The sequence below is a fragment of the Mustela putorius genome, unplaced genomic scaffold (assembly GCF_011764305.1).
Source record: "Mustela putorius furo isolate JIRA1106 unplaced genomic scaffold, ASM1176430v1.1 tig00003898_pilon_pilon_pilon, whole genome shotgun sequence".
NCBI lineage: Eukaryota > Metazoa > Chordata > Mammalia > Carnivora > Mustelidae > Mustela > Mustela putorius.
This window is the reverse complement of record NW_025422047.1, coordinates 23534099-23606187: the sequence shown is the minus strand read 5'-3', so window position 1 is coordinate 23606187 and position 72089 is coordinate 23534099. Positions and strand designations below refer to the sequence as shown.

Genomic DNA, 72089 nt, shown 5'->3' with positions numbered 1-72089 from the left:
AAGGCACCTCATTAACATAACAAAAAGTAACTTTATCACTCACGTCTCTTAACGAAATTTCAGGGGTTTTAGGAGCTCTGTCAAACGTATATTTCTTATTAAAAATTACAATATCACTTTCATTGGTCCAAGTCACTTTGGCAGTTATACACTAAGAATGCTGTAACTGTACTACATCACAGTCATGGTAAACATTTCTGAATGATCTCTGCACTTTCTCCTGTCAACTCCTGTCTTTGCCTTTTATCTTTTTCATTATTACAATATAGAGGACGAGTGTCAAAAATTCCTTCTATTTGAATGAAAGCAATATTTTTGTTTTCATGAAACCCTAAAAATACTTGTCATGGAAGGAGTACATAAGGAAATCCTTAAGGTAAAATTAGAGGGAATGGAATTTCTAGAACATCTAGAATATCTAGTTTCTAGAAGACTTTACCAGAAAAGGAGAGATTGATGAATTAATTGGAACAATGGTGGTGGCAACACAATTGGCTATTAGAAAGATTTGAGATCAACCTCAGTCTCACCAGGGTGATTGTGTACATTGAGTAAACTCATATAACATTTGCTTTTACATATGTTAAATAGAAAGAAAACAGAAATTCTGGGAGATAAAAAAAAAAATCTTGGGTACCTGGGTGGCTCAGTGGTTAAAGCCTCTCTGCCTTTGGCTCAGGTCATGATCCCAGGGTCCTGGGATCGAGTCTCACATCGGGCTCTCTGCTCAGCAGGGAGCCTGCCTCCTCCTCCTCTCTCTCTCTGCCTACTTGTGATCTGTCTGTCAAATAAATAAAAATCTAAAAAAAAAAAAAAATCTTAAGAGAAGTGAGTAAGCCAAAAAATATTTATTTTCAAAACCTTTAACCACCCAGTGAAAGAGAATTTAGGGGAGCAAATGGGTCATAGAATTTTAGAGTTAGAAAGCATGTTAGACATCATCCGGGTCATTTTCCTGATTTCATAGATGAGGAAATTGAAGTCCCAAAAGGTTAACTGACTGGCTCAGAGTCCAGACAGTTATTTGATGAGAGAACTTGATTTAAATCTATTGCTACTTCCCCTCTATCATACAATTTCAAGGTTTTCATAAAGATGAGATTGCTGTCTTCTGATATTGCACCTAGACCAAAAGCCACCCAAATAGAAGTTCAATTATAAGTGACACAGAAAGCATCAAGAAAGAGTATGTCCTTGTACATGATGTATAGTACAGATATTACTCATTTTAGATGAACTTGAAAGATAGGAAATAACTATAATTTATTTTTTATTTCCTGATTTCCCAATATTAAAGACTTCATAGACTTCAGAGTAGAACCCCCCAGTGGGGGGTGACATTGTAGCCAAGCTTTAACTAGATACTCTAGGCATACAGACAAACATTAAATTGATATATTTTTTTCTGAGCTTTGAGTGGAATCAGAGAATCCCTTGGAATGAAAAAATGTTTCCTATCTTCAAAGCAATAGTGAATTGATGATGTCTCAGTCCTTCAGCAGCTATGTCTAATCAGTTTGAGAGTCCTGTTGGCTTTTCCTTTGAAGGCCTGGCTGTCTCTGCTTTAGTCTCCCTGGTTTGTTTGTTAAGCTCCAAATCCTCTATTTGTTGTTTGTGTTTCTCTATACTCCTGCTTCACCATAACTACCTCACACAGTCACAAAACAAATCACTTATCACAACATGATTCCCAATTATGCTCAAACTTTCCTCATCTTTGAATAAACTTTCCCTCTTTTACATTCATAGAATCCTTTAAAGTTCTTTTCTAAAACCTTTTCTCACAGTCTTTTCAGACTCTTCTGGTTCATAGGAATCTCCTCTACTTCACTGAGTGCTGGTTGCATATAAGAATGCTGGGGAACTTTGATAAATGTTCCCACTTAATAAAAATATCAATGTATGAAACTACCTCACTCAATTAAATCATATATTCTTGCCATTATCATGGTTTAAAAGCTTTTCAGGTGGGTCTAAGCTAGAGTCAGCACCGAAAACCACTGTCCTGGAGAATTCACAAACCGTGTCATTGATACAGATGCTTACTCATAATATAATTACAAATTCAATGTCATAATAGTATCTTCATGTGTGTAAATTTTTGGCTTTCCAAGTGGGACAAATCTCATGTGTTTTGCATATTTTGAAGCCATGTGTAACTAGGTTCTGAGATGAGCACAAGTGAAACCTGGAAAGGTAAATTCTTATTAGTAATATGGCCACAGTCTCCCCCTGTTTATTTGTTTGTTTTGGCCTTTTCTATACTTCAAAGTTTTAACTTGAGAGGTAGATTTCTTTCTTTTGAAAAGAACCTGCTTCATAATAATATTTATTTGTAGTTAGGAGTAATTCAGCTATTTTTGGTTTAGTAACTTAGCTTATCTTGTTTTATACATTTTTGTAAAATCCTGTAAAACTCATCTGCATCAAAATTATCCTGCTGCTGCTCTTAGGATTTTTTTTTTTTTCATTGTTAATTTTAATGCTAAGACACCTACTTCAGTTAGCTGTGGCCTTGGAGAAATCAACAAAATAGTGGGGAATTAGAGATAATTTATATATAGGCCCCTTACATTTACCTTTTAGCCTATCATGATCAACAAAGCAAGATACGGTACCGAATCTGAGTCCAGTCTCTCAAAAGACCTTGTGGGTCCATGACATTATGAATGTCTGCCACACCCATAGCCTCCACCTTCTGAACTACACAACAGAGGAAACATTCCTTGCATATGCTTTGCTGTACTTTATACTGCCAGATTCTTTCACTGAGCATAACCAATTAGACCAGGGATCGGTACCTGAGTTTAAGACTATGAAGACGGTAGAGGGGGATCTGATGGGAGGCTTTGGATTAGAAACTCTGTCAAATGATGCATTATCTCCTACCAAAACAGAGCACACAAATGAAACGCAAAACCTAACTAGACTAATCATATTTTGTGGGATTTTCAAACAGCAGTGGAAACAAGTGGAAAGAGAAATGGGAGCTAGAGAACTCTGCTGTGTCTTGAGAAAAGGAGACTTCTAGATTGTGGCTCTCTTCCGAGTGAGGATTCAGGTCTTCATAAGCTCTGTTTTCTAAAGCTAGACATCTTCCTGAGCTACATTTCTTCCTTGTATTCCTGTAAGATTAACTCCTGCTATCCTTGGTAACTGGAGTGTTATTGCATCCTGAAGAGAAGCAGGCAAGCTCAAGTGTCTCTGTTGGGAATGAACTGTAATTTCCCCAGTCTCGCTCCCATAAGCAAAACACCAACAATAGCTCATAATATATGCTCACAGGATTCCTTTTCAAACTCCTTTGCAAATAATCTATAATACAACTGGGGATGGAGAATATTTATCTAGAAGGATAAGATATTAGACAGGTATGCTCTAATTGTGACTTTTGCATATAATTCAGAACTATTTGAGTCCTGAAATTAAGATTTGGGACTATTCTTACAGCTACTGTTGGCTCTCCCAAAGCCTCTTTCTTGTGATAATTGCTCACACAGGGTACTTAACTATGTTCCAGGCACTGTTCCAAACATCTGTTCTCTAGTAGCTCATTTAATCACCATAATACATTTATGAGAAAGGTGCTATTGTTAATATTACCAACTCTACATTTGAGAACACTAATACCTAGGCATGTTGCGTGGGTCACATAGCTAGGAAGGAACCTATATCCGAACCAAAGTGAGTCCTTTCCTTCCTTGAGTTGTTGCACAGAGAAAACTTTATTTGAAGCAAATAAGGAGATCGTAGGGAATAACTTCTAAGGCCACGAGTCCCAGAGCAAGAGTGGATGGATTCCTTTTATTTAGTTAGGAAAACTATTTAGATAGGGAAGCCTTATCTTCATATATAGAGGCAGGCATAAGATCACGTATGCCTTCAGACAATACACTTAGACACACATGGTATAGTATGTAAATAAGGCTTGTGCTTCTTCTGGGGCAGAGATTTTAGTCTTATAATGAGGTAAAGGTAGTTGTTGGTCATTCTAGAGGTCACTCCATGGTCCCTCTGTGCAGGTGAGAGTCAGGGGTTAACCTCAAACTGGTCTGGGGGGTCTGGGATGACTGGAGGTCTTGTGAGGGCAGCCACTACTACTCAAGAGGTGGCTTCACTTTCCATTTGCCTGAATTAAGAGATAATCTGGAAAGAAGAGTTGAATTAAAAATGGACAAAGGTGGGTGAGTACAGACACGGGGGCAGTAGAAGTCAGGTCTCGGGGTCTAGCTGGTGACAGACCCAGATTCAAACCCAGGGAGTTGATGTCAGGATTCATCACCTGGTCTATTGGCATCACGTTGCAGTGATATACATCTCCAGGATATCCTCTGTCTTTCTTCAACTAAGGAGAAATTTAATGCTATTAAACCATCTCCAACAGTTGGAATTATCACATAACTGGCAAATAGGCGCATTTTCAATCAGGAATTGAAATATTAAACCATTGAACATAGTCAACAGCCTTTTGTTTACAGAGTTTGGGTTTAAATTTCATGTTTGCTGATTAGCTACTTGGGAGTAAAGAAGGGTAGAAAATAAATCCTCAAAAGACAATGAAGAACAGAGTATTGATTATTTTTGTTTTTATTTCTACTAAAGCTTAATGTGGGCCAAAAAGACACCTCTTTGTTTTTTCTCCAGATCCCGTGGATCTATAAATGTTTTAGGATTTCTTTTCTTTTAGTGCCCGTGGTTCTTGGTCCAGCCTTTTGAAGAATGAAGAGGTCGACCAGACAAAGAGTGGTAGGCAACAAAGCAAAGTTTATTGGGCCATAGTACAAAGCTCTCGAGGAGGGAGGGGACCCCAGAGGGTTGCCACAGGAGTTTCTAAGTCTAGGGGTTTTAATGAGAATGTTGGCGGGCTGTTTAAATCTGATTAACCCTCCACACACCTGTTCCCCAATCAAGTTTTTGTCTACCTGCTCATCTACCTATCAGGTAGTTGTTCATGTGGGAAAGGGTGAAGAGCTCCTTCCAAGGTGGTGTAGAATAACAGGATGGGGTCTTTTTTCCTTTTAAGGGTAGTTTCCTCTTAGGAAGGGGCCCCTTGCCCCTGTCTGCCTTTCTTCTGACTATCTTGCACTGTAAATAAGCATTATAAATGCAACATTTCCTCCTTGGTCTGTGATTGACTGCTGTCTCTAAGTGTTGCATGAGGGCATTCCTTTCCCTCACCATGTGTTTGTAGTTAAATGAATTAAATCTCTAACTGGAGTCCTTGCTTGCTTGACCAGTGATCCATGATCCATCCCGGTTGCAATAATGCAGGCTTCCCCCTTTTCTATCCACTGATGAGCACCCACCCAGCTCACTTTCCTACCCTGGAGGATCGGGTGAATGAAAAGTGGCAGAAGGGCAGAAAGGAAAGAGCGTGATGGAGCCCAAAACTTCTGCTTAACATTATCCACATGGGCTGTTTAATCTATATGCAGACCACCTGTTTTGTAACACCAGCTAAGGGAAAACTATAGCCAGACTAACAGGGAAACGGAAATTCAGCCATTGCAGGCATTTGTTCTTATCTATTATTTTTACAAAGAATAATAAGAGATCCCAGCAGATAAAATCAATGCTTCCTATGGAACCCAAATTCAAAGTTTGTGTAAGTGCATTTTTTTTTTCCAGAGCCACTACTGTTGTTGAGTTGATGCCCTACATTTCCACTCCCTCCCATGCCCAGGAGGGGAATTTAGAATTTGAATAGAACTTTGAGATCACGTAGCCTCACCCTCCCTCCTGTGCCCTCCTTCTCCTAATAAGGAAAATAAAGCCTCAGGAGGTTAACTGACTTGCACAAGGTCAGATGAGCTCAATTGTCTCCCAAACTCCACACGGAACTTTTTTCATTTCCAGCTTTAAATTATTTATTCAGTTTTTTGCCATTTTCACTTCATTGAAATGAACTCTCTCTTCTTGCTATTATATCCTGGAAGCTATTTATCCAACCTGATTTAATTGCATTTTCATGCAATTGTATTACATTTTGAAATTGCTATTACATTTTATATTCTCTGTGTTTTTATGCCCTAGTGCCAACTGTTAGCATCCTCTGTGTCCTGCTTTATTATTAAATTACCCCAGGTGTTTCTTAGCCTAGGTTTACTTATATTGCAACACAGAGTTAAACATACTAACATAGGCAGAATGTTTCATATCCTAACTTAGGGTCTGTGAGGGGAGGAAATAGAAAGCGATGGGTTATTGTTGTGACTATTTCAGTGTTTACCACAAAACCAATACAATAAATTAGCATCCCTGGTCTCCATCTTTCCTAATTTCCCTCCAGTCCTCTCTCATTTTTATAGGACCATTCAGAGAAGAAGCTCTCTCCTGGAACCGCCCCTGTCTTCTGAAATTAGCTTTAGGAAGTCAATGCAGACATCGAACATTAAGTAAATGAACCCCAATTTAAAAAGGATTTAAGCAAATTAGATGGAAAAGCTCAAGGGACACCAAAGGGATCTTCGTAGGTCAAAAAGCCTGAGAAATTGAAAATATTCCTGTGTTTTTTCCAGTGGGCAAATCGGTAAACATAAACCGAGGCAAAGTTTGAGAGCTTGTTAGAGTGGAAGAAGATTTTGACTCAGAAAAAACAAAACACCTTCAAAAGTAAAGAGAAATTCATTATAGCAAAAGTCGATAAAATATGTAGCCAAGAAAATGTCTCTCTTAAAAAAAAAAAAAAAGTTCAGTAGAATAATAGTGCTTGCCAATTATGGGGGAGATATTTTGATGCCTGCTCAGGCTTGGGCTTTATTTAGATGGACTCCAATCCAATCCACTGTCAGTTGAATTATATGCACCGTGGACTTCAAAGGCTCTGTGCTCAATGGGAACGTCCAGGATAGAGTGCTGTGAGAAATAAATGATCGTGCTGCAGTATAGGCTGCTAAGCTGCGGCGATCACTTTTCAGTCACTGGAAAAATGCGGTTGTGCAAATGGACGTCACGCTGTGATAAGGAAAGTCCAAAAATACAGTTGCAACACAGTGAGCAAACTTAATGGAGGCAAATCTCTCACTTCCCTTGGTCAGCTATGCGCTGCAGGTGGTTTTACTGATGGGCACAGTGCTGTATGTGGATGTGTAAATAGGCATGCCTTGAACACCCCTTTCTTAAATAGGTATGTCCGAGTTACAGTCACAGCAAAACTTGCAAGAACTTGGGTGAAAGTCAAATTCTCTACAGGTATTTGCTTTGGCAGTTTACCATGAGTCCTGGGCAGGGCGAGATTATCCAAGGCACTACTTGTGGCTGCTTTTGGGGGAAAGGAATCCTCCTCTGTCTTCTCCTGTGAGTCCAGGTGCTGACACTGGAGGGATAAACGCTCAAGTGTGGCAGCTTTTCTCTACACAGCATACTTTGTCAATGGTAACCTGCCTTAGAATCTCCTGGAGGTCTCTTTAGAGTGGATTGTTGGGGGCTCCTGGGTGGCTCAGTCGGTGGAGCATGGGACTCTTGGTTTTGGCTCAGGTCACGATCTCAGGGACGTGGGATCGAGCCCCAAGTCGGGCTCTGCATTCAGTGGGGAGTCTGCTTGAGATTCCCTCCCTCTCCCTTCCCCATGTCCCTTTTCTCCCTTGTGTGTTCTATCTCTCAAATAAATAAATTAGTTCATTCATTAAAGTTAAAATTCAAAAATTAATTAATTAATTAAAAAGAGGATTGTTGGGACCTGCTCCCCAACCCCCTAAACTTCTGATTCTGAATGTCTAGGATGGGCCTCAAGAATTTGCGTTTCTATGACGTTGCCTGGTAATGTATACACTGCCAGCCTGGGAACCCCAGTTTGAGTGCACTGATGCATGACCCGCCTGCACCCCCCGCCCCCGATCTGGATACTTGCGTGTATGTTGCAAACAGAACTTCACCTTAAACAAGCGAAGTCACCTCTTGCCATTTGCCCAGCTTCACATATTTTGTTGATGTCAAAGCACAGGATGAGAAATGAGGTAGTGCTATTGAGCTGGTGTGGTCTTGTGTCTCCTCACTGCCCCACTTTAGAAGGTGGGAAGGGGACAAAATTGATAATTATTGGAGAGCTTTAATAAGGGAGAAACTTTTATGTGGCATTATTCTCATTGTAAGGCTAAATATTAGACTCAATGAAAGAAGTCTCTTTTTCTTTCTTTCCCCAGCTATTCTCCAGGAACCCAGCCTTTACAGAACAGCTGGTTCCTGACTTGAAATCAGTATGTTCCAGGTGACACTTGATGCAGGACAGCTAGGTTCTTGTCTCATGGAGTCAAAGTATTTACCTCTTGTACAACAGAGAGTGAGTAAAACAATTGAAGTTTATTAACAAGGATACAGGAAAAGATTTCAGGAGTGAAAGGGGTCACGATAGTGTTACCCATGAGGGCCTTTAGGGTTGGTCTTTTATAGAAAGCTAACCAGGGAACTTAAATCATTGTAACACCTCTCCTGATAACCATTGAGCAAGGACTAGTGATAACAACTTCAGTAGCTTACTTCCTTTTTAGGGTCTGGTTATTCTTTGCATGTCTAGGGCAGGGTGGTCCTAGGGCAGGATGGTCTGGTTTGTTCCCCTATCCCTGGTTTCCCCATTCCTACAGATTTGGGGGATTTCTGTGAGCCTGATCACATAGTCCCCTATCTAACACTTCCTACCTAGCCCCACATGTCCCTTACTCACACTGACTTAAAATAATAATTTGGAGGAAAGATCCTCACCAGTAAGAGGCTGTGGCTTTTTGTGGTTTCTGGAGAGCTTCCCTTCACTGTGATGTGGGCACCGGTCTAAGACTCTCCCATTCAGAACAAATGACCACAGATAGCTTGTGAGGCAAAGAAGCAGGGGTAAGGAATCTATTCTGATGAGGCTCCTGATAGAGGAGGCTCATTGTTCCTGCAGGGGTAACAGAGACAATGTTTCCAGAGGAGTCATAGGGCTCAGGCAGTCTCTGAGATGGCAGCTGAGGAAGTCCCAGTGGCCCCAAGCACCCAGCAGTGGTGTCCTGAGCAGAACAGCTTCACCCAGAAGTTTCAGAATGCCCCCTGTGGGGAGGCCTCTGTGCCTGGTGCTGAGGCCTCCTCAATTCTTCAAGTATCTGTTTTACCTTCAAGTGTCATCTGTTTCAATCAGACAGATTTCTCTTGCTTACAACTGGGAACCTTGACTGGTACAAGATGCAGAATATTGACTATCATATGAAGGATATGTTTTTATACATGATTACAAAGTTTAAGATAGAAGGATATGCAAAAAGATAATAATGTGTTTACTTTTCATTTTGAACATACCTTCTGGATTCTGTTTGTTTGTTTGTTTGTTTGTTTTTATTGCCATGTAGCAAGATGTTATGTAGTAAAATGAAATTTTAAACAACATACCATATAATCATATAATGGTACCCAGTGTCCCAATGTAGGAATTCTGAGTTATTTTATCCTATGTTTTTAACTCCCTGAGGCTCTTATTAACATCCTATGAACTCAGGTTTCCTTGGAACCCTGGTGGGTCGTAACTAGAGCTGGGCCATGGTGATGCCTTTGAGGTGTGCTGAACAGCCTTGTCTGTGGAACATTTGTTTTCTGATGTTGATGGAGAAAGTCTTCCTGCAAGGCAGGAAGTCAGGCTGCAGGCCTGACTCTGTCTCTCCTACAATGTGGAGGCCTCACCTCAAAGAGTGAGACTCAGTGGTACTGGTTCCAATCTGGCTGGAAAATATGACCCAAATGACATGAAGAGGGCATTCACCTGCTGGGCTTCCCTGGATCCACCACAAATCCAACAGGGCTGAACAAAAATACAATCATCAGGACAACTTCTGGATAGATGGGTGAATTCCATGCCTAGAGAATAGAGCACAAATATCAGTCATCTGTATTGTGGCAGATACCATGAGGGGTATATGCCCCTTGTCTGTGCTGTAAGGCAATTCATACAGGAGAAAGAGTGTGGGCTTTGTAGCCATGTTGCCCTGAGTTCGAATCTTGTTCTGCCCCATCTGGGTTACTTGATTTTAGAACTTCATCTGCAAAAAAATAATACTTAGCTCATAGAGTAGTTATGAAATTTGGACATAATACATGAAAAGTTTCTAACATAGGGCCTAGAACATAGTAGGGGCTCAATAAAGAGTAACCCTTATTCCCAATACCATCCTCATAAAAACCTCTAAAGTTCTTAACAGAGTTAATAGGGAAATAGGCTCCAGATGGTAATTTTTTTTTTTTTACGGAACACCACTACTTTATAATACACAGGATTCATCTTTGGAGACATGACAGATAATTTTTAGAGAATTGGAAAAAAGAGTAATTGTTTAGTCTAAATATCCTACACTATTACTCTTAAAACCATCTACAGTCTCTTTTCCCAAATATATTAAATGAATTCCTGAAATTTTGAAAGATTTAACCTTGACAATATAAGTTACTCATCATGTCTCCCCCAACCAAATAATTTTTCCCATCAGTTCTAATGTGAAATGCACAAAAGATCATAAACAACTTTTTTTCTCCAAAACTGTCTACCACCAAATATTTATCAAGCCTTAATGAAACTTTTATCAGGCCTATTAATAAAGTATTTTAATCCATTCTTACAAGTATCATAATCTCACAAATGGGTTTGAGGTAGATGAGAAAGCCCATCTTAGAGCTCCTGATGATGTGCCCAACAGGGGAGACAGCATTGGTTCTTGTTAAGCAACCACCTCCTCAAGTGGAAATTCATCCAGGTCATCATGAGTCCTGCTATCTTTAGGATTTGTGGATTAGAATGGGAAGTTATATGGCCACATATGTAAACTTAAGCAGGAATCGATTCAGAAGACGTTAGCTTCAGATTCTGAATAGAGGCTCTGTTGATGTGGCTGTGTGTACTGGGAGTGGTGGCAGAATCCTGTTAGAAGGGTGTTAAATAGTTTTCTCAGCTTCTCGAGGAGTGTTGCTGCTTTGGGGCTCTAGCATGCAACTGCGTTGAGTAATTGATGTCTCCTTATAGCTCACAAAAAGCTTTTCCAACTCTTAAATTGCCTTATTAAGAATATGTGTCACACATTCCAGAGCAATCAGAACCCAGAAAATCTGTATTAGTTTCTTAAGACATTGACTCTTTTATCTTTAAAAAAATGTATACATAATATCTTCACTTAGTTAAAAACCAAAAATGTATATAAAAATAGAGAATCCCTCTTTCTCCTCTCCATTTTCCATCTGTTTTCCAGGTCCTACTCTAACGCACCAGCATAAGTAACCACTGTGTTTGCATACAAAAACAAATACACATTCATATTATTCTTATCTCTCCTTCATTTTAACACAGGAGGTAGCACATTTTACATACTGTTCTGAACCTTGATTTTTTTCACTGAATATATCATGGAGATTTTCTTATAACATAACATACATTACATATTTTCTGTGTTAGTCTGGGTCCTGTGAGAAGTAGATGCCAAGATAGTATTCATCATGAAAAGCCTATAAGGAATGTGGGAAAAGGGTGTACGGTAGTTGTCAGATCACAGTACAAGTCTGATTCGAAGTGAAGAAGACAGAAGGAAAGTTGGATGGGTGTGTCCTTACCAGACTCGTGTAATCCAGTCTGGTAAGAATCTCAGAGAGCCCTTGGCTAGAGTCACCCATCAGAGTCTCCAGTCTCCCAGGAATGTCCCTGACGCACTGGGTTGTGATCTGGAAGCAGCCAGGGATAGCATGGACTCCTGGGAAACATCGAGATAAATTTCAGAGTGCAGCAGATGGGGCCTCAGTCAGTTATGACCCCTATAGTGAGAGGTCTGCAAGGCACTTTAATATTAGATAAGCTGTCTTTTTTTCCAGAAACCTTCCATTTACATCTTGCTCTCCAGAACTGGGTCATACAGTTTTCCCTATGTGGGAAGGAAGCTGGGGAATTGTGTAATTGAGCACGCTGTTGGGGGCAGAGAATACTAAGTCACAAAATAACAGGGTACCATGAGCGAGGAACACAAGGCCAGTTGGTGTCAGTGACTGTCACACATTTAATAAAACTTTGTCAGATGAATTAATGAAGGTTTTAGGAGCCTGGCATTAGAGAGCCACAACACCTTCAGGGCTTCTTCTTGAAATAACGTACCTTATCGGCAGCCACCTCAGTCTGTGTATTTCCTCCAATGAAAGGGAGAAGAGCAAAAGCAAAACAAAACAAAGTAAAACAAAAACCCCTTTCCCCCAAAATACAATAAACTGAGTTTAAAAATTTTTTATTTATTATTATTTTTTTTTAATTCTATTTATTTACTTGAGAGAGAGAGAGAGCACAGAGGAAGAGGGAGAAGCAGACCCCCGCTGAGCTGGGAGTCCAACACAGGACTTGATCCCAGAAGCCTGGGATCATGACACGAGCCATAGGCAGACACTTAACCAACTGAGCACCCAGGTGCCCCTAAACTGATTTAAAACTTTAGCTTTCCCAAAGCATTTCCACTCTCACCCTCAATTTCTACATATCTAGGATTCTACATCAGACACTTTTCATTACTGTTTCCGAGAATCTTGTCTGTATTGATAAATTTAGGCAATAGATCAACATCCTTTGAATTAATAGGATAGGATAGATTTGAATCCAAACTCCCCAGAATAACCTCCAGAACCCTCTAGCCTCAATGCCCCTCACTGTCCTACTTGAGATTCTGTTCCAGCTACTCTGACTTCTTCCCATTTTAAGGGTTTTTGCATATGGCGTCCCCACTGCCAGGAATAGGTTTTTTTTTTTTTTTTTTTTTTTTGTGCTTCTTGGACCCAGTTCCAACCTGTGAGCATGGTTGGGAGGCACTTCCTCACACCAATAAATGAGCGATGCTGTGTGGACGCCGGCTGGGTTTGCTATAATGCAACTCAGTTCTGACACAACTGACTCAGAAATAGCAGCGATTCCACTGGTTGAGGGCTCAGTCTTTCCAAACTGCCCTACCCCCACTTCAGATGCCAGTCACAAGCCCAGGCTGTCATCTGTGCCTCTCACCGTCCACCACAGATCAGAGATTCCAGTGGCCCCCACATTGGATTTCATTAATTTGCCAGAGCAGCTCTCAGAACACAGATAAATCATTTTACTTACTAGAACATTGGTTTATGGATTATTATAAAAGCCTATAACTTAGGAACAACCAGATGGGAGAGATGCACAGGGAAAAGTGTAGGGGAAGGGCTCAGAGTTTCCACGTCCTCTCTAGGCGGGCCACACTCCTAGTACCTCCACCTGCTCACCAGCCAGAAACTTTCTGAACCCTGCCCTGGGATTTAATAGCAGCTTCATGACATGGGCAAGAAGGATCAAGTCATTCACTATTGGCAATTGATTTAACCTCCAAACCCCCTCTCTTTCTTGCGGGTTGGGGGGTGTGACTGAAAGTTCCAACCTTCCAATCGCTCAGTTATTTCCTCAAGGTAACCCGCCTCCACCCTTAGGTGATCTTGGGACGTGTCCAGCCTAGTCATTAACATAACAAAGGCATCTTTTTCACCCTCAAACTCTCTTCTTTCTTCCTTCCTTCCTCCTTCCCTCCCTCCCTTTCTTTCTACCTTTCCCCCTCCTACTTTGTACACTTGTTAATTCCAGTTGATGGGGAAAACCCGCACTCTAAGATGGCCGACCAAACTAGCGAGGGAGTTCAGCCCCTGTCTCAAAGCCCTTCCGGGTTCTGTCCTACCCCGTTTCCGGCGTGCACGAAAAGTACCGAGTATGCGGAAGTAGAAAGATATCAATTTCCCTCCCTGCTAATGCTCAGGACTCAGACCTTCGGAGAGCAAATCCTCCGAGCCCACCGGTGTTAAATAAACAGCCGATCCGCCAAAGTCTCCCAGGCCGCTTGGTTCTTCCGCCAGGATCCAGTCCGGGTGCCGTAACACAGTAAGTACCGCGGGTGTCTTACGTAGACTTCTTAAAATTCTTTTGGAGAAAGGAAGAGACATTTTACGCATAAAAAGGTCGCGATTCAGAGAGATTTTGGCCCAACTTTCCCTATCTAGTCCGTGGCAAAGTCTTATTAAACATAGACAGTAGAACATGGTATTAAGAATATGGACTTGAAGGTAATACTCCCCAAGGTTGGATTCCCGGCTCTTCTTATTCACTGCATATCCTTAAATAAATTGGCTTCTCTAAGCCCGAGTTTCCTTCTTGAAATGAAAATAATGCTAGGGGAGCCTGGGTGACTCAGTCAGTTAAGCAACCGACAGTTGATTGCAGCTCAGGTCATGATACCAGGGTTGTGGGATGGAGCCCTGAATCCGGCTCCACATTCAGCTCAAAGTCAGCTTGTTCTCTCTCCCTTTGCTACTCCTCGTGCTTGCTTGCTCTCTCTCAAATAAATAAATTAAATCTTTTTTTTTTTTTAAGTATAATGTTAATACTTCCTTATTAGGATCTTCTTCAAATACTGGCATGCAGCCTAATGCCCAGTATTAGGGATGTATTGGCTGCTCAGGAAACAGAAACTGCTATTACTGAGTATTCTGTCTCCTCAGGCCAGTTGGCTCCAGGATGCCCTAACTCCCCTCAGACTGTTGTGCTGATGGTAGTGTAGATAGGACTAAGATGTTAGGAAGCAGACACAGGGGTAGTAGTGGAAACCGACTTGAAGCAGGAAAGGACCACATGTGTAAATTCATTAATTGCTGGGTCCCACTGGGTGGAGAGAACTAAGTTCCTTTTATTATAAACCCTGCTTGGGTCTTTTAACCCGCCAAAAGTGCAGAATGTGTGACACCGGGCCAGGTTTGGGGGGGTTCCACCTTGAACAGATCTATAATAACGAATCTCCACTGTTCAAACTTGGACCACTTCCCAGGTGACAGCATTTCTGTGTAGCTGGATATTTTCAAATACTCTTGGAAAGGAGATTTCACATTTCCTTAAATAATACCAGAAACTCCTAGCAAAATACCAGTTATTTTTGAAGTGGGAGAGGTAGGTTCTTGTCCCAAGGAGTCGAAGAATGACAAAGGACAGTTAGTAAAGAGACAAAAGTTTAAATAAGGATACAGAAAACGCTGGACCCTACAGGGTCGCCACTGAGGGCATTTAAAGTCGGTCTTCAATAGAAAGCTAACCTGGGAACTTAAATTCTTTTAGCATTTCTATTGGTAACACCATTGAACAGGGACTAGTGATCACACCTTCTATGGCTTACTTCCATTTTAGGGTCTGGTTATTCTTTGTTGGTCACAAGTGATTATCATAAAAAAAGACACCAACCCTGCAGGTGCAGAGCAGGATGCTCAGGTTTTCTCCCTTATCTCTTGTTTCCCAGCACCTCCACATTTTTGAGATTTCTGTGATCCCGATCACAGGGCTCACTATCTACCTCTCTCTTTCTAGCCCAGTCTGTCCCTTACTCAATTTCTACCAAGGTACCTCTGATTTCTTCATCACCTGCCTGGATTTTGTAGATCAGAATAACCTGCTGAAGATCTCTGGGTGACTTCTTACTATGGAGTTCAGGGGCATCCCCCCCTTTCCCTTTATGGAGGTCAGGCTTAAAGGTTGTATCTGACTATTGGACGCTAGTGTTACTGAGAAAAGAATGCAGGGTTTGCAACTCATCTCCAGCGCGGCAGCAGTTGTGAGATGCACCTGTGGGCCGGTGACATTGATTTCTATGAATTGTTTTATTCTTGTCGGAATCGATCCATCAGCCAGTGGCCACCTCATCCTTGGATGTGACTTCATCATGTTTCCATCTTCTCACTTCTCTCTAGCCCTCCAGCCTGTCAGGAAGGAACAGGTTACCTTGGAGACAAGATGTTTGGAAAATGTATGAAACCACTACCTCTGATTCAGTTATTAGGTATCTTATGGGATTCTCTATGCTTAATTTATAAATCCTTTAGAAAGGATTGATAATGAATTTCAGAATGGAGGATTTTTTTTCTTTTTCTTTTTTTTTAGAGATGGAGATACTTATATCCAAGGAAGTTTTAAAAATCTTTCTTTCTTTCTTTCTTTTTAAACAATAAGGTGAACAATTGCTTGGGTTGCCCTGAATATCCCTGTTAGTGCAAAGAAGAAAGAAATAGATGAAAGGACCTCTCAAGGTTCCTTTCAGTTCTAAGAGCTCAAAAAAAAAAAAAAAATAATAAGTTTACACAGTGACAGAAGCCTATGTAAGTTTAGACTGTTTTATTCTACTATTTTGCTAAATACTATAAGCCACAATTTTTTTATATAGACAAAAGGTAAATTAAACAAAATTATGTGTTTAAGCACGTTTTACTATTTTAGTTTCTCTTTGTGGAAATACACGTATAGGACTTTGGTATGTATGTTATTAAACATGCAGATACACTTCCTCTATAGGTAGACATCATTCTTGCCACACTTCTGACCTCACAAGCTGTTCCTTTTGTCCTCACTCTCCTTCTAAGAGGTGACTTTTACACTGCTTGTGTATTCACAACTGACAAGCAGCCATTTTCCAGAATTAGAGACTTTTCAGAGTCAAATGCTTCTGGAACCATAAATATCAGACAGTGGCTACATTCCAAGAATTTCCTGGCATGATAAAAGGAGGGTCAAGCTTTCTACTACAGACAGTGTTGTTTATACAGCCCAGGGAATGCCTAAGTTAACTCTGCTTCTGCAAGGGGTTTGACCCTGTAGGCTGTAAACTATTAACCACTGTGTTCCTTGAACCACAAGGAATAAGCACAGATCTCATTAGGGAGCTTTGTGCTTTAATTCTTGTCATTGAGTCTGCAATTGACCCTACTGGGTGTTCCATTCAGTACTTCAAAGTAAGGTCGTTAACAGCCAAGGGTGAAGGGCCTGTGCCATGATCTCCTTAAATAAGTGACTTGAGCTGAAATGCAGAGCCATAGGAACTTCTCACCTACCTTTATAATGGATACTTTGGAGGAAGCTGAAGCCCTACAATTTTCTCTATAGTCTGCATCTTTGTTCATGCCAAAGGCATTTAATCTCTTTTCAAAATTACTTTTACTGAGATGAAAAAAAAAAAAAAAAGACTGCATCAGAAGGAGGAATTCAGTTCCATCCAATGAATTAAGGTGGTATACTTTCTGCAGACTTTACTGTTTCCCACTGCTAAAAAGAAGAGAGAGGAGGCTGCATTATTCAGGGAGCACTCTGTGTGCTTGGTGGACACTGTATAGGGCATCTTACATAATTCCCCAACAGTCTTCACAGAACATGGTTAGTTACATTCTATCTGTCCATCTTAGAGGTGGGTAAATGGAGTCCTAGGATAATTGAAAGTTGAAAGACCTAGAATTAAGTCTATTTGAGCCCACAGCCAAGGTCCTTCTACTAAACCACACTGCCACAATTAGCTTGCAGAGCTGTCTGTGTCCAAAGACCATATCCACTTTCCTCCCTCCTTTTCCTCTTGCCTCCTCTCTTTCTCCTTTTCCTTTCTTTCTTTGTCTCTATTTTGTTTACCAAATATTTCAACCACACTAAAAGATTAGAAAATGATATATCAGATATCCATGTACTGCCTAATGCCAGAGTTTATAAATGTTAATATTTTTTATATTTACTTTAGATTTTAAAAATATAATCAAAATATTACATATCTAATTAAAGGCACCTCATCTCATTCCTTGTTCATCTTTCTTATAGATGAATATTATCCTAAAGTTAGTATGAATCCTTCCAGTCCACTTTTATATTGTTAAAACATAATGTATTTATCCAGAAACTATATAAGTTTCCCTCTGGTAACCATCAGCTTTTTCTTTAGACTTAAGAGTTTGTTTTTTTGGTTGGTCTTTCTCTCTCTCTCTCTTTAACCTTTACTGTTTTGTTATGTTTCTTAAATTCCACATATAAGTGAAATCATAAGGTGTTCGTCTTTCTCTGACTTATTTTGTGTAGCAGTACACTTTCTGGCTCCATCTATGTTTTTGCAAATGGCAAGATTTCATTCTTTTTTATTGTTGAGTAATATTTTATTATATATTCTATTATATATAATATATTAATTATTATATATTATATAATAAATGTGATATATCACATTTGATATTTTATATTAATTATATTATATTATTATATTATTATTATATTATATAATATATAATAATGTGTATATTATATCACATCTTCTTCACCCATTCATCTATCGATGGACACTTGGGCTGTTCTTTAATTGGCTATTGTAGATATTGTTGCAATAAACATAAGGGTGCATGTATCCCTTTGAATTAATGTTTTTGTATTTTTTGGATAAGTAGCCAGTAGTGGGATTACTGGATTGTAGAGTAGTTTTATTGAACATAAAAACTACTTAACATTTTTTCATAAACATGGTGTCTTTTCTCCACTTACCTGCTCATACATTTTGCTAATTTTTTTTCTTTTGGCTTATTTACCTTTTCTTACTTATTTATGGTTCTTTAACTATTTTGGATATACTCTTTGATAAGGAATACATAATGCAAATGTATTCTGTTTTGTTGCTTGTATTTTCACTTTGTTCATGATGTTATTTGTCATACAGAAAATTTTAATTTCAATATACTCAAACTTATCAAAACAGTGTTTTAGGTTTTCTTGTGTTTTGTTTAAGAAATAATTTTCAGGGGCACCTGGGTTGCTCAGTTGTTTAAGCCTTTGCCTTCGGCTCAGGTCATGATCTCAGGGTCCTGGGATTGAGCCCCACATCGGGCTCTGCTCAACAGAGAGCCTGCTCTCCCCACTCCCTGGCTGCCTCTCTGCCTACTTGTGATCTCTGTCTCTGTCTGTCAAATGGATAAATAAAATCTTTAAAAAAAATTTTTTTTCAATCCCAATGGTATGAGGTTATTTTAATATTTTCTTTTAAAATTTACATTTTTTCAAACCTTACCAAGGATAAAGTTTAGAGAGACCATCACTCTGTCTAGAATTGTTTTTGGCTTTTTTGTTTGTTTTATATAAAGTGAGACCAGGTTCTGACTTTATTTTTTTCCACATGCCTAGCCCTCATTCTGGCACATATCATTCAAATGTTGGTCTTTTCCACAATAATTTGTACTGCCTCCTCTGTCCTACATAAAGAGAGCTGTTGCTCTGCACAACTCCAGGGGGCACCATTCATAACATATGCTATGTGAATGGCACAGCCTTAGAGCACATAGAATATAATGTAAATGTTGTCCCTTGGAGCTATGGAATGTGACAGCCCTGTATAAATATCTGATATATATGATTGCTTGTGTATTAGTTTCCCAGGGTTGCCAAAACAAATTATCACAAACTACATGGCTTAAAACAAAGAAATATATTATCTCAGTTGTGGGGGTGACCTAAACACCTAAATCAAGGTGTTGGTAGGGCCATTTTATCTCTAAGGTTCTGGAGGAGGATACTTCCTCGTTTCTCCCTAACTTTTGGTGTATGTCAGCAGTCTTGGCATTTTGTGTAGATGCATCATTGCAATTTCTGCCTCCATCATCACGTGGTATTCTCTCCTGACTGTCTCCTGTCCTCACATGACCTTCTGGTAGAAACACTTAGGTCCCAGCCCAGTCCAGTGTGCCCTCATTTTGACTATTTACATCTGCTGGCTATTTCCAATAAGTTTATATTCTGAAGTTCATAGGGGAGCACAGTTCAACTCTGTGTAGTTTGTTTTGCTGTAATTTCTATGTTGTTGGTTTATTTAATCTACATCTGTGCCCAAACTACCTTACCAAAGTATTGTGGCTTAATGGTAAGTCTTTACATAAGGTAGAATGAGTCCTCAGCTATCTCTAATATTATTCTTCAAACATTTCTTGGCTTTTCTGTGTTCTTAAAAATCTATGATACCCCTTTTTGAAATTTTTGGTTGAATTTTCAGATTAATTTGGAAAGAGTTGGCCTGTTTATGATAGCATAGATAAATAGCTCCATTTATTTAGACCTATCTTCTTGAACTAATTTCCTCCATACATGTTTTCCACATTTTTTTGCTTATTTTTTCCTTTATATACCTAATGGTAATTCTTTCTTTAATGAGTGGAATATTTCTTATTAGTTGTTGCAAGTATTCAGGAATGCAGCTGTTCTTTGTGTGTTTATCTTATATCTAGTAGCATTGTTGAATTCTCTTAATAATTCTCACTATTTATCTCCAGAGTCTCTCTGATTTGCTATATAGAAAATCCTACTGCCTGTAGAGAATAATTTTGTTTTTCCTTTGAATCCTGATAATTATTTCCATTTTACCTTATCTTTCTTCAGTGCCTGGGACTTCAAGGAAGTTTCATGTAGAAATAGTGACAACAAACATTATTTTCTTGACTCTCATACATTTTTACAAAAATATTTTGCTCCCCAGAGATTTTGTGTTGTCATAGTAATGATCATGATCAAGACTTTATGTTGTTTATCTTTAAGTTCTCCCTCCCCCAACCCTTCTCAACTATCCCAATTTACAGAATCAGTTATATTTAATTCTCTACAAACAATTTCAGAAATATAGAGCACGTTTCCAGCATTTGGTGAATTGGGAATTACATGTTGTCCTGAGTCTGTATGAAAGCCTCTGACCCTCTGTCTTTCTTTTAAAACCTTTGTTTCCTGAGACACAAACTGTTGGGAATTGATACTTGCCCAAGTCCTCTCATTCTGTCTGGTGTCCTGTTACTTTTGTCAATTCCTCCTTCAGAGGGGATGCACTAAGGTTATAGTCCTACCTTAAATCAGCATCATTTTCTGCAACCTGGATACTATTACCCATGGCACTCATTTGGCTACACATTTACTTAGTGACTAGACTAGTAATTACCAGCTATAACTTTTTCATCTGTAATATACCAGAATATTAAGAATAGTGAATCACTATGACAATAAATAGCTACGGATGAATAGCTACTGGCAGGGAAGTAGGAGTGTCAAAATCTCTGGAGAACAAAGAATAGCTTAGTAAAATGCCCCCAGACTCCCCAGTTAATTCTAATATGCTACTGACTTCTCTCATTTTGGGATCATTGACCTTGAGGTACTTATTTCCTAATTTTACCCACTGAGTCAGAGTCCTTCAGTAGAAAACCTGAATTATTCAGATAGAGCCAAGTTCTCTGTGCCTCTCTAGATGCTGTGATGGGGAACTGCAGATCATTTCCCTTTTCCCTTCACCAAGAGTATACCTGATAGAGTCCATCTCTTCTTGGATTTGGTGTGTGTTTGTTTCAAGTTTTTATTTAAATTCTAGTTAGTTGACATATAGCATAATATTGGTTTCCTATTGGTTTCAGGAGTACAATTTAGTGATTTGTCACTTACATATAACATCTAGTGCTCATCACAAGTGCCCTCCTTAATACCCATCACCCATTTAGCCCATTCCCCAACTCACCTTTCTTCCAGCAACCCTCAGCTTGTTCTCTATATTTAAGAGTCTTCTATGGCCTTCCTCCATCTCTCGCTCTCTCCCCACCCCCTTCCCTTATGTTCATCTGTTTTGTTTCTTAAATTCCACATATGAGTGAAATTATCTGCAGTCAAATGCTCTAACCCTGAGCTATACCCCCAAGTGAAATCATATGGTATTTGACTTTCTCTGACTGGGTTAATTTGCTTAGCATAATACATTCTAGCTCCATCTATATCATTGCAGGTGGCAAGATTTCATCATTTTTGATGGCTGAGTAATATGCCACTTCTTTATCCATTCCCCAGTTGGTGGATGTTTGGATTCTTTCCACAGTTTAGCTGTTGTTGATAATGCTGCTACAAACTTCAGGGTGCATGTGCCCTTTTGAATCAGTATTTTTATATCCTTTGGGTAAATACCTAGTACTGCAATTGCTGGGTCATAGGGTTGTTTATCTTCAACTTTTTGAGGAAACTCCATACTCTTTTCCAGAATGGCTGCATCAGTTTGCATCCCCACCAATAGCGTAAGAGGATTCCCCTTTTTCTGCACCTTCATCCATATCTACTGTTTTCTATGTTGTTAAATTTAGCCATTCTGACAGGTGTGAGGTGTTATCTCATGGTTTTGATTTGTATTACCTTGATATGTTGATCATCTTTTCATGTGTCTGTTCATCATCTGTATGTCTTTGGAATAATGTCTATTTGTCTCTTCTGCCCGTTTCTTAACTGGATTATTTATTTTTCAGGTGTTGAGTTTGATAAATTCTTTTTAGATTTTGGATACTAACCTTTTATCATTTATGTCATTCTTCTTGTATCTTTTGAAGCATTGAAGTCCTTATGGTCAACTTTCTGCAGATATTGGCAACAGTTATAGAAATCATTTGAAAACTTTACATTTATAAAGGAACTCATTAAAAACAATGATCTGTAGTTACAAATGCTCCACCGCAAATAATGAAGAATTATTTTATATTGGTAAAATTCTTACTTAATTGTTAATCTTCATCTTATTACTTTATTATATATGAAGAGCAGCAGCTACTTTGAAAATCAATTTAGCATCTCACTTCATTTCAATGTATACATCTTGATTATATAAAATGATTTCCTATGTTTTTGCAGTTGCAAAACAATTATAACAAATCCAGTCATTATAACCTAGATACAATATTTTGATGTGTATGATTGTCTTGAATAAATTTACAGCAAGCAGTATAGAAAATACTCCATTATTTAGCATGTATTCACTGATTAAAGAAAGTTTTCTCTTTTTTTTATTAAGATTTTTTTCTTTTATTCAGTGGTTTTATTTTACAGCCTGAGAGTTATACTTATTGTTTTGTGGCTTTCAGTTTTCTAAAAAAGATACATCTCATTGGAATCTTAGCTAAGGAAATATAAAAAGTTAAAAGAACAGAAAGAACTGGACAAATTTGACATTTTCCAAATGACATTAAAATGTATTTCCTTTGGTTCATCTATATGAAACTGTCATAGTGATAACTGCAGGGACAGAATATCTCCATAGTTGAGAATCCTCTTGGCCTCTTGGCCTCTTCCAGAGCCAATTCTCTAGTGGGCCAGAAGTGAAACCCAAGGTAATATATTTTCTTCTAGAATCTCTTCCCTCCTAGACACATTGGGGCTAGCAAACTTTTATGTTGGTAGACTGCCACAAGGATTAGAGATCACTTATGAAAAGTCCTTGATACACAAGAAGTATTCAATCAATGGTAAGTATTGTCTTCTAACCCTTGTTAAAGAAAAGTAGTTAAGTTCCCATTTTCTTTTACCTGAAGACTAAAATCGGAGTCAAATCCATCATAACTTTGTTGAAGTATTCCTGTATCTGAGAAGTTAGGTACTAAAACAATGAGCAAAGATAGGTGAAACACAGGTTATAATCTAGCTGAAAGGAACAAAAGTCAGACATATAACAAGATAACTGACAATCCAAAAGTATCAGTGAGTGCCTAATGAACATTTGGCACATTGTCATCCTCATTAAAATAAATACCGAATGAATAAAGGAATGAGTTATGAGGAGACAGAAGGAATTTATCATGAGTTGGTACTGGGTTTTTTATTGAATAGGTCAAATTTTAAAGTAGACATAACAGGCTTGGATATACAAGGAAGAAAAGGAAAAACATTCTTCCCAGCAAGAGTAAAAAATGTTATTTCGGTTCAGGAAATTGCAAGCAGATCAGTTTGACTGAATAGAACAAAGTAATTGTTTTCATGGCCTATTTATAAGAAAAGTAAAACACCTTTAAATTAATGAAAGGGACATTCTCTGAGAAGCACTTAAACTATAGTTTGAAATTCACACTTTGGGAGAAATTGATGCTAGATAAAAAATGTTTTGGCTTAACAGATCAGCCATCTTTTGGAATTTACTCAAGTAAATACACATAAAGATTGGCTAGAAAATCTGCTTTGGAATCATTGATGAAACCTGCCTATGATTACTCATTAACATTACAACTAGCTTTCAGGGCCAAGTTACAGTTACTTCAAAACCCAAGTAGATGTATTGCCTGATTCTAGTATCTCCTATGAACAAAATCTCACCTTTTCATTTAGATAAGTTCCCATATTGCCCTTCATGTTTGGTTTTAAGCCATCGTGGCTGACTGCAACCTTAGGGATCTGCCATGTTCTTCCACTGCTACTAAATCTGCCCTTGGCCAAGGTCATCCTATCTCAAAAGTAGCAGAAGCAGATTTATTTATTTATTTATTTATTTATATTGCCATTTCTGATACAACTTTCAGGAGATGGCCAGTGTCCATGCCAAGGATGCTTTATTCCTTTTTTTCAAAGCTCGGCTCCTCAGGGTAGTATATATACTGAATTTTGTATGGTGATGGGAGAATAGTCTTCCACCTGGATCTGAGGCATGCTTTTCTTCTTGGAACCAAAGTAATACTCTTGTTGAACATCTGAACATTTTTTCACAAAGACTTTTTAGTATTTTCTTCTTTCTCTAGCTCCTGCAAGCAACTTTTCAATGACCCCCCCCCGCCAAAAAATGTATACTTCTAACAAACAAACAGACAAATGCAAGCAACACAAAACAAACCATATGTGTGGCATAGGAGCAAACAACAATTCAGACACAGTATTTTTTTCTATCCATGTGCAAAGAAAGCGCCATGACCTTTCCCCTAAGAATTTCTAACCTCTTCTTCCTACTCACCTCTCAGAAGGATAAAGTATTTAGGAGTTGCTCCTGACTTGACCATTTAAGTCCGCCTATATTAGAGATAATTCAGTTTACTTGTTTTACAGTTAGAAAAACACTTAGTACAAACACAATGCAATGGTTTATTCAAAGGACTTAGTTTTTCCAGATGTGAAGTTTATACCTCTAAAGGAGAAAAGATAAATTTTAAAATAATTGTGTTTTTTTTAACCCAGCCCTTTTCCAATCTTAAAAGTTTCCCCCCAAATTGGAATCTAAGTTTCCACTAATATACATTCTTAGATTTAGTCCAGCTACAATGTTTACTGTGAAATTTTGAGGTTTCTTCCTTGGCTTTTAAACATTAAGAATTGGGGGGATAAAAAGTCTGGGAGATAACTGCAGAGGTAATACTAAATCAAGGTGCTAAGGACCTGAAGGAGTTAATGAAGTTTGTGGTAGAATCTCGGCAAGAATCACGGCTCTGTTGTGGTAAAATTTATTATTAAGATGTTGTTAGCCAAGAAAAGTTACAGAATGCTTCTGAGAAGTATCTGCAATAATCATATATATATATATATATATATATATATATATATATATATTTTACATATATATATATGTAAAATAGAACAAAAACCAAAACAAATGATCCGGAATTTACCACTCTGTCTCCAACAGAATCTACATTAAGGAAAATGTCTGGGCATTGAAATACCCTTTGGAATATTAAAAGGGTGCTATGTATTATTTGGTTAAATTGCCAGTATCAGGAAGAAGGATCACTAATAAGGAAATGCTCACTGCTCATTGTTCTAGTAACAATAGACTCAAATGAATAATTGCATGATAGCAGGAGATAGGGCTTCAGTTTATCATAGAAATGCTTCTAATTAGACTTGCTACACCACTGTATGTCTCATCTGAATTGCCCATGTATTATTGATAAACTTTATTGGATTATTTTACATATCATGTATTCATCTTGGTCTGATCAAGGCTCAGTTGTGTATTGCAATTTGCTAACTATGGTTGGTTGGCTGGCGCACTGGAGTTCATCAGCCCCCAGTTCTAATTCAGGACGTCACTGAGGTATGAATAGATTAGGTTATTCTGCAGCCCAGAGGTTGATCCTTTATTAGCTCTTCAGTATTTGATAATTATAATGAAGATCACAACTGCAAGATCTAATTAAGTTTGGAACTTTCCAAAATTGACTTTCTGTAGAAAATTTCATGCTGAATGAATGTGACAATCCAGAAAATTAAAGAAATAGCCTCTTGCATGACTATATTTCATTTTCCTCCTCATACATAGAAGCATAGAATCCTGGGGCTAAAAACAGGGTTGAACAACTTCCTAAATTAAGAACAATTTTGCACATGGCCAAGATTTTAATGTCTATTCCCATCCAAGAAAAGTTTGTACATAATAATGCTTCTCATGGGTATATAGCAGTTTAATTTTCCAAGTGTTTTTACTGGTGTTATCTTGCTTTATCCTCATATCATCTGAATTAGGTGGGAGGGGTGTTTATGATGTGACTTTACACTAAGCTAGTAAGATGTGGGTTCAGTTGGCAGTAAATTAACTTTTGGAGCCACCATTTCTTCCTCTGGAAAATGGGGATGAAAATACTTAACAAGGCTCTTCTGAGGATTAGAAATGGTTTCCAACAAGTCTGACCTTTTTAGTAAGTGGTCGTGGTGATTCTCCCATCTACTGGGCCTTTCTGTCTTTGAGCCAGAATTGTGTCTTAGGCTGAGAGAGTTTGTATTTCCAGGCACATATGCCCACATATGATGAACGTCTCAGCAACAGTATTTCCCCTTAGGATTAGGAGTTGCAGCAAATAATTTGGTTGTATTTTCTATCACCAATACAATTTGCAACTGAGAGAACTAAACTCCTCATCACCAGATTCCATATAAATTCTCAGATAACTGATGTGGTGGTACATTTTCCCCTTCACAGGAGGACAAATTTGCTCAGATGGTACACCATTGTTTCTAACACGTTCACTTGAAACTCGTGTGCTGTACTCTTTGCTCTTCAGCAGACCTCATCGGAACTATCCCGACTGTAAGGTTCATCTTTTTCCTTTTCTTCTGATTTGATTATATTCAGAAGCAGGGTGGTATGATTTAAGAAGGCCAGATTATTGGCAGTGCAGCATGCTTTGAGAGTCCAGGAAGGACTCCCTTAACACAGAGGACCTCCTGTGTGTTTAGACCTCACTCCCAGCCTTTCATCATTGATGTGAGCCAAGTCATCAGTGACTGAGTCCTTTGCAATCAACAGAAGCTTGTTATCACTCATGTCTACTTTATTCTGGTAGTTTGTGAAATTCTCTGAATGGATCAGAAAGCTGAGGAAAATTCAATCTAGTAAGATGCAGGGCAGGTGGATTTTCACTGTGTCAAGTGGTAGATCTCAGGAGAGTCTTGAGTAAAGAACCCTAGATGGGTGCTGAGGAGCACAGGTACTGGTGGGTGGAGAAGCTTGGTGTTCAAAGGGGAGGTAGGACATCACCAAAGTGCTGATGTCTATCAATATGATTTTCTTGGGCTAGATCTGCCATCAAGACTTCTCTTGACACACTTTTTATCTTGCAGGAAACTGAAATCAGTTTAGGTCATCAGCAATTTTCTGGGCTTCTGGCAAGAATAGGCATAGGCTTGCTATAGTGGAGAGGGGGGAGTTAGATTCAGTTCTCCTGGTCTCTCTACTTCCTGTATTCCAAGGCACGCACTTCACTGTTCTAAAAGAACTGGGGAGAGAGACTGCTGTTTCTCTTTAGCCTTTACACGTTCCTTTCTGCTGTTTTCCTCTCTGCCTTGGGAGCTCAGCTGTCACAGTGAAGCAGGTGCCATTCTGTCACACTGAGCAGCCCTTGTTATATCTGAGAGACACAACCACAATTCATTTTACAGCTCCACACGTTAGATAAACCTGCCCACATGTCTAATTGCATTATGTTTTGCCATTCATTTATTAAAGATATTTATGAAACTTCTATGCTGTGCCAGGCCCTGTTGTAGTATTAGAGATACATCTGTGACAGAAGTACAAATAAAAACCTTTGCCCTCAATGGCTGTGCATCCTGGCCAATGAGGTAATGTATGCACTACAATACTGAGAGCAGGCACTTTTCATAGCCCTTTACATGCAATGGTTTATTCAGTACTTACAGGTGGATACTATTATTTGCCTCATAGTGCAGATGAGGAAGCTGAGGGAAGTGATGTGCCCAAGTCATGCTGCTAGTAAGCTATGCGGCTGGGATTTCAACCTAAGCAATAGGAAGGATAGCAAGATTGAATAGTGTTTTTTGTAATACTAAGATTTAATGGCTTCTCTGATGAAAACCTTTTTTAAAAAAATATCTTATTTATTTATTTGAGAGAGAGAGTGCATGAGCAGAGGGAAGAGGCAGAAGCAGACTCCCCACTGAGTAGGGAGCCCGACATGGCACTCAATCCCAGGACCCTGAGATCGTGACAGTGGCCGAAAGCAGCCACTTAACTGATGGAGCCACCCAGGTGCACCTGATAAATAAACCTTTTCAGAGCAATGTAGAAACTGTGCTAGCTTCCAGTTTTCTGTTTTTGTGTCAAATATAGTAGATGTGTTGAAGTGTTAGATCTGATGTAAAACCCTAAATGCATCAGATGAAAGAGAAAGAACAGTCAAAAGTGTATGCTATGTTTTCAGCTGGATTTGGACACTGAATATTTGAGTAACACTGAGTGATTTTCCTGTAATTGGCTAAAATAAAAAAATGAGAACCAGGTAAATGGGTAGTCATCCATATTTGAAAAATTCCATGGTAACCTGCAAGACTTTATGAGCTGCTGACCAAGGAACCCAAACTCCATCATGCGATGGTTATTCTCTTAAAATAACTGGCCTGTCCGCAACCAACCTTTTGGGAATTGCAGGGCTCTGGGAAAACAGCTCTTAAAGAACCGAATACATTCTAGTATCCCTCGGGACAGACAGTAGTGCCTGAAATTTCTGCCTTTTGTCATTTTTATTGCATAAGAGGGTTTATAAAAATCAAATAATATTAGGAATAATTACAACTCTTATCTAATCTTTTAATAGTTAATTGATAGAAAATAGGAAAAACATGGAGCAGAATATGGTTGGAAGATAGATCAATTAAAAATAAGGAAGAAAATAAACTTAGAGAATTATGGTAAGAGTACTTACCTCTAAATTACATCTCCTGACAAAATTTGTCTGCTTCCCTACCAGAAGGTAGGGACCATGGGGTTGAGGCTTTCTTCTGCTCATTGCTTTGTCTCTAATGTCTAAGCAGTTTAGACATATAACAAGTGCTCAGTCTGTATTTGTTGAGACAATGGTTAAGTGAACACCAACAGATTAAAGGAAATAATACATAATTGCTGAATAAAGTTTCAATTGACATGGTTCCGAATACTTAAGGAAGATCCCCTTTTCAGATCAAGACAGTTATAAGACTTGGTTATAATTTTATTATCTCTAATGACTATCATCTAAATGACAGGATTTTAAGCTCAGTAACAGGAAGATACTGTTTGTTTTCTTCTTTCTTAAACCACTATTGAATGAATAATAAATGAGTTGGCAGGCCAAAACAAGAGAAAAAAAGTGAACTAGGGGATAAGTAGGAAGTACTGCATTATTGTTTTAAGAGTCAGACTAGCCAATTTATCTGGTGAATAGGAAGAAAAGAATAGGGCAACATAGAAAGAAAAAGATACTACTTTAAATCTGTATTTTACTTTACTTTAAAAAAGATTTTATTTATTTGAGAGACAGAGAATGAGAGAGAGCCTGAGAGAGGTGAGGGTTGTGGGTCGGGGAGAAGCAGGGACTCTGATGTGGGACTTGATTCCAGCACTCCAGGATCAAGATCTGAGCCGATGGCAGTTGCTTAACCAACTGAGCCACCCAGGTACCCTTAAATCTATATTTTAAAATCTGACTCTTCTTGTGCTTTGGGTCCACTTCTGTACAGTGGGCTCCCAATAAATGTTTATTGACTGCTCTATTGATTTCCCATTTTCCACTCCAAAATCAGCAAGTCTAACCCAAATAATGCCCCAATTTTAAATGGATTAAAAATAAACATTTATTTAATTTTTGCTATGCTGATGTTATTGAGACCACTTTTTGCTTATTGCTAGAACCAAGATGCAAATTACCGAGACTCCAGAACTCATCTATCTCTTCACCTCTCACACTTCCTCACTGCCAATTCATTTATTCCTCCTGTCAGTAAATGTTCACTACCCGTCACCACAGCATCTGGCATATGATGGGGACTCAACATATAATTCATTTATTTTTATTTTAAAAAGCACCCTCTTTGATGTGTGCAGGATAAGTTGGAAAGAGGTAAGTCAAGGGGAGTGGTTAAGTGTAATTGTCTTGAAAAACTTTGATCATACAGAATAAAACTCTTGACTTTATACCCACCCCCACCCAATATGTAAGTTTGTGACTTATGTCATAAATGTGGCATTGATTGCCACATTTTTGGATTCATGGATTCATATACTATATGCAACATAAAACACACAGAAACAGAAATAAGAAAGGATGCCATGAAAATGGGGAAAAAACCACAAAAACAAAAACAAAAAAGCAAACCCAGCTCACAATGTTTTTCTGTCATGCTCTCTTTTATAATAACTAACCAGGATCTCAAAGCATAATACTAATACCTTGGGAAGATAGGGGTATAAATCCTTATTTCAGAGAGTCTTTATAATTTTGAAACTTTCTGAATTTTTGTCAGATGTCGCTAGATGTCCATTGTTTATACCTCCTCATGCTGCTAACAAAGACCTTGTTCTAGAAATAGGGAAGGTTTCATGTTTCCATTTGCTTGAGGTTTGTTTGTGCTTGTGTTTTTGGATTACTTTAAATTTTTGTACGTTCTTGTTTTCTGCAGTAATCCTTTTAAGCCCCGTGTCATGCAGTGAGACCTGCTTTTGTTAAAATGAGATAATATGATATGGAAATCCACTTGAGTACTATGATGCTTGGGTAAGTTGAAAGCAAATAAAAATGTTCGTATCACAATGCCAACCCTTCCGTGTTGTAGAACGCTCACTCTTTCTGCAAGATTTCTTTGCCAATCTGACATGATGTGTGAACATCTGATATGCAGACCAAGAAAGGGTACAGAATAAATTTGTATATTATATAAAAGTAAAGTTCAGTCTTTTCTCTAGCTTTGGGTAAAAAAAATAGGACAATCTAGTGTTTTCTTCCCACAGCCCAGGGAATCATCATAGGAATCCCTGGAGTCTCCATGCCTACCTTTTGATGTTGTTGCCCTAGAGGGTGCCAAAAGGAAGCAGTGGAAGTGGAGATCTGAAGAAAAATACATGAGGTAAAGCAAGTGAATGTGGTGCTAATACCTTGCTCTTTCAACAATCCTTGTTGAATCAACTGAGTTTTCAGTTTTTTTAATTTCTACCACAACTCTTATTTTGGTCCATAACTTATATCTGACGTACTACAAGGCATAATTATAATTTTAGGTTATTATACTTTTTTATTTGTATTTATGTGTTTTTTCAAAATGTTACAGCATGGCATGCATTGTGAGGTATAAACAAAGAAAATCTAATCATAGCTGAAAAATTTCAGAAATAAAGTCTTTGCAATATTATTTTAAATTAAAAAATAAAAAGAACCAAATTAAATGCAGAAAATGTTTTCTGTTTATTTTCCAAAGATTTGTATGTTACATAGTAACAATAGTTGGCAATTTTTGCAAGGTATATGTTAGAGAATCTTAAACCTGTCTGAAATTTTAAAAATAAATATGCCCTTGATAATTTTCTTTATATTATATATATACCTATTATATTACATATGTCATATTAGATATTATGTATAACAAATGTAACATAGAATCATGTTATAGTTATAGTTTATAAATTACATATCCCTTTTTAATTTAATTTTTCTTTATTCTGTTATTTATTTTTGTCACTTCTTCAGTCATAAACATCTCCACCAGAATGCCGGCAGAAGAAATAAAAAGGTGCAGCCAAGCAATTTAATTCTGTCTTACAAGAGCAATAACAAAAATCAGTGTTTATGTCTGACTTTTAGCTTACTAAATGTTTTCACATTTTTTTTTAAGATTTTATTTATTTATTTGATAGGCGGAGATCACAAGTAGAGAGGCAGGCAGAGAGAGAGGAGGAAGCAGGCTCCCCGCTGAGCAGAGCGCCCGATGCGGGGCTTGATCCCAGGACCCTGAGATCATGACCTGAGCCGAAGGCAGAGGCTTTAACCCACTGAGCCACCCAGGCGTTCCCACATTTATCTTTTTACTTGATTCTGCCAACATTCTTAAAGTAGATATTAATATTATTAGTAGTATTATGTCCCCATTTTATAGATGAGGAAGTTAACTGTGGAGTGACTGGCTCAAGGGCTTTCTGTCCAACAAGTATAAGAGCTAGGACTTGAGATCTCACAACTGTTTCTTTTTTTTTTTCTTGAATAATATTCTGTTATCTTTGTGTATCCAATTATACAATGCATTATAATGCAGTTCTAGTAGGGGCTATAAGGGGAAGAAAGGTTAGACCTTTCAAAATCCTTTAAATATGAGACATACCAAATTAAAAAGAAATAATGTACAGAAAATAATAGACATCAATATATCAACTGTCAATTTAAGTAAATTATTAATATTTTGCAAAATTCACTTCACTTTTCCATCATTAAATACATCTGTTAATACTATAGAATATTAATGTCTCAGGTTTTTGGTTTCATTCCTTTTTTCTTCTTATTCCTTAATTATTCTGAAGTGTAATAGATTATTTCCAATTGTTTTATATCTTTTAATGTCTTTCATAATAACTATATTATTTGGGTTTAAAAACTTATGTATATAAGTCTGTGTGTTGAGGGCGGGAGCATTATGCCATATGTTTTAATTGGCAACTTGTTTTTTCTTCATTTTGACATCATGGTGTAAGGATTTAATTCATTCATTACACTCTTGTTCAATATTTCATTGCATGAATAAGCCACATCACATTTCCTAATTGAGACAGCTTGGGTGTTTGTGCTTTTTTCTGTCACAAACATTGCTACAGTAAATACCCTTAGTATGTCTCCTTTTCCATGCACTTGAGAGACTTTAAGGTAGATGTAAGAAGAGTAAGTTCTGGGTTTTAAGGTATGTGCACCAATACCCTTCCAAGGAATTCCTAATTGTTTACCAACATGGTGGTATCAATTTGCACTCTTACCAAAATTTTCATATTCCAATGTGCTTATTTTCATAGTATTACTAGGCTATTCATTTTGTCAACCAAATGGGTATGAAATAGTGTTTTCATTGTTGAACATTTATGTCCTTGCTTTTAGTGAAGTTGAAAAATTTCAAGTATTTTATCAACAAGTCATGCTTCTTTTGCTTGTGTTTCCTGATATCTTTGCCCTTTCTGATACTTTGTTTCTACTGTGTTACTTGTCTTTTCCTTATTGATTCATGGTCGTTTTATATATTCTGAATTCTAATCTGTTTTTAGCGGTAAGGATTATAAATACCTTCTAATTTGTGGTTTGTCTTTTATTTTATTTTTATTCTTTGTTTAGAAAATACTTCTACTCCCTAAGTTTTTGCACAGAAAACTTTAAATCCTATGATCTCATTTGAAATGGCCTCTACTTTTTTCATTATGATGAGATTCCACTTAACACCAAAGATTTAAAATTTTAAAAACAAATGACTGGAAAGAAGCCAATTTGAAAAGGCTACATACTATATAATTCCAACTATATGACATTCTGGAAAAAGCAAAACTATGGAGACAGTAAAAACATTAGGGGTTGCCAGGGGCTTAGCGGGGGCGGGGAGGGAGGATGAATAGAGGGAACACGGGATTTTTAGGTCAGTGAAATTCTTCTGTGTGGTACTGCAATGCTTGATGAATGACATTATACATTTATCAAAACTCATAGAACATACAAACACAAGCAGTAAGTTACAATGTCAACTACGGACTTTAATTAAAAATGTATCCTTATTGGTTCAACAATGATAACAAATGCATCACACTGATGCATGATGTTAACAATAGGGGAAAACAAATTGGAGGATCAGGGAGTATACTGGAACTCTGTGCACTTTCTGCTCATTTTTTTCTGTAACATAAAACTTCTCTAAAAAAAATAAAAGTCTATTAATTTAAAGGAATGCATTCTCTGACAATGAATACTTCTTTTCCTCATATGAAAGTGATTAGAACCCTGAAGGAAGTATTAGAAAAGATATGGTTTTGGGGCACTTGGACAGCTCGGTGGGTGAAGCATCCAACTCTTGATTTCAGCTCAAGTCATGATCTTGGGGTCATGAGATTGAGCCCCATGTTGGACTGCATGCTCAGCGGGGAATCTGCTTGAGATTCTCTTCACCATCTCCCTGTGCTGCCCCCCTCCACCACTTTCTCTCTCTTTCTTCCTCTCTAAACTAAATAAATAAATAAAATCTTAAAAAAAGAAAAAGAACTGGTTTTGTAAGTCAGGGATAAATTATCTGGTGATGAGGGGGGTACCCAGGTCTTGATAGGTATATGCTTGTTGTCCTGCTGTAATTATTAATATCATCTACTATTGTTCTCAAAAACTGTCCCATTTAGACAATAAATTATATGACCATCTTGACCCCCTACAAGCTTGGCTCTCAAATATGAGAGATACAGATTTCTTTGACTAAAATCGGTTGGAAGGTGGTTTATAGATGTCTTCCAAGTTTCCCTCAATTCTTGGTGTAAGAAGCTTACTTTTCAGTATGATGATTACCTCTGGCTCTGTGCTCAGGAATGACAGTTATAATTAATAACTGGGGAAAAATCATAGTTTATGCTAGAAGACAAGTGTGTTGTCAGTAGAGGTGTGTGTTAGAAAGCAGCAGGTCTGACTCGCTGGGGAAACAGAATTGAAATATTTCTTCTTGATGTGAAGCCATTGAGAATTGCCATTCTCAATTCTGCTTCGCTCTTTACCTTGCTCTGCTAGCTCCTGTACAGGGCCAAGGGTACCTGGGCTTGAGTTCAGTTGTACGATGTGGTCTAAGATAAGACACACAATCTTTTGGGGCCTCAAGCTTTCTCATTTGGAAAATAAGACACTTGAGTTAGATAATCATTTTCTTTTAGTTCTAAACTTGTATGATTATGTGTTCTACAACTTTTAGGTGTGCTGCTGAAGCCAAGAGTAGTGAGAGATAAGTCTAGAAAAGTAAATGAGGCAAAAAAAAGTAGAGGTTATGAGAAGTTTAGAGTTGGGTCTTGTACTTCCAGGTGTGACAGGGCTGCTGGCATCAACCAAACATTCCCACTGAGAATAACTAGAAAATCAGATACAATACAATAAATAATTGTTTGAAGGAGGCGGTGAGAACCAGCTGGTATTTGAGGGACATGATTAGGGAGAGAAGGGAATAGCATCTTATACTTCATTTGTCCCTTCTGGAGATCAGCTGATTGTCGCTGTGAGTTCTGTGCTTGAGAATCTGGGGCAGCTCTTACTAAGAGACACAGGAGCTGGCAAAGCTTTGGCAGTCATGTGGGGCTGGAGAGACAAAGCTCAGATTTCAGGGCTGTTAGAACAGCCAGGACTTGAAGGTCCAAGTTCCTGAAGTAAAGAAAAGCACAGAGAAGTAAGCCTGACTCTCAGTTTTTTGTTGTTTGTTTTTGGAACATGTTAAAATCTCAAAAAGAAACACACACACACATGCGCGAGTGAAAGATTTATTTATTTGAGAGAAAGAAAGCAGGGGGACAGGCAGTGGTAGAGGGAGAGAGAGAATCTCAAGCAGACTCCCCACTAAGTGTGAAGCCTGACTCAGAGCCAGATCTCCTGACCCTGAGGTCATGACCTGAGCCAAAATCAAGTGTTGGATGCTTAACTGACTGAGCCACCCAGGTGCCCCAGGAACTTGCTAAATTCTTAAGTTCTTAGAACTTAAGAAATAAAGCAAAAATGTACTGACAGCTAATGTGGAGTTGTTGGCATCTTCATAGCCTCAAGGAGAAGGAAGAAAATAGGGTTTAGGATATGTTGAAGAAGGGCCCTAATCCCAGGCTTTCAGTCAGGATCTCTCGGAGGCTATACTCCAGAACAGTGGGGGCAGAGGGAAGAGAGTAAATTGAAGCTTACTAAGATTGAAATTCAGTCTCAGCTCAGCTCAGTTGTGGATTAGATGAAGGCATTTTTTTTTTTTTCTCTCACTGAGTGGGGAAGATGACAGAGGATACTATCTTAAGACTGTACACATTTTCATACAGGATAGATAATATTCAGTAAAAGCATTTATGCACATATACACACAAAAAACAGGTCCAGTATTTTTTTTTTAAAAGATTTTTATTTATTTATTTGACACAGAGAGAGATCACAAGTAGGCAGAGAGGCAGGCAGAGAGAGAGGAAGGGAAGCAGGCTCCCCACTGAGCAGAGAGCCCGATGCTGTGCTCGATCCCAGGACCCCAGGATCATGACCCAAGCCGAAGGCAGAGGCTCAAGCCACTGAGCCACCCAGGCGCCCCCAGGTCTGGTATTTTAAAAAACATAATACGAAGTGGTGTATAGGACATAAACCTTCATTTAGAGCCCCTGATAAAAGCAGCATATAGACAGGAACAAGAGAAGGTGGGGGTTGCTGTGAGGACATTTACCCACATCTCTATAAGGAACAATTACATCAGTTTGGGCACTTTGTATTGTAAATGACAGAAACCCTATTTCTAACAGCCTGAAACAACCAAAATAATTTATTGGCTTATTAGCTGTAAAATCCATAGATGATGGGGCTAGGTTTCTGGATTTGTTTTTGGGGTTCAACTCTGTCATCAAAGACAGTTTCACTTTTGGAGTGTCAGCTGTAAATCTTCCCTCAGAGCAGCAAAATGGCTTCAGTAATTCCAGACTTCACATACGCACAATGCTTTAGAAGAAAGGATATGGCTGTGGACTAGTAGTTTTCTCAGAATTGTGAGAAACGTTCTAGAGATAAAGCCTCCAGGAAACATTTTTCTCAGAACAAACTGGCATAGATTGGGTTCAGTGTCAATTACCGGACATATACCTGTGACCAATAACTCCGACAGTTGACTTAGGAAGGTTCTAATTGGTCTAAAACAACCACAGCCCCCTCGTAAAGCAGAACACTACACATCCCAACAGCAGGGTAGGAGGTGTTGGGGAAGCATAGTCAACAGCTGCTATGGAAGTTTTGAATAAATATGTGCGCGGTGAAAGAAACATGCAACTATTAAAAAAAAAAAAAAAGGCTGGGGCACCTGGGTGGCTCAGTTGGTTGAGTGTCTGCCTGCTGCTCAGGGCTCAGGTCATGATCTCCATGGTCCTGGGATCAGTCCCATGCTGGGCTCTCCACTCAGCGGGGAGCCTGCTTCTGCTGCTGCTTCCTCTGCCCCACCCCCTCTCCTCCCGCCTTGTGCTCTTTCTCTCAAATAAATAAATAAGGTCTTTAAAGAAAAAAGCCTAGAAAAAAGAGAAAATATATAATTATTGCAGGTAAAGGACCGTTCCAGAAGAACATGTGTTATAAAAAAGAAGAACATTTTCTACAGGAAATGTTGGGAACTGTCGGATTTAAGGTGATTAAATACACAAAGGAAAAGAATAAGAAGATAGTGTAAATTAAAAGAGGATATTGCTAAGCCAATTTATAAAAAGACCTTCAGTAAAAATAGCTACATTACGGGATTAATTTATAAATTAGAAATAGAGCAGTAGAGAATCAACATGGGTACCAATCAAACCAATAACATGGGGAGATTCTTAGGAAAATGAGCAAAATAGAGCAGAGAAGATGAAGAAATGATGTCCAAAAGAGGCTGTAATATATATGAAGCCAGAAATTGGAGATTATATGTGTCAATAATTGGTGTTTCCTGAAGTAGAGAATAATATAGGAAGAAAATGGTCTATTTTCAAAGATGTAATAGAAAACTCCCCTGAAATGAAAGAAAATATGATCCTATACATTAAAAATGTGTCCCTCTGTACTAGGAAAAACTGTTGTCAAAAAACATGTAAACACACATCCTGGGAAAGATAATTGGATATCAAACCCCTTCCCCTACCAAAAAAAAAAAAAAAAAAAAAAAAAGCCTTTGTTTTAAATTCAGAAAATGGAAATCTCCCTCAAGGATAAATAATCAATCTGACCCATAGATTTAAGGTTATTCTACCAAAAGTCTGAAGTTTGCCTGAATGGGTTTGTGCACACGTATGTGTGTACACGCTGATTTTTACATGGAACTTGACAAGGAATTTAAAATTTATACCAAAGCACAAAGGGTAAATAATAACCAAACCCTCCTGAAGAAGAACAAGATGGAAGAGACTTGACTTCCAAAGCTACAATTATCTAGAATAATTGTGACCATATGACACTGGCACAGGAGGAAGAGATATATAACATAGTAGATGATCCCTAAACATAGCAACTTATATAATGAAAGGATTTATGACAGAGTTGGACTGCAGGTCAGTGATGAGGAATGGACTTTTCAGTCTATGCTAGGATGGACTTCTGAACTGTGCTAGGATGATTGGTTAGACATGGGTTCCCTCTCTCGCTGTCTCTCTCTCTCTCTCTGCCCAATAAAATCTTAAAAAGAAAAAAGAAATAAGAAGAAATTACAATATCTTAGGTAAAGGAGTTCTTAAGACATAAAAAGAGGGTACAACATACAGGGAAAAACTTGGATAAATTTGACTCATGTAAAACCAGGGACTGCTGTTTATCAAAAGATGCCTTAAAGATGGTGTTGGCAAAGGTTTACAGTAATCAGAACTCTTCAGCATTGCTGGTGGAAATATAAATTTGTACAGCCATCTTGGAAAACAGTTTGTATTATCTCATAAATAATGCCAGCTACCCTGCTTCCTTGATACGCCCTAGAGAAAATGATGTACCTCAGCCCCAGGACATGATATAAGAATGTTTGCAGCAACACATTTTCTAGAAGTTAAAGCAAATGGACACACAGACACTGGAAATACCAAATACCGCTCAGGTAGATAATGGATGAATTCTTTGTGGATGCACTCCATGAATGCTAGAAACCTGTGTGAAGAAACTGCCTCTACTATGAGAACATGGAAAAAAATCTCAGGAACATAATTTTGAGGGGAACAAAGCAAATCATGGCAGGATACATAGGATATGATTCTATTTGTATGCAAAGCAAAGGTTGAATCAATTTCTCCGAAATTACTGAGCTGGAAAAAATAGTGGCAGAATCAATGAATAAATATAGGAGTTGCATCGTTGAAAAATCAAAACCAAACCATATACTAGATAAAGCTGTCTAAAGTAATCAAAAAACAAAACAGAAGAAACACAAATATATATACAATTAAAATATATCTGTTTTTGGTTGCTGCTTTTCCAAATTACCACAGGTTTTTTTGTTTGTTTTCTCTCTCTCTGTGTCTCTCTTTTTAAAGATTTATTTCTTTATTTGACAGAAGCAGCAGAGGGAGAGGGAAAAGCAGACTCCCCACTGAGCAAGGAGTCTGTTGCAGGACTGGATCCCAGGACCTTGGGATCATCACCTGAGTTGAAGGCAGCTGTTTAATCAGCTGAGCCACCCAGGTGTCCCAAATTACCACAAAGTGGCTTAAAACAACACAAACTTATTATCTCAAAATTCTGTAGGTCAGAAGTGTAGGTGGGCTTAGATGATCATCAGGTTCCTCTGGCCCAGGGATGAAAGGGATGAATGAAGGTGTCAACCTGAGCTCTCATTCTGAGATGCTGGGGAAGAGTCTGCTTTCGTAGTTCATTTAAGCACTGGCAAAGTTTAATCACTTCCTTGTGATTGTAGGGCTGAGGTTACTGCTTCCTTGCTGCCTCCAGTGAGGAGCCTCTCTCAGCTCCTTCAAACCAGCAGCTGTGTGTCAAATCCTTCTCATACTTCTAATCTTGCCCATGTTTTTCATTCTGCCATATTTTCTGACTCCAGTCAGAGAAAGTTCTGTGCTTTTAAGGGTTTCTGTGCTCTGATTGTGTCCCCCAGGATAATCCAAGAAATTCTTCCCTTCTCAAGGTCTATAGCCTTATCCTATCTGCAAGTACCATAACATATTAAAAAATTGGGGGCTTAGGGCATGGGCACTGGGCAAGGGGTCAGAGAGACTGAGCATTCATCTGCATACTATAAAAAAAATAAGGAAAGAGAAATAACCCCTGATGCAGAAAAACACAACATATATTATAAAGCACGGATCTATGCAAATAAGTGTGAAAACCTACCGAAACAGACAATTTTGTAAGAAAACATAATTTACTAAATTTGTCATGAAAAGAGGCAGGCAAAAAATCTCTCCATGGGAGGGAACTAAGACTATCAAATTTCCTACAAAAGCACCAGTCCAAATGTTTCACAGTTGATTTTTTCAAAACTTCACGAAATAGATGATATCCAGTGTCATCTACATGGTCCGAGAAAATTGAGAAAAGGATATGCCAGCTATTATTTATTGGTATCCAGCCTCTTATCTGACCATCTGTATTCTCTTCTGTATTTCGAGGATCTGGAAGCAGGGCTCTTTCTAGCAGGGTTCTGGTTAATTCTGCCAGCTGGAGGCACTAATGTAAGATTAGGAAGGGGGAAGAATGGAGAAGCCAAGTTCTCCTTCTGGCAGTGGTGGCCTGTCCAGGGCTGGTGTGAGCGGGCTGCTGAGTAGCTGTGAAGGGGGTGGTAGTGGTCCAAAGGCAGCAGTGGCCACAACGACTACGTGGTTACTTTTTCCAACCTGCAGCTGCTTCTTGTAGGTCCTGATCTCAGGGTGAGATCTTGCTCTTCCAGCCCTACCAAACATCTTGAGACTGGACTTCTATTTCAACTCCCTCTCTGCTGGAAATATCCTGAATGCTTCCCGTGCTTCTTACTGGAATCTGACGGATACAGAAGGTAAGCATTTGAGTTGTTTTTATAAAGCTGCTCAAATTGATCCCATAATCTGACAAACACAGCATAAAAAGGAAATGTCAAACTGATCTTATTAATGAATGTCAGTGCAAAACTTCTAAATAAAATGTTATATCAAATATTAAAATAAAAACAGAGTTTAATGAATACTTCTATAAGTAATAAATCATGAATAACTGGGGCTCATCTCAAAGTCATTTGTCATATCAATATGTCAAAAGAGGACAAGGGAATGAAATAACAGGTGTAAATTTTCCAAAGAGGGAGACAAATTTGTTTTTCATGGTAATGTACTTATATAGCCCCAAAGAATCAGCTGAAAAGCTATTAGACACAATATGAATATTTAATAAAGTGCCTGGTTACAAAATTAATCTATAAAATAATTAGCTTTTGGTTTTAAAAACAGTAACTGATACGAAAGAAAATATCTTCGTTACAAAAGCAAGGAAAAAAATAAAGCCAGAGAAAAGCTTTTGAAAATGCGCAAACCTGCATGAAGAGAACTTTAGAACGCTGACCAGGGCGTAGAAAGAGGACTGAAGGGGCTTCTGGGTGGCTCAGTCATTAAGCATCTGCCTTCTACTCCCTTGGGTCATGATTCCAGGGTTCCTGGGATGGAGACCTGCCTCGGGGTGGGGGCGGAGGGGTGGGTACCCGCTCAGTGGGGAGCCTGCTTCTCCCTCTCCCTCTGCTGCTCCCTCTACTTGTGTTCCCTCTCTGTCTCTCTCTCTCTCAAATAAATAAAGAAAACCAAAAAAAAAAAAAAAAGCAGACTGAAGACATGAAAAGAGGCATCTTATATTTTGGTTAGTAAGCTTCACGCTGCAGAGATAGCAATCCTTTGTAAAAAAAATCTGCTAAAACCATATATACATTCTCATCAAAATACTGGAATGTTTAATTTTAATTTTTTAACTTTTTGATTTTGACAAAATAATTCTAAAATACAAATTTGGGTGAATATAAATTTGGGTGAATACTGAGAACAAAAAAGAAATGTGGGGGTCTAATGGTATCCAAGAATAAAATGTACCATGAATGCAACATTAATTAAAACAGTATGGCATTGATGCAGGAATAAAGCTGATGACCATGAACCAGAGCAGGAAGTTCAAAATAAACTCATGTACCTAGGAGAGTCAGCCTGTGATACAGATGACTTTTCAAATCTTTGAAAGTATGCACTTCTTAATATATACTAATAGGATAATTAGCTCACTTGAATGACACAAATTTAAATGAGTCCTGATTCCCTCTTCTCTCATTGTATCAAAATAAATTCCAAATTAGTTTAAAAAAAGTAATGTGTAAGTGAAAATTACAAATATTAGAAGGGCATATGAGTAAATTTGTTTTTATACTTTGAATGAAGAGAAAGCTCTTTTAAGAATAAACCCAGCAACTATAAAGAAAAATAACTGATATATTTTGAGTGTAAGTATTAAAAAATTTTTCTGTTAAGTAAGATTAATGGATGGATGGATGGATGAATAGAGTCAAATGACAAATTTATTTCACAGATTAAAAAATAGTTATAGTTAAAATAACTATATATAATAACTAAATAATATTATAAATAATAACTTATATTATATATTATATTTAATATATTATATAATAACTAAATAAATATTATATGTAACGAAAATAACTAAATATAAATAACTATTAAAAATAGTTATAAAATATATCAAGCAGAAGGATTGAATCTTTCAACAGACAGAAAAGCTCATTAAAATCAATGTGAAAAAGATTAACTGACAATCTAACAGAAAAATGGTCAAAGGATATGAATAGTCAAAGGGAAAAATATAAATGGTTAATAACTTTAGGAATAGTACTAGTACTAAAGTTAAAATAGTCCTAAAGTTAATTAATTATTCAAAATTAATATAATGCAGGGGCGCCTGGGTGACTCAGTGGGTTAAAGTCTCTGCCTTCGGCTCAGGTCATGATCTCAGGGTCCTGGGATCCAGCCCCGCATTGGGCTCTCTGCTCAGCAGGGAGCCTGCTTCCTCCTCTTTCTCTGCCTGCCTCTCTGCCTATTTGTGATCTCTGTCTGTCAAATAAAAAAATAAATAATCTAAAAAATTTAATGAAATTCAATTGGAAACAATAAAACACACTTAATCATTAATCACATTAGGGAAAATGAAACAAGTCTATAATCCCATTGTTGGTAAATAGAATACAGTGACTAATACACTTGGTGTAAGTATAAAATGGTACAATGTTTTTGGAGGTAAATAGGCAGTTTTGATACACACCTTAAATTCATATATCCCATAAAGGAACAATGGAGATTTCCCTGCGTATTTCATTTATATATTAAACACATAATCTATTGAACACTTACTATGTGCTGTTCTCTGTGTTCACTACCAGGGATACAGCAGTGATCAAGAAAGTCTTTGTCCGTAAGTTATCTGCTAGCCAAAATGTAACATTGCTTGTAGTGATTTCAAACAAACAAACAAACAAACAAACTTGATGTTAGGAGAATTTTTGTGTGTTGGTAATCCATACAACATGATACCATGAAATTATTAAAGAGAATGAGATAAACATGAATGTACTTTTGGGAAAGTTCTTGAACAATCGTGAAGTGGAAAAACAAGTCACATTAAGTATGCATAATATAGTGTTACCCCAAAGTTTGTCAAGATACACACACACACACACACACACACTCATGTGCCTATAAAATAAAACATCCGGAAGAATACATAATTCACTCAGGAGATCATCACTGGGAAGCTGCATGGGAAAAGAAGGAGATGTCAGACTATTACTCTTAATTTCATAGAATTCTAAATGGCTTATTTCTTCTCATAATCATATATTAATTTTTAATAATTAAAAAACTCCATCTCAGATGTTTTTAGAAAGAAGTCTCTCAAAAGTTCATTTACATTGATTCCCAGAGCATATTGGGATCTGTTGGCGGACTTCACATTTCCACTTCCTCCCATGGGAATGGGTTCCTGCTTAATTAAGTGACCCAGCCTGCAGCGAAGGTATTGGCAACACCATTTGGAACACCTAGATGTATCCCAGGAGTTCCATTCCTTAACTGGGAGGTCGTCCATCAAATAGAGAATTGACTTCATTTTTGAAGTGCAACCCCTTCGCCTTATAACATTGTTGACTAAGTTTCCCCTCACCATTGTGGAGTCCTCACACTAGAAGTCATCACTGCTGTTGGTTGGTGTTTGAAGATACCAAGGGGAAGAGCTATCGTTTATTTCATAATCTGAAAGTGATCATAAGGTGTTCATTTTAATAGTCTTCCCTTTATATTTATTGCCTAGGCCAAACAGGAAACAATCTGTAGGCCTGACACTTGGTTTTGCAAATACACCTTTCCTGGCAATGATGATGGTCCCAAGGCAGCAGTGGCATGGGCATCTTAAAATAAAACATCTTTCTTACGTAGAAGAGGTTTACAATTCTCTAAAGGTTTTGTCATGGCATTTAAGTAGGCTGATCTTCTACAGAGTAGTCATACCTGCACATTTGATGGATTATATTTTAGGAACAATGATTGTTTTCAGTGTGGGGAAAAGCCTCCACAGACGGATTGATACTGGGCTCCGTGCTGGGTCTTATGCATTAATCATGAAGTATCATGCTTATGCAAATGTGTAGACTCCCAATTAGGCAGAGAGCACAGAGCCCTGGGAATAATGTTATGGGCTATTGGGCCTTTGAAATACACTCCTTGGCCAAATTTTCAAAAGCAAAGCAGATTTGAGATGCCTTTTTACTCTTGAAAACAGGTGTACAATTGTCTTCTTAGTGCTTATTTCATGCCTTCGACCTTAAAATAAAGCTTTCTCCCAGTTGGCATGATTTTCCCTCATTGCTCAACAGAAGCAGTGGAAATTCTGAATCACTGACAAGAAAATAAAATGTTCATTCAAAATCTATACGTGCTAAGAATATTGAGGATACATCAATATTTGGGGTTTTGGGTCACACATTTTGAATGTTTCATGTATTCAGTTTTCCTCTGGCAAGCTCTGCCATCTCTTATATTTTCTGTGATTAATCAAAATATTCAGGTTTCTATGTTGTAAATCCTCTGCACATGATGCAAATATCATGAAGAGAAAACACAAATGCTGGGAGACAGACTTTTGCTTTTATGTATTACTTCTCATTTTCAAAACTTTACTTTGTTAACTTGAAACTGCTGATGTCTTACCCTGGCTCTTATTATCATAAGACACTTGTTGGATCCACTCCAGTATCTGGCGAGGATGTAGTGGTGGGTGGGAATGAGGGAGAATAAGAAGAAAGTTTGGAGAAGTTTTTGCTCTCCTTCATTTAAATCTCTCTTTCTAAGGTGGTCATTTTGAGTTTTGGTTATGTCTACTTGCTATTATTCAGATGAGGCATATAGACTGGCAAATCGAATGTTGCTACATAAGGAAATTTCGTAGGTTAGGAGAAAGGATGAAAAGATGTTTTTGTAGTCGTATATACAGTAATCCTTGCCTCTAACTATCTATTTAACAAAAGCTTCAGACACATGTTTGAACATTTGTTATTCAACTGGGAATCAATTGAATAAGAAACCAGTTGAAGGAAATCCCTGCTGCTTTCATCAACAATATCTAGGACACAGCTGATTGATAAGTCACTTACTATATAAGTCTTGCTTCCCATACAGCACTCACTCATGGCTTGAGTGGGGTGGAGGACTGGCAGGGATGGAGAGAAAGAAGGAGAGGGGAAGAAGAGAGGGAGGGAGGAAGACTATAGGCTTAAGGGAGAAAGAGAGAGCTGGAGACCTTCTTTATAATATTTGAAAGTTGAAGATAATGTCTGGAAAACCCTCCTTCGTGGGAAGAAAGGACTTCCTGACTTTTAAAAATGGTGTTAATCTACTGTGCTGTTTTTTCAGAATGCTTCTGGCTATGTGAGTAGCACTTCCAATTAGATCTCGTTGAAAAGTTTGTACAGAAGTCTGTAGCCCTCCAAATGCAATTTATTACATTAGGCGATTCAACAAAAGATTGGCTTTTCTTAGCCCAAGCCATAAATGGCATTGGCAAGTTAGTCCAGTCAATCTTTTTCAACATAGCTTCTTAATCCTGGCAACAAAATCCTCCTTCTTTCTTCTCTTTCTCATTGTCTCTTTCTTTTTCACACACCACACACACATGCATACACGATTTTAATGATTAAACATTTTAAGTAACTACTGCTCCTCACTTTATGAGCACTGTAGGGAAAAAAATGCCTCTGTGTAATCCTGTCAGTGGAGAAACTCATTTCTAAATACATTATTAAAAAACCAGGCCCACCGAGGGGACTTTGTAGGGCATGTCGTATGTTTCCTGTGACTTTTGAGTAGCTGTGGAAAGGGAGGTGTGCCCATTTGACCCAAGCAGGACCTGCTCTATAATTGAGGCCCTCCCTTCATCTCCAAATTTGGAAAGTTTCACTCTCCCCACTGGTGGTGTCCTCTGTGAAATCAGAAGCCTACAAAGAGAAAGATCAAAGAGTGAGAGAAAGGCCATGGTACATCGTTGCAGGAAAACATCTGATTTCTGTTGCACTTAGGTTTATTTAGGTGTTCTCTGTTTCCATAGTGAAAAACAAAGCAGCAACTGGAGAAATAAGGCAATAGAAAATTATGATGTCAAGCTGGAATTTGTTGAATGGAAATTAATGAAACTTAATGATGCTCCCGAGTTTTCTCTTCTACAAGAAGGTTATAAAAGGGCTTTTTGTGTCCGTGTATTGCCTTGCTTGCTTCACTTTGTGTTGTTACTTTGGTTTTTGTGTTTACTGTGCAAGAGAAGTATTTTTTCCCACCATGGTCTGGAACAAAGGGCAGAGTAGTGCTTGGTGATGACAAGTATCATCATATCCTTAAGAAAAAAAAAGGAACATCATATCCTTAAGAAAATAATCTGGTACTATAATCTGGTAAAATGGAACTCTTTCAGACAGGATAGTCTTGGTCAGTAGAAGGTGGTGATCTTTCCTCACAGAAATGCAGAGAAACAAGAAAGGACAGACTTCAACTTCCTAGGGCGTCCCACCACCCAATACCAGCCATCCCTTACATTGAATAGGTCTTCCAACCCTGTTTATAACTGAGCCCAAGAAAAATATCTCAGCATGACTCTGCCAGTTAATCGCCACCAAATTTGTTCCATCCTTAATATAATTTTGTCATCTCTCAGTTAGCTACAGTAAGCTGTTCTGTAATGATAGTTTGCACTACTCTCCCCCATTCTATTTAGACTTTACTTCTAGTTAGAACAAATAGCAGTTTTCGAAGTGTTATGTGGGGGCTCTTGGAAGAGCCCCAAGACCCTGTCAGGAGGTCCTCATGGTCAGAGCTATGATTTTGTAATGTTATTTGTCTTTTCTACTCTTATCCTCATATATATGTGCAGTAGAGTTTTCCAAAAGCAATATGAAGTGTTCCATAGATTTTTAAAATTGATTTTAATGAGTTCATTGATAATTTTAATTAATTTATTAATTTAAAAGATTAGAAGCAGATATTAGATTCCAGCTATCTTTTATTAACAGACATTAAAGAGATTAAGAAATTTGCAAAAATGTAAAACAGTGCCTATCTTCTTATTAATTTTTAAGTAATATTTTGGAAAATATAGCGATATTTCATAAAATATGTTTATATTAACATGTGGTAGGTTTATTATTATTTTAGGCTATTTGTAAATACATGCTTTTAGATTTTTTTGAGTTTTAAGAAAATGTCTTTAGGATCCTCCATAATTTTTAAGTATTTTAGGGAATCCAGAGGCCAAAACATTTGGGAATCCTTAGCTTACAAAGTGAGCAGAGCAGAGTCAAGGTAGGAAGTGATGCCTTTATCTTTAGCATCTCAAAGTCCTTATAAATTAAGTACAGCTGGGCCTTGTTTATAATAATCAAGTGTATTAATATTAATATTCACAATGAAGATAAATTGTGGTAAAATTCAAATTTAAAGCAGCTTTGATGAGTTTTTTAAGTGCACTGTGACTAGTTTTCAAAACTATAAGTGCATTTTCAACTTTTTAAAAAAGATTTTATTTATTTGAAAGAGACAAAGACGGAGTGCATGTGAGAGAAAGAGGAGTAGGGGAAGGAGAAACAGACCTCTGGCTGAGCAGAGAGCCTGATGCAGGACTTGATTCCAGGACCCCAGAATCATGACCTGAGCCAAAGGCAGACGTTTAAGTGACTGAGCCACCTGGGCACCCTCAATTTTCAGCTTCTAAGAACATATGTAGTGCAGCCTGATGAACATATTGGCCCTTATTCTAGGTGAATTAAAGTAACACTCTTTGGGTATGAGAAAAATAGCAGTGATTTAATTGGGCTTTAAAGACAATGAAGGTGAAAAATCTGTATTTGGTCTTTTTTTACAAAAACTATAAAACCAAAGTAAGATATAGGGAAAATGAAAATGTGACTGGCTCTAGAAGAAAGAGATCAATATCCTTTTCAGAACCAATTTATTTTCACGTGAGTTTTGTTTTGTTTTGTTTTAAGGTAGAAATAAGAAGAGCAAAGAATCATCCAAGGACAAACTAGATTACTCTGCCAGATTTGCCACAGAGTGTTGCTATTTGAGATACTATTTAAAAAAATTAGAGCAGGGAAACTGGATTAAAATTGGTTTGGGGAGAATCAAGGGAATCAAGAATTGAGAGAGAGAAAAGCAGAGTTGACTTTGGGGACTCACAGAGAGAGCTGTTTTGCTTGAAATTAACAAATGGGTTTGGCTCTAGCAAGGAAAGTCTGAACTTGAACTATACAAAAGCCGAAAACACTAACTGTCCTCAGAGAAAAATAAGAAAAACAGTCCAGGACAAGTTAACAAATTGCATCTAGTTAGTAATAAGAGCATATGTTGACTGGGGGCGTGTGTGTATATGTGTGTGTGTGTGTGTGTGTGTGTGTGTGTTTGGTACTGGTGTCAGGTTTCAGAGTTTGCTGCACACACTCTTGATGACAGGGAGCCCGCTGTGTTTATGGGCCCTGAAAATGGTCCATTCTAAGGAGGAAACCAAAAAGCCCAGAGGTATGTGGTTTTTGAGCAAGTCTGTCCTTTGCAGAAGGAGAAACATACATCTACTTCTCTGATTTCTGGAGTGTGCTTTCCTGTACCCAGAAGTCCACAGTCACTGCTAAGAGTCCTGTTCCTGATAGCTAGTTAAAGTGCCATGTTTTCAGTAATGGCTACCAATTCTGACATTTGATTTTTAGCAGTTTGGATCAGTTGACATTTGACTGGCTCTTCAGTTTACTATCAGACGATGGGCTTTTGCTTCTCTTCAGTTGTAAGATTTGCTGAATTAATTTTTATCAAAATTTTCAAAATTTTTATTAAATTTTTCAGAAACAATACATCAGGCCCCTCTCCCTGGAAGACAAGCTGGAAGAACAAGAGGACAACAACCCAAGGGTCGTCATAAAACTGTACAACCCCAACACCAGGGGAAAATAGTATATTAAGTTCCTGGTATTGCCTCATGGCCTGTTTATTTCTTAGATTTGACTTTTCTTTTCTTTTTATAAAATTCTTTCTCAACATTTTTTTTTTCTTTTTACACACTTACCATTTCAACGAGATTCTTAGTACAACATATTCCATAGTAACTTTTTAACTTGAAAATTTTCACACATACTTTTTTCTTTTTCCTTTTTCTTTATATCTATATCTGTATAAAGATATATAGAGATGTAAGCTTCAATGTAGTCCTTTTCTCCATATATATATATATATATATATATGTTTTAATTTCCCTGTATCTCTGGGAAGTAGTGTTCTTTAACAAAGAGAACAAAATACACCCAGGAAGAACTCAAAATGTTATCATCCTTAGCCAAGAAAAGAACAAGGAAGATCTTTCCTCAATTTAGAGCTCTTTATAGAGTTTGTCATTAACTGAACACAAAAGGTTAGAATGAAAAATTTTAGTCATCTTCATCATAGATGTGGCCAAAGTCTCTACTTAAATTTTCCACTTAAAATATGTCATATCTATGCATGCCTAAATTGGAGCTACTTAAAATCAAACTACCTAATAGTACTGAAACTTTTTATATGATTAAACCACATGATGGAAAAGATAAAGCACCCATCTTCCTGCTCACACTGTAGGGGGCCAAGAAATGATTTTCCAACTTGTAGCATCTAAACTATGTGTAATTCCTAGGTTATTCAGAGATCTTAGTCCCTTAAAGCTCAAACATATAAATGTACACATGTAAACATACAACCTGCTGAATGCTGCTCAAAAAATATGGGAGGGGCGCCTGGATGGCTCAGTGGGTCAAACCTCTGCCTGTGGCTCAGGTCATGATCTCAGGGTCCTGGAATTGAGCCCTGCATCGGGCTCTCTGCTTGGTGGGGAGCCTGCTTCCTCCTCTCTCTCTCTGACTGCCTCTCTGCCTACTCGTGATTTCTCTGTCAAATAAACAAATAAAATCTTAAAAAAAATTTGGGAAAGAGTTAAATGTAGAAAATACATGTTACAAGTAGAAGTTAAACTGAAGAGATTGAACTAATAGACCCCTTAAGCAGTTGTGAGGAAGCAGGCTGCAAAAAACATACCACCAGAATTAAAAAGGAAAACAGGGATGAGAGAAGTAAGCTGTGGGAAAACAAGCTAGGACTGAAAACGGTTAACACAACACACACACACACACACACAGAAAACAGGCCCTGGTTTTAGTAGCTTTACAAAAATTTCTGAAGGAAATTTAAGGTTTCTTTGAATATTGATGGGCCTAGGAAGTTCATATCTGGTAAGGAATGCTAACAAGTGTTCTCTGTAGCTACAGTGAGTGGTCAGACCCCCCTTATAGAAAGTTTTTTTTTTTTTCTCTCTCTCTCTCTCACGCACACACATACACACACAGTAAATCTGGTGATTGGCCCCCTGCAAAAGATATACAAAATCACCTTAATTTTCTTTCCAACTTTGAAGCTATGAGCATTAGGGACCTTTGGGTAGTTTCCTTGCTTGGGATTGTATGTCTACTTTCCTTTTATTTAAGTAGTTGCATTGGATTCAAGGTTGGTTCTGGGTTCTTGCGTATGTTCTGAGATTAGGGTCTTAACTATATTAAGAATGAATAATACTCCAGAAAACTTTCAGAATGAGAAATGATTTTAAGGATATTTAAGAATGTAGAACAGAGAAAGAATGTCTTAGGGAAGTGGTGAAATAGGTTGAGATTGTTTGAATTAAAATGTAGGACTCATATCCTAATAAAACAAAGGTCTTCCTTCATAGCTGAGGTGGTGAACATTATTGTCTGAACATAGCTTTCTGTAGGGTCCAACGTAGAAACTGACTCCAGATCTTCTAAATCAGAGGATCTTAAAATGTTTTGTGCTGTCAATCTCTTGGGCCGTCTGGTGAAGCCTGTGGACTATTCCTCTGAATAATGTTTTTACAAAGGCAGCCAACTATATTAAAATAGAAATCCAGGTTCAGAATATATCTACATTATATTCATGCATATCCATGCATAACCATACATGGATATAACACATTTATATCCACAATATATCCATATTATATCCACATTATGGGTATATTCTAAAGATGGAGCCAACAGACTCTCTTGATGAACTGGATCAGGCCTGAGAGAAAAAGTTAAAAAATGACTCTATGTTGTTGGCAGAACAAATGAGAGTGTGGAATGTCTACACTTAAACTGTCTTCAGTCTAGTAAAACTAAAACCCCTCGACACTTAAATGCAGGGGAAGGAACAGAGGCCTACTGCTTCGGATAATTTTTTCTCATTATTAAGACATCCACTAAATTGGTGATGGTCACTGAGGCTTCTTCTTTTTTTTTTTTCCTTCCTCCAGATTAAATTTGTGAAAGAAAACCAATGAGAAATGATTGTTTAAAAGTGCATCTTTTGATGCAATATGATTTATTTGTTCTATGTTTTCCTTAATTGGCCATTAACTAGTTATTAAATATTTTTCATGCTAAAATAATGTCAGTTTCTTATATGGTTGCCACTCAGTTCCATGTAAAGGTCTACTCATAGCTAGCACTGCCTTGATGCTTGATAAAGTGTAAATAATGCCAAGAAGATAATGGAGAAAGTATCACAAGCACTCACTGTGAGCTCAGCAAGTTCAGGGTATTGTTGACATTAACAGTCCAACATTATTTAGAACTCGGGGGCTCAGGGGTGGCTCAGTGGGTTAAGCCTCTGCCTTTGGCTGGGGTCGTGATCCCAGAGTCCTGGGATTGGGCCCACATTGGGCTCTCTGCTCAGCGGGGAGCCGGCTTCCCCCTCTCTCTCTGCCTGCTGTTCTGCCTACTTGTGATCTGTCTGCCAAATAAATAAATAAAATCTTAAAAAAGAAAAAAGAACTCATCATATTTGGCTTTTATTCTGAGTATATCTGATCATTGTTTCATGTGTTATTCTTTGGAGTAGTTAATGAAATGCATGAGGTGAACTTTCATCAGGGAACAAGGAACTGCGAAGTGTCAGCCTCACAGCCCTCCCCATAGGGGTCAGCAGAAGGCGAGTTAATGAGTGGCCCTGCTCAGTACACAATAATTGAACCTTGGGTTAAGCACGTGGCTGGGGCTTAGATTCCTGGGTCTAATTGTCTTAAATGACTGAAGAATAGGAAACAGGGAGCTTACTATGTTTGCTTTGAAATGTTCCTTCCTTTACCTTTGAAACTGCTGGTTTTATGGTCCAGATCATTCTAAAAACCCTGCTCTCTGTGACTATTTATGGCTGTCAATAAGGAGAGAAAGGAGTAGGAACATAAAGGATGAAGTTTAAACTAGAGTGATGCCAATTTATAATGTTCTGGGTCCTTTTTTTTTTTCTTTTTAAAGTATGTTTCTTTTTCTTCAGTGTGGGGTCTTGAGCTTCAGGTTTTGGAGTTGGTAAATTCTATTTTTCCGACAATAAATGTGAATCTCCTAGATTAACATGTTTCAGAGAAAACAAAGTTATAAAAAGCATGTGTGTTTGGTAAGGGGAATTGTGGACTTGGAAGTGGAGACGACAGGAAATCTTTGGGATGGAGGAAATGGATGAAGAGAGAAATAAATGGGGAAAGCATCAAGCTCCCTCTGCTTTACCTGTACAATTTTCAAAACCTTGGAACTAAAGTGAAGAAAACCACAGAGAACAATTAATTCCATCTTCACTGTGTATAATGTGTAATTTGCTCTTTCAGTTAAGGATATGTAACACCAATGACCAACTGTAGGCAAAAGTATAAAGTAAGTGAGATTATTTTTAAAAACTTACCATTCCTTTTTCATTGGTCTTTAGTCTCTGTTTGGGTCAGTCCTATTAGTGCACCTAGTAGGTACAGGTACCCTCATTCCAGACTCCTAGGAATTTTCCATGTGCGCATGTTGTGTCTTCTCTGACCTCCTTAAAATACACTTGTTCAGTGTCCCAGACTTTCAGAGCCAAAAATGTGATGAGAGTTAATTAAATATTGTAAAAAAAATCTCTAACTCTTTAATTAACAAAATAATAGTTTCTGGGTAATATCTGAGCTTTTAACTCATTCTAGATAGTAATTTCATTTTAACAAGATACTCTTACACCTTACCTAAAATAAATAGAATGGCTATTTTAGACTATAAGAGAATAGTGAGAAGGAGATCTATGTATATGATGGTTCTTTCAGTTCCTTTTAAACTTGACCTTTAGGTGACCACCTGTTCAGACCAGGAAAACATGTAGGTCAACAGCAGAAAGACTATAGCTTATAATCATACAGATACAGACTACAATGTATCTCCAGAACTTCTATCATCAAAATGATAAAATAATTAGTAAATACCAATCATTGGTAAATATCATCGGTGAAGGAAGTAAAAGGAGTTTGGTATTATTTATGCTGGGAGAAATTTGGTTAATATTTTTAGGAACTGAATCTGAAATTGTAGATTCCCTAGGCATTCCATTTCATAAGATTCAAAGAAATAGGCTGTACCTGTAGTAGAAGAAACTTAATTTAAGACCCAAGGAAAACATTATGCCATCTCTAGAACCTACATTTAAAGGATTTTTAACTTCTCTCTCTGCTGAGCTTTATGACCACATTAGATACTTCTCTTGATTGGCTAAGTTTGCTTATCAACCCAATGACATGTTTGTTTCCTAATACTAAGACTTGGAATCTGTGAAGCTTCCCAGCATTGTCCCTCTCCTCACACAACCTGAGGCAGCAAAAGTGGTTCTTTCTTGGTTGTGAGCTCCCTCAAGGAATATCAAGAATTTACTGAAATCTCTGCCTAATTGCAGAGAATAAATTCTCATGCTGCTCTTTTGCAAATATTTCAAATTATTTGTCTAACAGTAAATTAGATCTGACATGTTAATTGGTTTAGGGAGCCATGCATGATGTTTGCTCATTTGCGACTAATTTCTAATACATTAGTATTTTTGAAAAAAAGTAGATCAACTTGGAGAAAACTGGGTCTGGAGTTCAATCACCCTGCAACTTCTATTATCAGAGAGATCACACACACTAAAATTAATGTGAAAGGTGTATAAGTGGCTCATTCCAGGCCTGGCTGATGACTCATATGACTGTAAACACATAATTCCACTTCATCTTTCCTGGGGTTTTTCCTTCAGTAAAATAGATCTAATAATACCACATACCAGCCTCATAAGGAAATTGGCAGAATTAATGAGATAATAAAAATCGTGGGAAATAGTTGTTGAAAGGACCTCAGGGTCCTTTACACTCCCTCCTGCTGAGTGGGAACATCTGACCTATCCAAATCCCCAAATCCATTCTTTCAATGTTCTTGAGCAGACTTAATCACTTAGGCTGGAGAAGCTGCTTCCGTTCCCCCTCAAGTCCTCCTCAGATTTATCAACTTGGTGATTGAATCATTTATCACAAAGTTGAACCTAAATCTCCTTTTTGGTGGCAGATGATAGATAATTCTGTGACTTTTTCAGAGAACATGGCAAATGGCGGCATGATCCAGAAACTCCATGGACTCATTTGGAAATAGTACATCTTGCAGTTGTGTGTTCTTGTTTTTTTGTTTGTTTTTTTCCTCAGACTCCTTTTCCTTAAGGTTGGTTTCTGGTGAATGATAGAGAAGCTGGATACATCAAAAGACAGTCTTACAATGAATACAACTTATTCTTCATACAAGTCACTATCAGTGATAAACAGAGACATTTGGTAGCTTCATGAGATTTTTTTAGCCAGTTATGTATTTTTAAAAATACATTTTTAGCATAGAACTATAAATAAACCAGAATGTCATGTAGCTAAGCAAACTTTTGGCACTTAGGAACCACTTTAAGAGGTTCACAAACGGGTGCCTGGGTGGCTCAGTGGGTTAAGCCTCTGCCTTTGGCTCAGGTCATGATCTCAGGGTCCTGGAATCGAGTTCCGCATTGGGCTCTCTGCTTGGCAGGGAGCCTGCTTCCTCCTCTCTCTCTCTGCCTGCCTCTCTAACTACTTGTTGTCGCTCTCTGTCAAATAAATAAAATAAAAAAATCTTAAAAAAAAAAAGAGGTTCATAAACTCAGGCCATTAAAAAAATATGTGAACATTGTATATATAAAATATACATAAATTATATATATATAATGTATATAAATAAATATAATAAGACAAATATAGAACATCTATAAAACATTCTATATATCATATATAATGATTATGTAATGCTTTTATATAAAATGATTTTTAAAAAATTTTATTTATCAATTTGATAGAGAATAAGCAGGAGGAGCAGCAGAAGGAGACAGAGAAGCAGACTTTTCACTGATAGAGAGCCCAACCTCAGGACTCTGGGATCATGACCCGAGCTGAAGGCAGACATTTAACCAATTGAGCCACCTAGGCACTCCTATATATAATCAGCAAAAGAGCAAAGGCAAATTATATATTAACCTTATCTTTATAATTCCATACTGTGGGTTCAATGAGGGAGCTAGGGAGAAAGGATTTCTTAAGATTTCTAAATTATAGCTGGGGAAATTGAAAAATAGACCAGAGCCACAAAAAATGGGCTATAGAACTTGTACAATGAAAGACATTAGTTGCTTTTGCTGGTTGGATATATGTATTGTATACAAAATTTTAGGATAACAAGTAAGAGATATTTAAAAATTCATCTTTAGTTGATTTGAATTGTTCTTGGTCATTGGTGTTCTATTTTGTGTAGTCTAATTAATTCTTACTGCTTGAGTCTGCACCCTGGGGTGATTTTAAATAAGCAAATACGCAAAGAGTTTTCATTTGCATGGTGATGTTGACTCATTGAGTAATTTTGTAGTCTAACTTCCTTATTTTCAGCCAGGATTAATTTCTTCTCTTTCTTTACAAACACCACACACACATACACACACACAATTATACACTTATCTTACTAAAATTTTTAAATGCATTTCTGCCAAAAGTGTTATATTCTATGAAAGGTTATGATATTTTTAGGAAACTGCAATTTTAAACTATAAATACTAATTATGTTAATTATAAATATTAAATTTTAAATTATATAAATAAATAATCATAGGAATATAGGTGTTTTTTTTCCCCCTGCTCTTTAGCATTTAGGAAATATAGCCTTGAAAATTCTAATAGCCATTTGATTTTAGGTTGCAATTTTACAAATTCTGCTTCCCTCCAAAATAGTATTTTTAGAAAATAACTATCAACCCCGACCCCATGTCTAAATAGATAATTTTAAATATCCAATGTGTCAACTACATGGTAAACTTCTGTATCTCTATCTTCATATACTTTCCTTCAAAAACCTCTCTCTCCTCTTATTGTAGACTGAGAACTCAAGCAGGCAAATCTCTTTTGGGTTTATCCTGACATGGTGATTTGACCCTAGAAGCAGGGAAAACAAGAACTGATGCAATCTGTTTTTGCCTCTTTACCTAAACAATAGGTAATAATAGGTTTTATATCCTCAAATTTCCAGGAAAAGAAAAGAAAGAATAGCACTTAAAAAAAAAAAAAGAAAAGGTAAGACAGGAAAGCATGAGCAATGAGTGACGGAAGTTTGAAGTAATTAAATTGGAGTCTTCCAAGTGTCAAGTATATTTGAATGTTATTCTGTTTTATTCCAACATCTCTTTAATATCAAATAATCATAATTTCCAGGGAGAAAATGAAGAGATGGAAGCGATGCCGCCTTCTAACAAGTAAGGCAGGGAGAGTTGAAACTGCAGGAGAGGATAGGGTTGGATTATGAAGTTGGAAGGTTGGATGGGTCATGCTGCAGACGCCCAAGAACCTGCAGAAGTCAAGGATGGAAAAAAGCCAAGTCAGCCTGAGGGAGTTGACCAAAACCCATCGAACTGTTCACTCTCAGGGGTGAGCACAAGGCAAGTATGGACTCTAATGAACAATAGACCTGAGCCATCCTGCCAGAGGCCTGATGATGCTATCCATGTACTTTGGGGACCTGTGTGATACTAGAGTTTCCCTCCACCTTTGTCTCATGTCAGTAAGATACCAGCTGACACCAGATATGTTCTGCTATCATCTTGGGAAAGGAAGTAGGGAATGAGGAGGTCACCTGTGACATTAAGCTTTTTTCTTTTGTTTTTTTTTTCAAGAAAGACAATACTATCTGACAGGACTTCTTTGATTACTGAATCAAACTAAGCCTAAACTTCTACTAAATACATAGTTTTGCCTATTAACCAGAGGATGTTGTCCTGAAGGGAGCTATAAACACAATCAAGGCAATATATCTTCTGTGCATATCTAACACAGTATAATAAATTTTATAACACTGCTATATGCAGTGGAGATTAAATGAAAAGGAGAAATTCTCCTATTCTTTACCAGAATATGACTGCAATCATTTTCTTTCCATGCATTTTGGAAAGCTAGTCCTTCACTGAGAGGGATGTTATTCTGTGTGGTGGGATGGTGGGAACCTGCATACATTCTATTCTGAATGACGAAAGTTTGAAATTCTTGTCCACTATCTGCAATCTGTTTGGTTCTTCATACATGAGAGTTTTAAAAACACACCCCTCTCCAAGTCTGAACACTTTGAGTTACAGGGTCCCTAGGCCATAGTAATGTTTAGGCAGTGTTGAGAAACTCTGGTCGGGTCCCCTAGGAAGGATCCTGTGAGCCACCTGCGCAGCACTGTTCTGAATCTGGGAGAGTTGCACAACCATTAGCACGCTGAATGGCTGCCAACTTTGTTCTGCACACTTAAGAAAGGTAGACTTTCAAAAGAGTAAATGTTTTTCCATCCTTTAACATCTATTTAAAGTTTTCTTTGCTGTGCTAATGATTTGGAGTCTGATAGAAAGCACTGGAGTTCTTTGCCATGTTCTTGCCCCTATCTATTAAGTCCTACCTCCTGCTCAAAAGGCAAGTGCAATTTAGGTGAATGAAGATGACTTGAGGAAATGTTTATCTCTGACCCATAGTTCTTCCAAGCAGTACAGACAACATCTTCTTGGGTCCACTAGATAAAGGAAAGCTGATGGTTTCTGGTATTAATTGTATGTGTCTGGTAATTGGTATTTATTTTTATACATGGTGGGCCACTTATAAAATGATGAACCCAGTGTTCAGAAAGTAAGAGGAAAAATTAGGATCCTAACCTGGGATTCAGAAGGATTTATCTAGGCTCTGAAGCTACCCTCCACTCAAAGAAACTTTTCTTCAAATTCAGGGGCACTACAATTTATTAATTTGAATTTAACACTGAGTTACAAGTGTTAAGTTCCTTTTTTGGATGGTGAACTTTGAACTTCCTCTTAAAGTACTGGTTTTGTAATGGAGATTTTGCCACTGATCTAACTCTGTGACTTTGGATTTGTTTAACTTTGACATAGCAGTAAGAACACTCTAGCAACCCCTTGTGCATTCAAATAGCCTTGCCTAAAAAGCTGAACCAACAAATCTTTAACAGTTACAAGAGTAATGTGTATTGAGAGGCAGTTACTGGATAAAAATTGGGTTCAAGATGATTTTCAATCGAGCTGGTTCAAACAAAACCAGAGAAGTGTCATAAAAATATAATTTCACACACAAGGAGCACATTCAGAGGCTGATGCTGCAATATTAATGGACACTCTCCCCCTTCCTATTTCCATCAAAATTCTTAGCCATAGAGACTAAAATGAGAGATTGCTATTGTATTTTGAAGGCTGGATGAGGATTTTAGGAGTAGCAGCTTAGAAAAGACAACAGCTTCACGTAGTCAAAATATTAAAACTTGTCTCCTGTCATTGGGCTTCAGAATTATAAATGACTAAACGTCTAGGAAATCTAGTGAAATATATATGAAAAAACTCGGAAGAAAAATTTTTTGAAACAATCTTAATATCAGAGAAAGATCTCAGAGTTGTATATATTTAGCAAAAAAATAAAAACTCAACCCTAGAAACTTTTCCATATATATTGGATTTATTATATTTCTCCAAAGCAATTTGAAAAGCACTGAATTATGTTCCCTTTCAGCTTCCAAAAAAATAAAAACACCATAAGTAATAAAAGCAGAAAAGTTGACTCTGAAATTCATTTTCGTATAGATTTATAGGAAAACTGCTTTGATGTCTTTTCCATTCCCCTGCCAGTTTAAAAAAAAAAAGAAAGAAAGAAAGAAAGAAAAGGGAACATCTATTAAGTTTAACATAAAAAAACCCACTCTTCAAACCTCATTTATCTTTGATGAGCCCTGGGCAGAGTGCCATAATAACACTATGCACATTATAAGAATTCTATAATCATTCAGTCTTTTCCCTTTCTTTTATAATCAGCTGAGTATTGTTATTGGCCCTCCCTCTAACTGAGTGAGCGAGACTGGGCTGACATTTGACGCAGTGCAGGTTGCTGTACACAAAAGGGAGTTGAAAGGGGATTTCAGCAGTCTCCAGGAGGAAATCCTCATTTCACTTTCAACACATACGAATTCAGGATGCTTTCTTCGGTATGTTAGGACCTAATGTTTTAATTAAGTGGGACCTCTCAGGGGTCTGGGTGGTCCTACCCGTGCTAAGCAGAATCTGCCAGTGCCCCTGGCATTGATGGGGAAACAGATCCCCCGGCCTTTTCTGAATGCTTGGTGTATGTGAATTGGTCAGACCTCACAGATGTAAGTCCTGGCTGAATCCTGGCTCTGCTTGCTTCCTCTAGGCATAGGAAAGCACATACAGGGAGGGTTTGAGTTGATAAGTTGGAGTGTATTCATGTTTCAAACCAAGTAGGACACTCAAAGTGAATGGAGCTGGCACATCCAAACTTGTGTTCTCTCTCTCTTTTATCACTCTTTCTAGCCATTAGAATGAGAATATTTTCATTAACTGAAAATTCTGGTTTTCAGGGAGCTAGTCAAAAAGTATTTCTGGTTCTGCATTTTTATGATAATTAAAAAAATGTAAAATAAAAATGAAATAATCTATTTTCTGAGGAGCAAAATGTCCGATATGTTTGGTGAAGTTAGAGTTGATCGAGTCTGAAGTCTAATTTTTTATTTAGCAATTGTGTTTACTGGAGGAGGTTCAGGTAAAGATAACATAGTTTTTTTACTTATTTTTAAAAAATGAACATATAATGTATTATTTGCCCCAGGGGTACAGGTCTGTGAATCGTCAGACTTACACTTCACAGCACTCACCATCACACATACCTCCCCAATGTCCATAACTCAACCACCCTCTACCCCCCACCCCGCTACCCCCAGTTTGTTTTGTAAGATTAAGAGTCTCTTATGGTTTGTCTCCCTCCTGATCCCATTTTCTTTCATTGTTTCCTTCCCTATCCTGCAGGACCCCACATTGCCTCTCAAATTCCTCATATCAGGGAGATCATATGATAATTGCCTTTCTCTGATTGACTTATTTTGCCCAGCATAAGACCCTCTACTTCCATCCTTGTCATTGCAATGGCAAGATTTTATTTCTTTTGATGGCTGCATAGTATTCCATTGTGTATGTGTGTGTGTGTGTGTGTGTGTGTGTGTGTGTGTGTGTGTATACATATATATATATATATACACATATATATATATGTATATATGTATATATATATATATATACCACTTCTTTATCCTTTCATCTCTTGATGGCCACTTAGGTTCCATTCATAGTTTGGCTGTTGTGGACATTGCTGCTATAAACATTCGGGTACATGTGCCCCTTCAGATCACTACATTTGTATCTTTAGGGTAAATACCCAGTAGTGTGATTGCTGGGTCGTTGGGTGGCTCTATTTTTAACTTTTTGAGGAACCTCCATGCTGTTTTCTAGAGTGGCTACACCAGCTTGCATCCCCACCAACAGTGTAGGAGGGTTCCCCTTTCTCTGCATCCTCATCAACATCTGTGGTTTCCAGACTTGTTAATTTTAGCCATTCTGACGGTGTGAGGTGGTATCTCATTGTGGTTTTGATTTGTATTTCCCTGATGCCAAGTGATGTGGAGCGCTTTTTCAAGTGTCTGTTAGCCATCTGGATGTATTTTTTGCAGAAATGTCTGTTCATGTCCTTTGACCATTACTTGATTGGATTCTTTGTTCTTTGGGTGCTGAGTTTGAGAAGTTTTTTTATAGATTTTGGATATTAGCCCTTTATCTGATGTGTCATTTGCAAATATCTTCTCCCATTCTATCAGTTGTCTTTTGTTTTTGTTGACTCTTTCCTTTGCTGTGCAAAAGCTTTTGATCTTGATGAAGTCCCAATAGTTCATTTTTGCCCTTGCTTCCCTTGTCTTTGGTGATGTTTCTAGGAAGGAGTGGCTGTGGCTGTGGTCGAAGAGGTTGCTGCCTGTTTTCTCCTCAAGGATTTTGATGGATTCCTTTCTCAGATTGAGGTCCTTCATCCATTTTGAGTCTATTTTTGTGTGTGGTGTAAGGAAATGGTCCAGTTTCACTGCTCTGCATGTGGCTGTCTAATTTTCCCAGCACCATTTGTTGAAGAGACTGTCTTTTTTCCATTGGACATTCTTTCCTGCTTTGTCAAAGATTAGTTGACCATAGAGGTGAGGGTCTATTTCTGGACTCTCTAGTCTGTTCCACTGATCTATATGTCTGTTTCTGTGCAGTACCACATTGTCTTGATGATGACAGCTTTGTAATAGAGCTTAAAGTCTGGAATTGTGAGGTCACCAACTTTGGCTTTCTTTTTCAACATTCCTCTGGCTATTTGAGGTCTTTTCTGGTTCCACATAAATTTTAGGATTACTGGTTCCATTTCTTTGAAAAAAAAAAAGGATGGCATTTTGATAGGGATTGCACTAAATATGTTGATTGCTTTAGGTAGCATAGACATTTTCACAATATTTGTTCTTCCAATCCATGAGCATGGAACATTTTTCCATTTTATTGTGTTTTTCTCAATTTCTTTCATGAGTACTTTATAGTTTTCTGAGTATAGATTCTTTGCCTCTTTGGTTAGGTTTATTCCTAGGTATCTTATGGTTTTAGGTGCAGCTGTAAATGGGATTGACTCCTTAATTTCTCTTTCTTCTGTCTTGCTGTTGGTGTAAAGAAATGCAACTGATTTCTGTGCATTGATTTTATATCCTGATACTTTACTGAATTCCTATACAAGTTCTAGCAGATTTAGAGTGGAGTCTTTCGGGTTTTCCACATAAAGTATCATATCATCCGCAAAGCATAAGAGTTTGACTTCTTCTTTGCCAATTTGGATGCCTTTAATTTCTTTTTGTTTGATTTCTGAAGCTAGGACTTCTAGTACTATGTCGAATAGCAGTGGAGACAATGGACAGCCCTGCCATGTTCCTGACCTTAGCGGAAAAGCTCTCTCAGTTTTTTTCCATTGAGAGTGATATTTGCTGTGGGTTTTTCATAGATGGCTTTGATGATATTGAGGTATGTGCTCTCTATCCCTACACTTTGAAGAGTTTTGATCAAGAAAGGATGCTGAACTTTATGAAATGCTTTTTTAGCATGTATTAAGAGTATCATATGGTTCTTGTTCTTTCTTTTATGAATGCATTGTATCACATTGATTGATTTGCAGATGTTGAACCAAACTTGCAGCCCTGGAATAAATCCCACTTGGATGTGGTGAATAATCCTTTTAATGTACTATTGGATCCTATTGGCTAGTATTTTGGTGTGAATTTTCACATCTGTGTTCATGAGGGATATTGGTCTGTAATTCTCTATTTTGATGGGGTCTTTGGCTGGTTTTGGGATCCAGGTAATACTGGCCCCATAAAATGAGTGTGGAAGTTTTCCTTCCATTTCTATTTTTTTGAAGCAGTTTCAGGAGAATAGGTATTAACTCTTCTTTAAATGTTTGGTACCATTCCCCTAGAAAACCATCTGGCCCTGGGCTCTTGTTTGTTGGGAGATTTTTGATGACTGTTTCAATCTCCTTACTGGCTATGGGTCTGTTCAGGTTTTCTATTTCTTCCTGGTTCAGTTGTGGTAGTTTATATGTCTCCAGGAATGCATCTATTTCTTTCAGATTGTCAAATTTGCTGGCATTTGGTTGCTCCTAATATGTTCTTGTTATTGTTTGTATTTCTTTGGTGTTGGTTTTGATCTCTTCTCTTTCATTCATGGTTTTATTTATCTGTGCCTTTTCTCTTTTCTTTTTGATAAGTCTGGCCATGGGTTTATCAATCTTATTAATTCTTCCAAAGAACAAGTTCCCAGTTTTGTTGATTTGTTCTACTGTTTTTTGTTTTTTGTTTTTGTTTGTTTCTATTTCATTGATTTCTGCTCTGACATTTATGATTTCTCTCCTCCTGCTGGATTTAGGCTTTCTTTGTTATTCTTTCTCCAGCTCCTTTAGGTGTAGGGTTAGGTCGTGGTATTTGAGACCTTTCTTATTTTTTGAGAAAGTTTTGTATCGCTGTATATTTTTCTCTCAGAACTGCCTTTGCTGTGTCCCACAGATTTTGAACAGTTGTGTTTTCATTATCATTTGTTTCCATGAATTTTTTTCAATTCTTCTTTAATTTCCTGTTTGACTCATTTATTCTTTCGTAGGATGCTCTTTAGCCTCCATGTATTTCAGTTCTTTCCAACTTTCCTCTTGTGATTGAATTCTAGTTCAGAGCATTGTTGGTCTGAAAATATGCAGGGAATGATCTTAAACTTTTGGTACCAGTTGAGACCTGATTTAAGACTCATGATGTGATCTATTCTGGAGAATGTTCCATGTGTGTTACAGAAGAATGTGCATTCTGTTGCTTTGGGATGGAATTTTGTGACTCTATCTATGATGTCCATCTGGTCCATTGTGTCATTTAAGGCCTTTCTATCCTTGTTGATCTTTTGTTTGGATGATTTGTCCATTTCAGTGAGGGAGGTGTTAAAGTCTCCTACTATTATTCTATTATTGTTGATGTGTTTCTTTGATTTTGTTTTTAATTGGTTTGTATAGTTAGCTGCTCCCATGTTAGGGGCATAGATACTTAAAATTGTTAGATCTTCTTGTTGGAGAGACCCTTTGAGTATGATATAGTGTCCTTTTTCATCTCTTATTGTAGTTTTTGGCTTAAAATCTAATTTATCTGATACAAGGATTGCCACTCCAGTTTTCTTTTGATGTCCATTAGCATGGTAAATTGTTTTCCACCCCCTCACTTTAAATCTGGAGGTGTCTTTGGGACTAAAATGAGTTTCTTGTAGACAGCATATTGATTTTTTTTTTTTTAATCCATTCTGATATCCTGCGTTTTTTTGATTGGGGCATTTAGCCCATTTACATTTAGAGTAACTATTGAAAGATATGAATTTAGTACTGTTATATTGCCTGTAAGGTGACTTTTACTGTATATTTTCTCTGTTCCTTTCTCATCTACTACTTTTAGGCTCTTTCTTTGCTTAGAGGACCCCTTTCAATATTTCCTGTAGTCCTGGTTTGTATGTTACAGACTTCTTGTCCTGAGCTGCTTTCAGGATTTTCTCTTTGTCACTAAGACAAAGTTTCACTTTGTCTTACTATTAGATGACAAGATGTGGACCTATTTTTATTGATTTTGAGGTGGGTTCTCTGTGCTTCCTGGATTTTAATGTTTGTTCCCTTTGCCATATTTGGGGAATTCTTTACCATAATTCACTCCAATATACCTTCTGCTCCCCTCTCTCTTCCTTCTTCTTCTGGAATCCCAATTATTCTAATATTGTTTTATCTTATGGTATCACTTATCTCTCAAAGTCTCCCCCTCTGGTCGAGTAATCATTTGTTTCTCTTCTTTTTAGCTTCTTTATTCTGTATCATTTGGTCTTCTATATCACTAATTCTCTCTTCTGCCTCATTTATTTTAGCAGTAAGAGCCTCCATTTTTAATTGCACCTCTTTAGCAACTTTTTAACTTTCAGCTTGGTTAGATTTTAGTTTTTTTTTTTATATCTCAGAAAGGGCTTTTATTTCTCCAGACAGGGTTTCTCTAATATCTTCCATAGATCAAAATACACCCTAAATGTAGCACAGGGCTTTGTTCTAGTGTCTAGCCAGAGCAAATTCTCTCCATGGTCTTTTTCTTTCATTTTCCAACTAACTTATCTTATCAATTCCTTTTCAAGAAATGCTTTTTAAAATTTTCAAATTTACAGTCATATTTCATCCCTTTACTGTGTTTACCTTATTTTTGTGTATACATAAAAGTTTTTCTTCCTTTCTTTCTCTGTGTATATATAAAAGTTTTTCTGCCTTTAAAATTTTGGGAGGTAGTTTCTTCTAAGAGACCAAAATATACCCCAAATCAGGTGGGTGGCTCTGTTCTATTCACTAGTCTAATATATATATATAGAGAGAGAGCAATGTTCCTCAGTGGAGCAGACTTCTGAAAGATTGGATTTTGTGCTCCGTTGCCTCCACTGCTTGCCAGGAGCTGGACCCTCCCCCCACGTTCTATCTTCCCCTTGTTTCGGATTCACTTCTCCACATGTTCTACCTTTCAGAAAGTGGTCGATTTTGTATTTCTAGAATTGCTGCTCTTCTCTTTGATCTCCTTTTGGGTTTGTCAGTGTTCGGAATGTTTTCCTAACTAACTGAACTCCTTCGACCTGAGCTCATCTTGGTCTGTTACTCCTCCACTATCTTGACTGTCCTCCCTCTAATAGGTTTTATCTATTTATTTATTTATTTATTTGACAGAGAGATCACAAGTAGGCAGAGAGGCAGGCAGGGAGAGAGAGGAGGAAGCAGGCTCCCTGCTGAGCAGAGAGCCCGATGCGGGACTCGATCCCAGGACCCTGAGATCATGACCTGAGCCGAAGGCAGTGGCTTAACCCACTGAGCCACCCAGGCGCCCCCCTCTAATAGGTTTTTATCTCTATTTAGCTTTTTTGAGGTTTTTAGAAAAAAATTATGAACTTGTAAATCTGGCTTATAGACTTGCTGATAATACTAGGAAAAAAATTGGAAGATGAGAATTGCAAAATAAGAGTTCTACTGGGAAAGGAAGACAGTCTTCCAAGATGGGCTACTTAGCTGGTCAGGTTCTGGTCAGTCTCGCTGAGATCGAATTTTGCAAATGGTCTCCAGTTGTTTGTTCTTTCACCATATACAATGGCCAGAAGTCACTTCTCAGTACAAATCTGATATTATTCATGACTATTTATGCCATTTCTTGCCCAGTTATATCATGCCTATAGTACTGACTATCTGGACTAATATTCAATTCATGAGGACAGTATTAGTGCTACTGGAACTTAGAGCTTAGCTCTATATGGAAGTATTCCAGTGTATTTTTGGGTTTTTTTGTTTGTTTGTTTGTTTCCTGGACCTTAGGAGTCCATTGGTTTTCCATTTTCTCTTTACATCAGTTTTATCTGGTATATTGGCACATTCTTTGAGGTTTTACTTTGAAAAAAGTTCTGCTGAGTTTTTTATACTTTAATTTACAGATGCTAAATAAAGTTCTAGAATAGGGAAATGACTTCACCAAGGGCAAACACTAGTTTCTGTTCATTTTTCATCCTAGCTTTTTTTAAAAATAATTTATTTTATTTTTTTTATAAACATATAATATATTTTTATCCCCAGGGGTACAGGTCTGTGAATTGCCAGGTTTACACACTTCACAGCACTCACCATAGCACATTCCCTCCCCAATGTCCATAACCCCACCCCCCTTCTCCCAACCCCCCTCCCCCCAGCAACCCTTAGTTTGTTTTGTGAGATTAAGAGTCACTTATGGTTTGTCTCATCCTAGCTCTTGATTCTTCTTTTCAATTAGTATATTTAGCTTTCAAGTTAAATTCCGTTAATTTGAAGAACCACCAATCACTTTTAGTTCCATGATGACTGGTAAAGTCACACAGATCATTGCCATCTTTCATTGTTTATCTATGGGAAAGGTGCCAAGTCGAGATATATGAAACATCTACTTTGTTACATTTCATGTACACAGACTTGCCCTTTACACATGCTTCAGAGCACTGCTTCCATCCCGAATTTCCTTGTAAAACTGCCTCTGAGGAATCTGTTGCATGACTTTTCAGGCTTTCTGCCAGTAAATCTGACCTAGATTGCCCAATCTCAGCCTGCTGTATTTCTTGCAATGGACAGAAACATCAGCATGTGAGTTGCACTACAAGTTAAGAGGGTTGTGAAAACTTTGACAATTTCCTAAATTGAAGCCAAGATGATCTAATTATTTGCCATAACATGTGTGTTGTGTGACTTATGCTATCAAAATGTCTATTGTAATTCTCTCTGCATGGTTCTGGGGATTACTAATATTGTTAGCACTTACTTATGAAAGTGATTGATCTTGGTATTCTTCTCTGGACACATTTTTCCACTCTAGGTCTTTTATAGTTAATGGGTTTCTAAAAGATAAGTTTATTAGTCTAAAACAATCTAGCATAAGAAAGATGGTGTCTTTCATGAAAAGAACCCTAGAAAAGAACCCTAGCCAAAATATGTTGGCTCAAGAGTGGGATCTACTACTTAATAAAACTCATTTGGGGCAAATTGTTTCTATTTTTCTGATTTTTAGTTTCTCTAATTTTTGAAAGGAAATAATAGTCCTCGTCCTTTCTCAGGTGACTTTGTGAAAACAAAATAATATGTGTGATTTTTTTTTATAATTGGAATGTGGTCAACATATATATTTATGATTCAATGTCAGTTAGTCTCCTAAACAATAGCACTAGGACATGACAATCAAAGATGGACAAGACAAGACCAAGCATGGATATAAGAAAGGCTGGTATAAAAAATATGGTCAATATAAGTTTAATTAATACTATGTAATGCCAAGAAAGTATTAGTCCCAGTGGATTCTGCAATAGGCACAGCTGATATATTGGATTTAGTTCTTGGCATCATGTTTTTAAGACAGGCATTTTCAAATTGCCATATGCCCAAAGGAAAACACCCATATGGTAAGGTTCTATAAAAATGGAACATGCATAAAGACTGGCTAAAGAAACTAGAGCATAGATTTCTCAGAAAAGAAAAGATTTGGAGACATAGTATAGTTGTGTTCAAACATTGATGAGCTCTCAAGCAGAAAGGCTTTAGACCTAATCTCAGAATTTAATTGAGACCAAACTATGATAGTAGTTTCTCAGGAAATATTAGGGGACTTTAACTATTATCTTTTATCATCCCTTTGACTAATAGGGTATAGTAATTTGATCTGTGTGCAGGGTAGGTGTCCTCTTCCTTCTTTTTTTATATAAAATTTATTGCCTGGTTGAAAATGAAAATTTTCCTGGAAATAATTGATTTCAGCAGAAACATGCTCTCCTTGCTTAACATTCTTCATGATATTTTTATATACATTAAACAAAAGAATATTTGAGATTGGTTATTGCGGGAGGAAGTTAAAGGTAATGAGAAGGGAGAGGCTTTTGGTTTGTGATAATAAGGTGCTATTTCTTAATCTGGGTGGTAGTTACATGGATGCGACCAATTTGTGATAAATGTGATAAATGACCTATATACTTAATGATTTATGCATATTTCTGTGCATATATTATAATTCAAAAATATATTTGATTTTAAGAAGAATATAAGTAATATATATTTAAGATATAAAGCATACAAAAATCTTTAGGGATTTCTTTAAATACTTAGAAGTACCGGGAAGCATTATCCAAATAAAGAACTTAAAAATGATCAATACCATTGAATTTATTATCTATATGCTTCCACTTTTATCCATTTCTATCTCCTCATCTTAGAGGTAACTGATATACTGATTTGCATTTTTAATTTATTTTCCTTTTCTTGAAAAAAAAAAGTTGCATCCCAAACCTATGTAACCCTAAACAGGATTTGTTTTCTTTTGCTTGTTTTAGTGCTTTACCAAAAATGCTTATACACTGTGTGTAGTCTTCTGTGATTTGTTTTTTCCATGTTGTTACATGGATTTTTCTTTCTATAAATTTAATGGAAAAACACCCTTATTGGCTAAATGTGTTGTAGTATCTTCTCCTGTTTTGTGGCTTATTGTTTTACTCTTTGAATGATGTCATTTGATGAATGGGGGTTTTGAAATTATAATGTGGTTATATTTATTATCTTTTCTTTTCCAGTTAATAGTTTTGGTGTCTTATTTAGGACATCATTCCTTATTCTAAAGTCATATAGATAATCTTCTATATTATCTTTTTTTTTTTTTTTTTTTTTTTTTTTTTAAAGATTTTATTTATTTATTTGACAGAGAGAAATCACAAGTAGATGGAGAGGCAGGCAGAGAGAGAGAGAGAGGGAAGCAGGCTCCCTGCTGAGAGCCTGATGCGGGACTCGATCCCAGGACTCTGAGATCATGACCTGAGCCGAAAGCAGCGGCTTAACCCACTGAGCCACCCAGGCGCCCATCTTCTATATTATCTTTTGAGTTTTGAAAGAGGTGTACTTTCATGTGTAAATCTTAATCTCTCTGGAATTGAAGTAGGAGTACAATAGACTTGTTTTCCATATGGGCAATTAATTATATCAGCACCATTCATTAAACAGTTCCTCATTTTCTCACAGCTTTGCAATGCAACCTCTGTCATATAACAAATTTACATATATAGGCAGGTTTCCAAGCTCTCTGTTGGATATTTGTCTATCCCTATGCCAATATCATACTGTACTGTTACTGTAAATTCCTAATGTCTTGATAATTTGTAGGGCGAGGCTCTTCCACTTTTTCTTCTTCTTTAGAACTCCATATGCATTTTAGTATTAATTTATTGATCTCCTTATAAGATCCAGCCATGCCTGTGATTTTAAAATTATTAAATCTTTGGCTCAATGTGGGCAGGTTTGACCTCTTTATATTGAGTAGTCTTAACCATTAAGATTAGATGACTCTCTTTTACTTAGGTCTCTTTACTGTTGTTCTATAGAGTTTTATAATTTTCTCCATATAGGTCTTTGCCTTCTGTACATTTTTTAAGACTTGTTTGTAGGTACCTTACATATTTTGTTGCTATTGTAAATTTTTTGAATTGCATTTTTGTACTGTTTGTTTTTGTGGCACAGACATGAAATTGAATATTTATTTGTATTTTCTCTAGCTCCCTTTAAACTTTTATTAATTTTAATAATTTATAAGCAAATTATCTTGTGTTTTCTATGTAAAAAGTCATACATTTGTGAGTAATGACCATTTATTTTTTCCTTTTCAATCTTTGTGACATTTTTCTTATTCCTTACTGTGTACCGGGATCTGCAGTAAAACTTTAAATAGCAGTGGTTATAGATTGTTACTGATTTTAATTTAAATACTTGGAGGGCCTTCTTTTATAAATGTGGTTTCATAAGACACCATCTCTCTTTGGAAATTGCTCAAAATTAACAGTAATTTTTTTAAATGGAAAAAAAAAAGACCCACATTCTCTATCTTCATTAAAATTAGGGGACACATATAATTCATAAACATGAAAATACACATAAAATCTTCTCAAAATTACTAAGCAAAGAGGACCAAAGACATTCTAGAAGGCAAGAAATAGATATCTAAATGATGCATAGCTGCAGTATCTGAAAAATAAAGTCAAAACAAAGGAACAGAAATTAAGTTCAAGGTATTATTCAAAAAAGCTTTCTTGAGATTTAAAGAACAAAATGAAACAACACTGGAATCTGTACATTGCAAAGGCACATTTCATGGGGAAAAAAACCCTGACCAGAAAACTCAGTATTAGGACATGGCTAAGTAAATTACTTGGACTCTAAAGATAAGGAAGGAATCTTTTGGGTAGTGGTATAAAAAGAACAAGAGACTTGTAAGGGGGAAAAGAATCTAGCCATCCATAGATTTCTCCACAGCAACAGAGGGGAAGAGCTACAAAATACTCAGGGGAAGAAATCGTGAGCCAAGGATTTTTTTAATTCAACCAAGATGTTCTTCAAGTATAAAGACCTCAGATAAACAAGTTTGAATATGTAAAAAACCAAGGAATATTTTCCCATGAGCCTTTCTTGAGAACAACCACTGGAAAATTAATTTAAACCAAAAGATGAGCTGGGGAAATTGTGGCAAAAGAATTCATGACATTATTTTGTTGAGTATAGAACATATGTAACTATAAAACCAGGACTCAAACAAATGTGGGGCTTATGGTGACAGAACAGAATGTGAAAGTTATATGCCTATATATGTAGAAATGAGACAGCTAACTAAAATTGGAAAGGAGGAGGAAACAACACGAAAGATAAGATCACTGATTACAAAGGTGCTCTGTTAGGGGCGCCTGGGTGGCTCAGTGGGTTAAAGCCTCTGCCTTTTGCTCAGGTCGATCCCATCGAGCCCCACATGGAGCCTGCTTCCTCCTCTCTCTCTGCCTGCCTCTCTGCCTACCTGTGATGGAGCCCCTCATGGAGCCTGCTTCCTCCTCTCTCTCTGCCTGCCTCTCTGCCTACCTGTGATCTCTGCCTGTTAAATAAATAAAATCTTTAAAACAAAACAAAACAAAACAAAAAAAACAAAGGTGCTCTGTTAGATAGGAGTTAAATCCTTCAGAGCTGAAAAACCAGTAATGTAATTATAGACGTATTTAAAAATATAAACATAAATATTGTTACAGTTAATATTATCAACTTAAATTAGGAAGTAGAGAAGAAGAAATAAAATGGAACACTATTTTATCATTATTCAGAGTAGGGATAATTATGTCAAAAGACATAGATAAGTAATGACATGATATAAAGTCATAATTATGAAACAATGATTAAAACGAAAGGGCAAACCTCCTTCACTACCAGAAGAACTACACATAAAAAATAAGAAAGGAGACCAGGATATTAAGTGTCTTTAAAAGTCTATAAAAGATCAACAACATTAAATTATATAATAGAAATAAGATCAGAACTATCAATAAATATAAATGAACATAACACATAGTTTCAGAAAAATTTTTCAAGAAAGCAGAATACTTTATACAAATATATATAAACACACACTCTCTATACATTAAAGATTCTGGTCACCAATTCCAACATGTGTGTTTGTATAGGGGTGTGTGTGTGTGGACTTTCCCCACACGAACAAGAAATTTTCCAATGCCAGCTGAGTGTCATACAATTTAACTCAATTTCAACACTATCTACTCAAAGATAGCATTAGATCCCAAAGGTTAAGGGGTCATCCTACAAGGCTGCCCCATCCACACCTGCCAGATGCCAATTGCAAG

General features: G+C 37.3%; 1 long non-coding RNA gene across 2 annotated transcripts; it reads left to right on the top strand.

The window, feature by feature from the left end:
- Positions 1 to 13672: 13672 nt before the first annotated feature.
- Positions 13673 to 49167, top strand: LOC101692342. 2 transcript variants are annotated; one of them, XR_199650.3, is made up of 5 exons: positions 13673 to 13864; positions 30461 to 30555; positions 30789 to 30904; positions 40357 to 40495; positions 48894 to 49167. It is a non-coding gene; the product is annotated as an uncharacterized LOC101692342 (long non-coding RNA). The 2 variants fall into 2 exon arrangements; XR_001179968.2 differs by lacking the exon at positions 30789 to 30904.
- Positions 49168 to 72089: the final 22922 nt, after the last annotated feature.